Here is a 72,089-nt window from a genome sequence, read left to right as displayed (position 1 = left end):
CACCCACTTCCTTTCAATGTTTTACTAAAACTGCTCAATTGTAAACTTCCTGAGGACAGTGGCCATGTCCTCACTCTTTCGAATCCTACACAGCACTCACCACACGCATTATACATATTAAGTACTTAGTTATTATTTATTATTGAGGGAAAATTTTACTGGCCAGTAAAAGAGCAATATGGGGATTTTTTTTTTTAAAGCTCTAGTCATGTTTACATCCTGATTTCAGTGTTTAACAACTGTGTCTTGAGTGAGTCACTGCATTCTCTGAGCCCTTGTGTGTGAAATGGTGCTATGGTCAGAGATAATCTGGAGGTGACTATATACTCTTTGACTAAGGTACTCCAGTTCTCAGAATTTATTGTACGGATAAACTTGCATTCTTCAGAAATAATGTCTTTATAGGTTGCTTCATTGTAGCCTTGTTTGTAACCACAGAAGTTCTTAAATAATGTAAATGTCCATCAATAAGGAACTGATAGGATAAATTATGGTACATGTGTACGATGACATCATGAAAGGGACTGGAGAAGATCTCTTTGTATCGATAGGGGAAAATCTCTACGATATATTGTAAGTGCAGAACTGTGTGTATAGTATACTTGCATTTATCTTTAAAAGAGTAGGAAAGAGGGGCACCTGGATGTCTCGGTTAGTTAGGCATCGAACTCTTGATTTCAGCTCAGGTCACGATCTTGGGGTCATGAGATGGATCCCTGCATCAGGTTTTGTACCAGGTGTCGAGCCTGCTTGAGATGCTCTCTCTGCCCCTCCCTCCGCTCCACCCTCCCTCTCACTCTCTAAAATAAATGAAATAAACAAATAAATGAATAAGTAAAATTTAAAAAATAAAAGGGCAGGAAATAATATATTCATTTACATTCATATGCATAAATTAGCTCTAAAGAAACTGATAACATTAAGTACCTGTGAAATGTCACAAACAGCTGGTAACATTAGTTGCATGTGGGAGGGTAGCTGAGAGGCTGGGGGACAAATGTGGCTGGGAGAGATTTTTCACTCTATACTCTTGTACTTTAAAATTTTTGAAAATAAAGACTGCGATTTAAACTGAAGGGATTAAAAATAATGAATCACTGTTATAAAATACTTAGCATGTGGTTGGCACTTAGATACCAGCGTCCAACAGATAAGCTACCTACCTACCATCTCTGTGAGTAGTAGAGATGTAAGCCTACTTGCTTTTTTTCTCCCAACATTAACGTTGCTCCCTCTGGTGGGGATACCAGGAATTGCAGAATAAAAATTGAAACCTCGAACTCATGATTAAAGAAATGGATTGTATACCTACATTCGTCTCCCTGAACCACTCCAGTCCGTGACTTTCCAAGGTAGCTCTTAACCTGGGTAGTCTGGCGCCTGAATGCTTCCCATGGCACACAAAGAATGAATAATATAGGCGGTCACAGTGGCCCACGGTGCAGCTCAGTTTACACAGATCTGTGAGTGTATATTATAAAACTTCCACATGATATATTTTTAAATAGATAACCTAGAAATAAATGTCCAAATACTGTCCAATGATCGAGGCAACTCAACTGCTGCTATACAGCCACAAGCGTGATTTGTAATGAAGATGACTAATTCTAACAGTTTCCACCATGTAAGATGTCAAAGGCAGTCAGTTGTACTATTCTCTGTGAGTTGATGTTTGTGTTGCTGAAGGAGTGATATTCATCTACGTCAGAATTTTTCCTAATGTGGACCCTGGTGAAGCCTCAGGAATTTTTAAATCCCATTAGCACTATCCCCACTGGAGGGGGAGCTGACTTAATTGGGAATCAACACACATTTTACACCTCTTTGGGAGGAAAAAAAAACTCAGGACTTGGGTATGATTAAGAGAAAACACTCTGTATGGCACCATGAGGAATAATTAAGCTATAAATTTCATCTGTTTGCCAAATGAGAAACGCCTTTTCTTTAAAAAAAAAAAAAGAAAAGAAAAGAAAAAGAAAGAAAAAGATCCACACTTTTCCCCCTAACTTTATCTGTCTAGGTAAATATAATTAGGTAATGGATGATGATTTGTTAGCATTTTATTTCCTGTGTTTGCAAGGGCATTAACAGTGATCAGAAAGCGCACAACAAATATGGTCAGTTTCTGATTTTCAGAGGCAAGAACGTGACTTTTGAGAATCAGATGGGCGAGAAGCAGGCATTCTTGCAAATTAACTCCTCCTGTATTCTGAACAGGATCAGAGAGACTTTTGTCTTAGCTGATTTGCATGCACTAATTGCTAGTGCTGAGTAAATGTGGAGTGATCACCTACACAATTACATTCATAAATTAATATTTTTACTTTGCAGTTATTTACACACAGGAAGAAACAGTACAAATAATTTTAAGGCTGTGTCTACACTTACATAATGAAGTGGTTAATTAAAGTAATGAGCTAGTTAATGACAGGCCTAGAAATTTTTCATGAAATATCCATATAAGGGAGGAAGAAATGTCTTTGCCTGAATAATTCTCCTAATTGCCTCAACATTTGATTTCACTTTCTATGCACAGAGACAAGCCCTAAATGACACTTTGATTATGAATCTGAATTATCCTTTGATTTCTTGTGGGCGGTGTAGATGCCAAGGCCACCTGCCAAGGTAATGGGACTAAACCAGAGGTGTCCAACAGAAAAGGGCCCCACCCCGGAAGCTTCGGACCCAGGCTGATGCAGGCGAGCACATGGTGTCCTGAATGTTCAGAAACGGAAGTGTAGGCTGGGTCTAGAGGAAATCAGTCCTCAACTGTCAATACCAAGGGATCACTTTATCACTCCCAACCCGGTGTGATCCACTCCAATGTTAGAGGGACCCATCCTTACTTGGGAGCTCTGATCCTTTGGTCCAGCAGACCTCTAACCTCAGGACTTGGATATGATTAACAGAAAATACTCTGTATGGCACCACGAGGAATAACTAAGCTAAAAATTTCATCTCTGTTTGCCAAATGAGAAACATCTTTTCTTAAAAAAAAAAGAAAGGAAGAAAAAAGAAACCTAACCTCATTACTGGAGGCCAAATTACCACTGAATGCTTGCTTCACATCTGCACTTCGGTGCCTGCAACAAACCCTAGTAACCTGGGTTTGGACAAGTGCCTCACTCCCTGGGAAAAAGAGGTAGCTTTTCTCCACTTGAGTAAACAGCACCCCATCCACCCTGCTCATAGCAGAATGCTAGCAGTCATCCTTGATTCTCTGCTTCTCCTCCTGCTGATCTAAGCCACCATCATCTCTGACTTGGGTCAGTACAGCAGCCTCCTCACTGATCTCCTTGCCTCCCTCCGCTTCCCCCGGCTGCACCATGATCACCAAAGCCTATTCTCAAGGCAGCAGTGAGAACGGTTCTCTAGAATGTACATTGAATCTTGTCAGTCCTCTGTTCAAAACCTTGCAATGACGAGAGCTTATACTACGGAGTGCACTCCGGGTCCGGAAGCATAGAGAAGAGCTCAGTAGTTCGGCTTCTATGGAATACCAAAGAGTAAAGTACCCAAGAAGAAGTGGGGGACTAGAGCTCTTCTCACTGTGTGAAGCCAAGACTGGGGTACATCTCCTCCCCACTCCTCAAGCTCAAGAATGCGTTGGTCCAGGGATATAATTTAGAGGAAAATGAGACTCTAGGGAGGAGAAAGGACACAGACAAAATTTCTCGATCTAAACCTAATCCAATATTGTACTTTGTTAGTATTCCCCTTCCCTGGTGTACACACCTTGTCTAATAATTCCTACACTTGAGTGTTGATGGGATATCACAATCATAATTAGGTTATGTTTTATGGAAGAGTTTCCTCTAAGAAAAGTAGATTATTTTGGGTGGACATGACCTAATCTCATAAACCCTTAAATGGGATTGGGCTCTGTTTAGAAAGAAAGATTTGAGACAATGAGAAGGATTTGATGACAGGGAGACTTTCCATTGTTGCATTTGAAGATAAAAAGGCCACCTGTAGAGGAATGAGAGTGGCCCTGAGAAACGGAGAACATCTCCCAGTTGACAGCCAGTAAGAAATGGGAACCTGAGTCCTACAGCCACAAGGAAATGAACGGTGCCACATAAGCTCAGAAGAGGGCCCCAGATGGGAAAGCAGCTCAACCAAAACCTGGATTCCCACTTTGTGAGACCCTAAGCAGAGAACCCAATCATACTGTGTCTAGACTCCTGACCTACAGAACTGTGGCCTAATAAGGGAGTATTGTTTTAAGCCACTAAATTTGTGGTAATTTGTTATGTTAACAACAGAATACTGTTTCATGTAGTATAGTTTAATGGCCATAAGTAGGTCTGATCGTAGTAGAAAGAATCCAGAAGACACCACACCAGTTAGAAATTGCTACAATAGGGCGCCTGGGTGGCTCAGTGGGTTAAGCCGCTGCCTTCGGCTCAGGTCATGATCTCAGGGTCCTGGGATCGAGTCCCGCATCAGGCTCTCTGCTCAGCAGGGAGCCTGCTTCCTCCTCTCTCTCTCTGCCTGCCTCTCTGCCTACTTGTGATCTCTCTCTGTCAAATAAATAAATAAAATCTTAAAAAAAAAAAAAAAAAGAAATTGCTACAATAATCTAGGATGAGATGATAAGGCCTGGACTGAAGTGTTCACAGTCAAATGAGGAAGAAGAAACTAGTAACAGATTGTGAAGGAAGAATCCAGTAGACCTGGTATCCACAGAAAAACATCCAGGAATGGTAAACTGCTATCGCAATGATTAACTGAATAATTCATTGGAAATCAATCATGAACCTCCTTCTGATATCTTTCTTGTGACTCTGTTGGATTACTATTGAAGTATTCCATTTGATTTTTGTGTGTATTTGTATTAGGTTTTCAACTAGGAGACAAGATCCTTGTGGACAGAATCATTTGAACTTCACTGAACTGATCCATGGGATCCAATGTTAAAAATATGAAAAGATTTCATTAAATTGTAAGGCACTTCACAGCATACCTGTCAGATTGGCTAAAATCAGAGCAGACTGACAATACCAAGAAGGGTGCAGAGCAACTGTAACTGGCATGCATCGCAGGAGGAATGAAAGGTGGTGTAGCTACTTTGGAAAACAGCTTGGCAGTTTCTCATAAAGTTAAAAATAGACTTACCATACAACCCAGAAACCATTCTTGGGTATTTAACTCCTCCAAAATAAAGACATATATACACACAAAGCCCTGTACTTAAATGTTAGTAGCAGCTTTATTCAAAATCACCAAAAAATGGAAACAACTCAAGTACCCATCAATTAATGGATAAATTATTGTATAGCCATACAATGGAATACTACTCAGCAATAAAATAGAACCAACTACTGATACATACAACAACATAGGTAAATCTCAAAAAGCATTGTGCTAGAAGAAAGAAGCCGTACGAAAGACAACATGCTGTCTGCTACCGTTTATATGACATTCTCAAATGGCAAAACTATTGGGACAAGATGTAGGAGGTCAATGATTTCCAGGTGGCAGGGTAAGGTCAGGGAAAAGGGAACTTCTCAGGATAATATAAATATTCTATGTCTTGTTTGTGGTGGTATTTTCTCTTTCTTTCTTTCTTTGTTTTTAAGATGTATGTATTTATTTTAGGGGCAGGGGGTAGAGAGAGAGGGAGACAGAACCCCAAGCAGACTTCCCAGAGTGCAGAGTCCAATGTGGGGCTCAATCTCATGACCCTGAGATCATGACCAGAAACCAAGAGTCAGAAACTCAACTAACTATACCACCCAGGTGCCCCTGTGGTGGTATTTTCAAGTCTATATACCTTTTTTGAAATGTATGGATCTATACATCTAAATGGGGTAAATTCTAATATGTGTAAATTATACCTTGATAAGTCTGACTTAAGGAAAAAAAGCAAGTGGAAATTACAATACACCAACAAGCACTCTATAATAGCTTTATTATCTGTCTCCTGAAATAGGACCAGAGCTTTAGAGCTTTTTAAAGTCAGAGGCAAGGCACAGTATGTAATATCCTTTCTCTGAACTCTTACCCCAAATTCAGCAAGAAATACATATCTATTAAATTAAGAAAAATAAGTGACTTGTACACAAAAATCTGACCAAAACAGCAACAATGGTGGTACTACTGAGGAAAATAAGAGAAGAAAATACTTCAACAGTCCATGTTCTATAAGGGCCTACTTAGCCAGAGCGATTTCATCTCAGTTAAACAGTGATTTTGTTGTTTATGCAGTAAAACTTAAACTGACCCTGCCCCCCACAGAGGAACTTATTTAAAAGCAAGTCTGGGAAACCAGTAAAATATGGTCAACCAGTCCCTGATAACAGAGCCCAGAATACAAGGACGAGTCAGGCCAGGTGGAGACATCCAATCAGTAAAGCACACATACTATCTCCCTAGCTACAAAGAATGTGGGCCCCGCCTTTAGGACACCTTTTGGGCGCCAATTCTGACCAAGGTGATAGGCTAGTTCAAATAGCTACTATGGGGTGAATTGTAATTCAGGTGGCCACCCGTGTGTAACCTAGCATGACTATGCAACTTTCTCTGTGTGTTACAATCTCATTGGCTGCCTGTGTGTGGCCAAGCTCAACCACATGGCCTTTGCTCTATAAAAGTTAGTCTGTGAGGCTGGGAGGGGTCGCTCTCTCCATAAGGGACGGCCACCGTCTGGTCGGTTTGATTCTCGGTGCTGGCGTGAAATAAAGCTTTGCTTGACCTTCGCTTTGTATCAGTCTCACTCCTTTGATCACGGATCCTAAAAGCTGAGGATGATAAAGATGTCTAAAAGCAAAGAGGACCTGCCAAACCCAGAGAGCATAGGTATGCAAATGTACACCAGGGCTTCCAATCTGTTTTTAGCACCACGTGGTAGCATTCCTCCCTCCTCTACTCTCCCTGGTACCATGTAACAACAGCTGCTTAAACCCAGAAAGAGTTCAGAACTACTCCAAATACAGGACCCTGAGCGATGTCACCTCTACTTTCCATAACTCAGAGAGGTCTCTTTCTGCCTATAGACATACACCGCTATCTGTGACAGATCAAGTCTTAGGAAGGCCCGTGTAGGTTTCCCATGTTCATACTCCTACTGATGTACATGCAGACATAACTGGTAACTTCCTATCTTATTTGCCCTGACTTGAATGTAATTTCTGTATAAAGAGAGAGAGTGGACTATTCTAAAGTTTGTCTCTAATCTTGGGGAAAAAGAGGACTATTTACCTTGTTCTCTTCTTAACATTTCACACTCAAGCACACAGAACTTCTCCAGGTACCCAAGTGACACAGTGGAGGAAAGCATGTCAAATGAGATTGGTGTCAGGTTGGAGCAGAAAGGAACAATAGTACTAGTCTTAGCAAAAATGTCAAAGCCAACAGGTTATTAGAAATGAAAGCAGGGGAGCCTGGCTGTTTCTCGATAGAACATGTGACCCTTGATCTTGGGGTTGTAAGTTTGAGCCCCTACGCTGGGTGTAGAGACTACTTTAAAAAAAATCTATTTTTTAAGAAAATAAAAGCACGGAGCACCTGGGTGGCTCAGTGGGTTAAAGCCGCTGCCTTCGGTGCAGGTCATGATCCCAGGGTCCTGGGATTGAGCCCCGCATCAGGCTCCCTGCTCGGCAGGGAGCCTGCTTCCCCCACTCCTGCCTCCTTCTCTGCCTAACTGTGATCTCTGTCAAATAAGTAAATAAATAAATAAAATTTTAAAAAAGCAAAAAGAAAGAAAATAAAAGCAAAAGAGTTCTATTTGAACATGTGGCACCTTACATGTTCAGAGAGAGGCAGGCATTTCCCTTCTGCTATGTTGGTTGTCTTGGGTTTCATCTTTAAATTTAAGACAGGGGTATAATTTTTTTAAATGATTATACACTGTTCCCTTTGAGAATAAGAAATTTGAATTTTAAATTAACAATATTTCCAATATGTTAAAAATTAACTACTTCCCATGTTCAATATTTTCTTAAATAACGATTGTATATAACAGGCCATTCTGAAGTGTAATAAATGATGTCTTCTAAATTCTACTAATGGCACACATTACTTATGACCCTTTCTATAGCAATAGCCAATAAAAAAGATCATATTTTCAGTCTATACATATCATTTTGAAGACTCAAACATTCAGAAGTGAGTCAATTTATTTAATTTATGGGAAGATGAAAACCATTCTAGGAATAACATTTTATGAGTCTACTCTCATCAATATCTGATACTTTAAATTTTCTTTTTAAACATCTCCATTTTCCATTGTCATGTTTGAATTACTTTTATTATTGTATTTTACCTATTTCAGTGTCTACTTCTTTTCTTCTATAAATGAATTCACCAGTTGAAATCAAAATGAGCCTAGAAACCCTTGAGATTTAGAATACCCTTGAATTACCATAAATCATGCCATTAAGAAAAATCAGATACTGCTCTCTCTGCTAAGAATTATGGTTACTTTTTTCTTATCATTAGATTTGACTTATTAAAAATAATCCTTTAACAGATAAAAATGGAAGTAACATACTAAAAATGGGCTATTCTTATTTTATCAATTTAAAATTTCTAAACAATTTGAATGCTGGTGCGGCTGTATTTCCATCATTCCCTCTGCTTGTTTTGCTTGAGGAAAAAATATGCCCATTGGAAATATACATGGAACAGAATCTATACATAAATATATATAAAATGAAAATATATACATATATGCATATCAGCAGGCAGAACTGTAAAATGACTCAGTAAGACCTATAGTACTGGAGATGCTTCAAATACCAGTGATTAGAAATTTATCAGAGGTTTTTTTTTAATTTAGAGAACAGCATAATTAATTTCAGTTAAGTTTTTATCTGAAGGCTGGTCAATTAGTCTGGTCAATTAGTCCATGAAAACTTTCTTCTGGTTTTTCATTCATCAGTTATGCTGCCCCATTTGGCATTTTATAACAAATTAGAAGAATAAATCCAATTTGTTATGATCCAAGCATTGTGTTTACAGTGTCTAATTTAAACCCCAGATTGAAAGACCCACACATTTGCCTTCTATTTGAATGGATGTTGAGAAAAAAATGAGAGAGGAAAAAGAAACATGACTTTGTTTCATAAAAACTAAATATCATCTAAAAAGTTAGTTTATTATCTATGGTTAAATATTTGACCCTCATAAAGAAATTGCATGATATGCTTTTGAATCACTTTCTATCATTAATTGCATTAAACCTTCAAGCTTTCACTCTCATAATTCTTTTCAATTCCCACTCATTCCTTCAATGAATTTTTCCCTTTAACTAGTTCAGTTTAATTATCATGTTCACTTTCCCAAACTGAATTGTGTACTCTTCATTATAAATTTTGTATTTCCATAGAATAAATAAAATTATTATTGCCCTGGTAATCTAAATATGTTACAAGAGTAGATATTAAATGTGTTGCAGAATTTTTAGGATTAGACATCAAAGACAGGAATTGACACCAAGTTTTAAGAATTTTATGGTAAAGTTTTGTGATGCTATACTCTGGTCCCAATTCATGGCTGAGAAACTTAGAGCAAAATAACCTGATATACAGATCAACAAATAAGTAACCAAGCCTGACATAAATGCCTTGTTTCTTATGAACATGTCTCACCTCACCTATAAGATGGTCAGCTTTTCTGGGACAGAGCCAAAGTAACTCGCCCCACATCTAGCATATGCCTAGTACATATTAGGGAATAAATGTTTGAGTTGTTTTTTTTAAAACCAATGAATCTTTGCCACATATGTTTATTTAGCCCAGAATGTAGTGTTCTGCCATTAAAGATGTACCCCTACTAAGTTATGTGCACATCTTATGACTTCTACACAAGTCTCACTAATCAACTAACTTCAGGGGGGTGCCTCATTGGCTCAGTTGGTAGGGCATATGACTCTTGATCGTGGGGTCATGGGTTTGAGCCCCATGGTGGGGATAGAGCCTACTTTAAAAAACCAAAAAATAAAATCTTTAAAAACAAACCAATTAATTTCATTTTCTATTAAGTCCCTGACTTTGTTTCTTCAATATACCTATCATGGGGGACTAAGAATGGTTTTGCTGCCCTTTTCTTAGACTCTATGTCACTCTTCACAATACAGTACTAAACAGAACATTTTTTTTTAGAAAGCTTTTATGCCTGACTTACTCTTTTTGCTTTGACATGAAATTTCACGTTTTGTGCTAGTAGAAAGAAATAAAAATTATTTTAAACGTGCGAATGAAAGGAAGACCAACAAAAACTGTTCTCTGCATTGGATAATAGAGTTTTAATGTATTTCTGCTGTCGGTTTGGTGTATTTGTGTGATAATTTTATGTGACAGTGTAATTAAATTGTAAAACAATTCCCATTTCCTATGTATTTTATCTATTTATCATCATTTATTTCTTTACTTTCTTTTTCTGCAATAAATATTATTGTAAGGAGAGTTAAATAAGTTAAACCAATGCAATTACTTTTACAGATTGAAATTAACTTCATATATCAATTTGTACACATTTATACAAAGTACCTACAACTTGCCCGATATAAATAAATGTGTTTATTGCAGTATATTTATGATGTCACTGTGGTTTCCATGTTTGCCTTCCTTTTGAGTGATGATCTATATGTTTAAACTTGACACTTTAACAGTATTTTCAAACAATTTCATTCATTATCAAATAACCATTTATTACACTACGGCAATTTCATACAATTTACTGAACCCTTTAGACACTCCTAAACAATGATTTATCAACCAATATACAGATTCTAATGCTTATCACAGCAAATATAGACAGTAACATTAAGTAGTGACTTGACAAGAGGTAACTAAATTATCTTTTTTAAAAAATCTTGATGAGTCATGTTTAGTAATAGCCTGTATGCTTTTATAGCTATACTAGAAATTAAGAGAATTATATTAGACTATTCTATTCTTCATGCAGTAAGATGGCTAATTATAAAACCTGCATAGATGTCAATCATAAAACCTCATATGTTGATTTTAAAGGCAAGAAAGAAGGAAGGATATTTTAGAAGTTTGGTTGCTGACCTGGTTGGTAGCTTCCTATATCTGGGCTTCCCCATAGATGAGATAACATTGCTGCTCAGAAAAAGCGCCTCTGGGTGACTAATCTGGGATGATCCGGATGGATCTTGTTTCGTGAAACCAGGGGTTACTTAAAATAATCCCATCCGCCTGCTGCACACAAAACATATCCAGATCAGTCTCGTGAGGTCTGACCAGACCATCCTCCCTGGAGCAATCCCACAGAAGTTGTGTTGTAAAATGTATTGAGGGGAAAATTCAATTTCTCCACCCAAAGGAACTAGGTAGGGGGCAGAATGTTATCTTTGTAGGATTGCGTAGTGGATTCAATGAAGGCTACCGTCCTCAAAGAAGCCAAGAGACAGTTTAGGTTTAAAAACAATTAACAAGGACAGAAAGGGAGGAGAGAGAAACAAGACAAGCTTCCTTTCAAGTAGGATCATTTACATGAAACATTAAACCTGATAAAGGTTTCTGACAGTGTGTGGGAGGGTCTGTATTTCTTTAGTTATCCACATCCAGAATGAATTAATTTGACACTAATTGCAGAAGGATTAAATTTATTCAATCTCTATAGACTCCTCCTTGGCTATTAAAATTAAATGAAGATAAAAATGAATTATTCTTTCCTAGATCAAAAATTAAACACCAAATCAATTTACGAGGATGTGGGGGACAATGGGCAGTGAAGACCACAACCTGTGACTTTTTGTTCTGAAATAAATTGAAATGAGAAGATTATTTTTTGATAGATTTATTAATTTAACAAAAAGATCCCTTATTTCCAAGGCCCCTGGGACACTTTTGGAAAACATACTCTAGCTATAAGAACCTAAAAACATATCTGTTTCTACTAATACTTTTAAAAAATATATAACTGTGTCAAGAAATTGGCTTGCTAGAGAAGGTCTTTTTTAATAGTCAAAACCCAAAAAGAATTATTACAATGAAAAAGAGGAACAAGCTTCAAGTTGTCTCCAGACAACTTCAAGACCGCGGATGTCTGTCCCTCCACATCAGGGAAGAACCGAAGCAGAAACTATTAGGAGGAGACAGTCTCATAAACTAAACTGAAGGAACTCCTCATTTTCAGAATGCTCCTTAAACAAAAATGATCACCTCAGGGCAATGCCTGAGATTCCCCGAGACTCATCTCTTTCTTCATCTGCCCTTGTCTCTCCTAGTCTTAGAAAAAACACAGAGCCTACAAGGTGTGGCAGGGAATCCTCAATGGTTGGGTTGGAATTGTAAAGGAAATTTGCTGACTCTGAACTCCCTGAGTTAAGGGTGCTATCTATTGTATTTTGCAAACCTGCAAATTATAAATACCCATTTCCCTGGTAAATATTCCGATTCTTTAAAGTATCTTTCCTATCACCTGGCATGGATTTGATGTATGCATTTGGATTGGAGGGTTTTATGTCATTTTTTTTTAAGGCAAGACAATAATACGAAAGGTGTGTCATTTTCCTGTGTTTGTATTTAAACATCCAGGTGACATTTGAGTGAATTTCTAAAATGTAAGGAGAGGATAAACCCAGCTTTTGGCAAAATGCTCCAACCACGGCCAAATGAGTCTTTGGTGTACCATATGAATTAGTGACAAGGATATTGAAGATCTGAGGAAGATAGGGAACTTGCCCAAGGTCACAGAGACTGTAGCCGGCTGAAGACTAGACTGCCGCTCCTAATCCTAGCCCAGTCCCTGGCCTTCCATTGTAGTGTAAAAGTTTATGTGTTAAACCCTCTCTGAAAAATAATTGCATTAAAAAATAATAATAATAATTGCATTTTAACGTGAATCAGTGTTGTAAGCTAATTAAGGAAAGACTAATAATGTAAAATGACAATTATAATGTAATTTCAGGCATTAGTCATCTTACTAGTTCAGATTCGCCCCATACTCTCTCCTATTCCAAACTACACACAATGCATACCAGATACAAATTTTAAAATAGTGTTTGTCAGATGGAATAGCATCTTACATTTATATATATGGAAAGTCCCTCATATTAATGGGTGAACTGCTGAAGATTAGTACTCCAAAAGCAAAAAAAAAAATCTAGAATTTTAGAGATTAAGGACCTTAAAAAGATGATAATTCATGGCAAACTTCTGTCATTTCATGTCTCCCCATTCCATAAATACCTGAAACTGGAAAGTGTCCTTCTTTTTCTCAGTAACTATAATTTGGTGCTTTAGCAATTATATAGGGGAAAAAAGTGTTTGTCTTTAAGCATCATAAGGGAGCCATGTAAATGAAAAATAATGTTACAGTATTAATATTTTCTCCTCAGTGGTACAGCCATTCATTAAAAAGAATGGGGGGGCACCTGCATGGCTCAGTGGGTTGAGCCTCTGCCTTTAGCTCAGGTCATGATCTCAGGGTCCTGGGATCGAGCCCTGCTTCAGGCTCTCTGCTCAGTGGGGAGTCTGCTTCCCCCTCCCACCCTTTGCCTGCCTCTCTGCCTGCTTGTGATCTCTGTCTGTCAAATAAATAAAATCTTAAAAAAAAAAAAAAAAAGAACCTATATGGGTCTATGTATGGGGTTCTTTCTTCTGTTCCATTGATCTATCTAATATCATCCTGACTTGTATTCTGTAGCTTTACAATAAATCTTGAATTCAGGCAAAAAAAAAAAAAAAAAAGGAAATAATTGGGTTAGTACATTTTACCTGCATTTTTACCTGTGCCACTTTAAAATATCAATAATGATCTAGATTCTCTCACTTGAGGTAGTTACTTTTAGGAAGTAAAATATTTTTGGAAATACATTTGTAGAACATTTAGCCTATTGCCATAGCGAATTAGATGACATCACCTTTTAATTTTTATATTTGTATTAAATTAAAGTGCATACAGAGAGCATTGTTAGCATTTGTTAAATAAAAATGCCTCATACAGAACCATGTTAGCACTTGGCTTTGTTAACTAGAATGCAATTCCCCATGACCCAGCAATTGTTTGTGTATTTTGAAATACACCTGTTTTATTTTGTTTTTGTTTTTGTTTTAAAGATTTTATTTATTTATTTGACAGATAGAGATCACAAGCAGGCAGAGAGGCAGGCAGAGAGAGAGGGGGGGAAGCAGGCTCCCTGCGGAGCAGAGGGACCCAGGACCCTGAGATCATGACCTGAGCCGAAGGCAGAGGCTTTAACCCACTGAGCCACCCAGACGCCCTGGTTTTTTGTTTTTTGTTTTTTGGGTTTTTTTAAGATCTATTTATTTATTTGTCAGAGAGAGAGAGAGGGAGGGAGAGCATGAACAGGAGGAGCAGCAGACCGAGGGAGAAGCAGGTTCCCCACTGAGCAGGGAGCTTGAGGTGGGACTCAATCCCCGGACCCTGGGATCGTGACCTGAGCTGAAGGCAGATACTTAACCAACTGAGCCTCCCAGTGTCCCTGAAATACACCTGTTTCCTTGAAACAAAAGATTGTATTTTGACTCCAAAAATGCAGAAGAAATGGTAACTGCTTTGGTGAATGACAGTATTATTATCTAATTTTGTATTAATCTGGTTGCAGGTGTTATAACTGACTACAGAATAGTTCACCTTGGTTAGTAAATTCTCACTTTTATTTACCCAGCTCAGGAAGAATTTCAGAAGCATTATCTCTGGTAAAAATCATCATCATCATCATCATCATCATCATCAGTAGTCAATCAAACTGTTTTTTTTCTAACTGGAGGCTATCACTTATTTGTATGTTTCTAAATATAGATGTCATACTGAGAGAAAGAAGAGTGAAATCTACTTCCCCCTTCAAAATTATCTCTATTTTAGTAATAAACCAAGAATGAGATACTATGTCTCAAATACTTTTGCAAGAGCATTAATTAAGAAGGGGAGCGGTTTTGTTTTTTGTTTTTTGTGTTTTTTTGTAATGACCCCTATTCAGTGTAGATGGGTCTCCGCAATCTTCTTTTGAAATGTCAGCCATGATCTCCAATTTATTGTTGCTATGATATGGCCAAATTTTGACTTTTTATATGACAAAGTATACAGATACCTTTAAACTCATATTTGTTATTCCTTTTACAACATTGCAGAAACAGCTTCACAGAAGACTTGAATATGGACTTTAAGATTTGTGAATCTTTTTTTTTAAGATTTTTATCTATTTATTTGATAGACAGAGAGAGATCATAAGTAGGAAGAAGGCAGGCAGAGAGAGAGGGGGAAGCAGGCTCCCCGCTGAGCAGAGAGCCTGATGTGGGGCTCGATCCCGGGACCCTGAGATCATGACCCGAGTCGAAGGCAGAGGCTTAAACCACTGAAGGCGCCCCTAAGATTTGTTCACATTATTAGTTTTAATGAGTAATCTAAGATAGGTCTAGACTCTTCTAACTTATGTTGAATAAAATGCACATCCTCTCTTATCTTCAACAAACATGGCTCACTCCAGATCTGAGCTCTTGCTCTCACATGACTTCTACCCATAACCTATTTCTCCGAATGAGGCGAATACTTAAAGTCCCATGGACAAAAATTCTCTGGCAAATTAGCCTAGTTTTCCTCTTGAATGGCCATAATCTAATTCTGCATGTGGAAATATTTCTTAAAAATGTGTGCTGCTGTTTCCCTCTATGTGCTCTGTGAAATGTGGAAGCATCTTGCAACAGTGATGTGTAATATATGTGTGCAATCCAATTTGATTTTCTGAAATGAAGCACAAATTCTCTCTGGAATAATTTCTTTTACTGTTTCATTGTCGAAAAGAAACTTGTCACCAAGCCAAAGATAAAACTGCTGCTGGGTTTAGTTTCAAATTTTATAAAGTGAATAAGTGAAAAATATATATACATGCATTTCAGACTCGACTTATGAATAATTAAATGAATATATAATTGTATCCAGTTTTACCCTCAAGCTCAACCAGCAAAGACATCTTCAGTCCATGTAAAAAGGATACTTCACATTTTTTTCAAAAATTATGAGCAAGCTGCCAAACAACACTGAATTTATATGCTCATAAGCAAGAATAACAATCTGTCTATAAAATTATACAGTGGGGAGTGCAGCATTATTCAAAAGTTTTGTTTAATGTACATTCTGCCTTCTAAAATTTGAATTTACACAAGCATTTTCTTAGTGTTGTCTGAAATGTCTTCTTCATCATCCCTCACCCTACCTCTCTGATCCAACGTTATAGGGGGGGGTGAGAAGCAGATAGACTCAGCACTCTCTAAGTCTGTTTTGGCTGAGTGCTTTTGTTTTGATGTATGAAGTATGGCAAAGTAACGTGAATGATTTTAACACACATACCAAAGTATATATTCAAATGAGTGTTGCCTCCTTCAAAGTGGTTCTCTCAGAACTTGTCCTAATAATGCCATTATTATGAGGGACATCTTTCATTCTCTTCTTTTGAAGCAGTTATAAACAAATAATTGATTGCTTTCCCATGTTGTTCATTATATTGGATCTGAATAAATTCTTTTTTTTTTTTAAAGATTTTATTTATTTATTTGACAGAGAGAAATCACAAGTAGATGGAGAGGCAGGCAGAGAGAGAGAGAGGGAAGCAGGCTCCCTGCTGAGCAGAGAGCCCGATGCGGGACTCGATCCCAGGACCCTGAGATCATGACCTGAGCCGAAGGCAGCAGCCCAACCCACTGAGCCACCCAGGTGCCCCCTGAATAAATTCTTAGTGCTAAAAAAATACGTCCCTCTTTAGTGTGGTCAGCTTATTTTTGATACTGGCCATTCACACCCATTTATCCTCCCACTGCTGGGGCTCCAGTCATTGGAGAAGAAGGGGCTGTTCCTAGAAGCCTCTGTGTATTTGCATATGCCATTCCCTCTGGCTGGAAGATCTTCCTTGTATTACTAAGCCAGAGATAACCTTCAGAAAGTCTTCCTTGACAGGCCCCACTTCCCCCTGCTCCCCTGACTGCTGTTTAGCTCCCTTCCATTTAGCTGAACTTTGGAAATTCAAATGTCGCCTCAGTCCACAAAAGGGTTTTGCCATGTTTCTTTGTCCTTCTCCTGACCTAGTCCGAGAGTCCCTTGCAAACAGACACTCTGTCTTTATTATCTGTACCCTTGGGGCCCAATAATGGGACTCATAATATGTTCACTGCAAGTTTGTTCACTGATGGTTTGTGAAGGAATACAAATGTTTGTCAAAATGTTTGTGAATGGATACTTGAATAACATCGGCCACCTGAGATGACCTCTTTGAAAGTAAACTTTCATTTGATTGAGTCCTCGTCAAGTTTAGGAATTACTGGATTATTCCGTGAATGATGTTTGGCAAAATCAGATTCCCTACCTCATATCATAAGCAGATAGACAAAATTCCGATTGAATTTAATGTTACTGGTTTTTGAAAAAATGAAACTATAGGGGCACCTGGGTGGCTCGGTCTTTAAGCATCTGCCTTTGGCTCAAGTCATGATCCCCGGGGTCCTGGGCTCCCTGTTCAGCGGGAGGCCTGCTTCTGCCTCTCCCTCCCTCTCCTGCTTGTGTTCCCTCTCTCACAATGTCTCTCTCTACCAAATAAATAAATAAAATCTTAAATTAAAAAAAATCTTAAAATCTAAGCAACTATAACTACTTGTCTAATTTTAGGGTGAGGAGGGACTATTTAAACATAACACTAAAGCCCAAAACCACAAGGAAGAGGTTGATGGTGGTTCTGAGCAAATGTATCACTTTATAGACGGTATGTTCTAAAGGCACATTTTTTCTTAATTCTTTTCCAACTTTTAAGATTCTGAATGTATGCCTATTCAAGGAGTCACACAGAAGAAAACAAGTGATTGTAAAAATATACTGAAGATTGTCCAAAAAATCTGTAAACACAGGGAAAACTTTTTTTATTATCTTTTTAAAAAAAATTTTTTTAAAGATTTTATTAATTTATTAATTTATTTGAGAGAGACCATGAAAGGGCAGAGGCCAGAGGGAGAAGCAGACTCCCCACCGAGCAGGGAGCCTGATGTGGGACTTGATCCTGGGACTCCAGGATCATGACCTGAGCTGAAGGCAGTTGCTTAACCAACTGAGCCCCCCAGGTGCCCCTTAAAAAAATTTTTTTAAAGATTTTATTTATTTATATGAGAGCAAGACAGTGAAAGAGAGCATGAGGGGGAGAAGATCAGAGGGAGAAGCCGACTCCCTGTGGAGCTGAGAGTCCGAAGTGGGACTCAGTCCCGAAACTCTGAAATCATGACCCAAGCCAAAGGCAGTTGCCTAAACAACTGAGTCACCCAGGCGCCCTAATTTTTTTTATTTTACTTTTTTCAGGCTAACAAATGCATCCATTGCTTACAGGTATTTCACCTAAAAGCTGAAAGAAAATATATGGAGCATCTTATTTGAAAATAGAACTACTCTCAAACTGTTGTTTGAAAAATCAGTCTTAGGTTTCTGACTTTTTGGTTTGTAAGTATGGTTTTTAACTATTAAAAAATGGAGCAACCTAAATGTTCAATAAGGAATTGTTAATACATAAATTATCCATAATAAAAATGATGGTGTTGAGGAGTTCAGGATATATTTTTATTTTTTTATTTTTTATTTTATTATATTTTAAGTAGGCTCCACACACAGCATGGAGTCAAGGTAGTACTTGAATTCATGACCCTGAGATTAAACCCAGGCACCCCGACAATATATTTTTAAATGAAAAAAAAAGAAAAAGATTATAAACTTTTAGGTACATTATTTTCATTTTTATAAAAACATATACGTTATTTATATTGTTACATGTATACAAAAATCTGAAAGGATATACATAAACGTATTAGTAGTTACTATCTTTTTTGTGTCATCTATAGTTTCAAATGTTTCAACAATAAATATGCGTAATTCATGAGATGGGGATAAAAAGACAAATCTAGAATGGATTATTCATAACCAAAGCAAACACTGACCAAACTTACTAAACAATAAAATTTCTGAGATGAAAAAGAAACTAAAGATGGCAAGAAGACAAAAACAAAAACAAAACAAAAACAACTATGTATGATTTCAAATGATTTGCTGCCACCTTGTGAGGGATGCTCCTCATTGCAGGACAGAAACAAGCAAAATATGGAACTATGAAAATTCTGTAAGTGAAGATGAAATCGCTTACATATGCATGATCCAAGAAGTTGCTTAGCTAAAGCTCTGTTTATCAGTTTTGTTTTCTCTGCCAGCTATTTAACAAAACTGCTAGAACAGGTGGAAAATAATATCAAACATACATGATTACAATGTGTCAAGCACAGTTCTAGTAGATAGCGCTTTATCTCACAAAAATCCTAGGAAATAGATATCATCTTTACCTGTTTTTAGAGAGGAGACAGAGAGTTTAGCCCCCTGCTAGCTTTAGTCAATGTTGCCAAACGGTGTAAACCCGGGAGCTGCGTTTCCGGTCAATGATTTAAATTTTTGAGCTTTCAGTTCCCCCTCAAGCACCCCCCACCCCCATTCTCAAATGCATTGCGCAGAGTTGACTGCTGCCTTTGTCGGTATTAGTGGATAAGAATTCCTAAGAATTCCGAGGGATTATTATGTTCTCCAAACTAATCTTAGTTCCTTAAAGCTGGGGAGCAGCATTGTTACTCCAAGTACGATGCACAGAGCTGGGTCCTTCAGTTACCAGTCCACGGCCAGGCAGGAACAGAAGTTGAGAGTAAGCATTTGGAAAACTTTTTGGTAACTTTACAGGTAATATATAGCTGTTGACTCTAATGATAAAATGTTTCTAACATTTTTATCTTATCTTACCAGAGCATGGACCACAACTAACTGGTAATTCAAAAAATTAATCTGATCGGCTCCCTACATATAGTCTGGGCAGCACTGTTGTATTCACCCTCGAGAATTTTACAAAATTCTAAGGATTCTTCTGAGGTTTAGTTTCCCCAAATGAGGCTTCGGATATTTTCCCCTCCCGTATGTTCACCCATTTTATCCTATAAAATTGTTTAATGATCACTAAAGCCAACATTAATAATGTAAAAATATCTCTGAGTCTCACGGGCCGAGAACCGAAGTAGAGAGATACCCAGGTACCAAGGTACACAGGTGGGATGCGGGCTTGCCTCCAGGCGCGTGCGCGGACGCGAGTCCGCGACGGTCAAGGGGGCGGGGCAGAGGCTAGGCGGCTCGGAGAAGCCACGCCTCCATCTCCGCGGGCCGCCGCGCCTGAAGAAGGCCGGGATACAGTCACTTCCGTCGGGGCCGCACTCTGCATCCGGGTCAGCTGCTGCCGCAGCAGCTGTAGACTGGGGACTGGGCCCGGGTCTCCGCTGCTGTCCGAGGGGAGCGGGCTCCTCTCGACGCTATCTCCTACGCCCTGGCCGTCAGTCCCACGTCGCCGGCCTGGAGGGGCGAAGAAGACGAGGGAGCCAAGGCTTCCTGCGGGGTGAGTGCGGCCGGGGAAGGCTGGGCACGGCGGTTCTGGGCTGAGAGCAGGCCTGGGGTGGACGTCGGAGGGGTGAGTGCCCCTCGGACAGCCTGAGAGAGGACGCTCAGAGGGTTATCCGACGTAGGGGGCGCCCGGGAACCTGCTCGCGAGGCGCTTCCCGGATCCCCGCCCAGTTTAGGCCCCCGCCCTTGGCTCGGCTCCTGTTTGCCTTTGCTATCCTTGTCCGCCCGCCGGTCACCCCTTTTCCGTTTGTGCTGTTGTGCTCGGGATGGAACTTGCCCCCCCTCTCGGCCCCGCTGCACACACCCTGGTCTGGGTGCGGTGACCGGCCACTTTGGTCGCGAACGTAAAACCAGCGTCAGTTCTGGTACAGAACAAAGAAACTCGGACATCTGATGTGCCCTGTACCCTCGGGGAATAGACACGGAAGCGACATTTGTAATGAAGGCTTTAGTAGACTTTTCCTTCGTATAAAAGCCGAGTTCCCGCGTGGATTCAGACATAACTTTTTACTTAATGGTTTGGGGTGTTTTGGGTGTATCTGATGCAGATGGAGATGTACTAGATCAGCTCCTGTTAACTTTATTCGCGTCTACAACGTTGCTTTGAAACTTCCCTTGTCTGCCTGTTGCGGGAGCCCTTTGAGAGCACGGCTTTTGCCGTGTTCATCCTGGTAGTCATAGTGCCTTCCTTAAAGTTAATTGAATGAAGTGTGTGATTGCGTTTTAGAGTTGCTTTTTTTCCAACCTCACCTTTTGATTAGATTTCTATTTCTCTTCATGCCTAGTTTCTTAACTTTTTCAATGAAACATAATCTTTTTGTAAAATTTTGTAAGAATTTCTGCAACTTGTAAATAACGTTGATAACTGAAATTACCCTAATTTAGTTACCTCCTATACTATCTTCTTGATGAACTCTCACATCTTTTGCTTAGTTCTTGTCATTTTACATTTCTTCTAAACTATTCTCGTTCTTCATAATCTCTTCTATTGCAGCCTAACATTGTTGGGCTTATACAGGAAGTATGACCGGTCCACTTCTGCAAACACGAATCTTGAACTAGATCATAAGTCAGTGCCTTTGTGGTCTTTAAGTGTTAGAGGACCTTTGAAGTTAAAGGTAACCAAATCTGGCATTACAGGCTTACTCTGTATAAAGTTCCCAGTGAACTGGAAACAGTGTGCTATATTAGAAACAGTCTACATTTAATCTGGGAACCAAGGAGTAATGTCATTTGCCTCATATGTAAAACCGGGATAATAACGCCAGTGGTTTTTTTTTTTTGAAAAACATTGTTTTTGATGTTTTGTTGATTAGAACATATAGGGATAATGAATGTGCAAGTGGTTAGTAAATGTGAAAAGGAAAGTGATTCCCTTCATGGCCCCGGCAGCAAAGCCTGTAGGAGCAGCTATGGAGGAGGGCATCTAAAAAAGGAAGTATATATAGCCAGTACTGAAATATTAACCGTGGCTGACAGTGGATTGAAAATTATCTTAAGCTTATATTGTATAAAGCAGAATACTAGTACAGTATGATGATAGTAGTATTCCACAATTACAATTTTATACAACAAATAATGTATAACTACAATAAAGTGTCAGAGACCAATATTAGACTTTAATCTTCTCAAAGGTCTTAGAGCTTCTTCAGTATGTTCTGCATACTGATCATAAAAGTACTGTTTGTAGGTGGCATAATTATCCTTTGCTTTATTTTCACAATTTTGAGAAAAGCCAGCAGCATTGTAATTTTTCTCGAATTTTTTGTGTTAACGTTTCAGGTAGATTATCTCATTTTCTCTTTTTTTAAATTGAGGTACAACTGGCATATAGCATTATGTTGGTTTCAGGTGTACATACAAACAAGGATTCGATATTTTTATATATTGGGAAATGATCACCACAGTGAATGTATTTAACATTCATTGGCACACATTAAAATTTTTTTGTGATGAAAACTTTTAAGAATTATTTTCTTAGCACCTTTCAGATATGTAACACAGTATTAGCTATAATCACCATGCTGTACATTACATCCTTAGAATTTACATTATAGCTGGTAGTTTGTCCCTTTTGACCCCCTTCACCCATTCGTCCAACCCCATCCCCTCTGGCAATCACCAGTCTGTTTTCTGCATCTTTGAACTTGGTGTGTGCATGTGTCTGTGTTTTAAGATTCCACATATAAGTGAGACCATATAATATTTGTCTTTCTCTGTCTGACTTAAGATCTGTCTGCCCTCAAGATCTATATCCATGTTGTCCCATCTGGCAAGATTTCATTCTTTTTATGGCTGAACAATATTCCGTTGTGTGTATATACCACGATTTTTTTTATCCATTCGTTTATCAATAGAAACAGGTTGCCTTCATATCTTGGCTATTGTAAATAATGCTGCAGTGAATATGGGGCTGCATATATCTTTTTGAGATAGTAATTTCTTTTCCTTTAGATAAATACCCAGAAGTGGAATTGCTGGATCATATGGTATTTCTATTTTTTTTTTAATATTTTATTTATTTATTTGACAGAGAGAAATCACAAGTAGACAGAGAGGCAGGCAGAGAGAGAGGGAGAGGGAAGCAGGCTCCCTGCCGAGCAGAGAGCTCGATGTGGGACTCGATCCCAGGACCCTGAGATCATGACCTGAGCCGAAGGCAGCGGCTTAACCCACTGAGCCACCCAGGCGTCCCTGGTATTTCTATTTTTAACTTTTTGAGGAACCTCCATACTGTTTTCTGTAGTGGCTTTACCAATTTACATTCTTTTTTTTTTTTTTTTAAGATTTTATTTATTTATTTGACAGAGAGAGATCACAAGTAGACAGAGAGGCAGGCAGAGAGAGAGAGGGAAGCAGGCTCCCTGCTGAGCAGAGAGCCCGATGCGGGACTCGATCCCAGGACTCTGAGATCATGACCCAAGCCGGAGGCAGTGACTTAACCCACTGAGCCACCCAGGCGCCCACCAATTTACATTCTTGTCAGCAGTTCACAGGGGCTCCTTTTTCCTCTATCATTTGCTCTTCCTTGTCTATTCAAGCCTGGGTGGCTCAGTTGGTTGGACGACTGCCTCCGGCTCAGGTCATGATCCTGGAGTCCTGGGATCGAGTCCCACATCAGGCTCCCAGCTCCATGGGGAGTCTGCTTTGCTCTCTGACCTTCTCCTCCCTCATGCTCTCTCTCACTGTCTCTCTCTCTCAAATAAATAAAATCTTTAAAAAAAAAAAAAAAAGAATGGTCATTCTAACAGACGTAAGGTGACATCACATTGTGTCATTTCATTCTTTTTTTTAAAGATTTTTATTTATTTGTTTGACAGGCAGAGATCACAAGCAGGCAGAGAGGCAGGCAGAGAGAGAGAGAGGAGGAAGCAGGCTCCCTGTTGGCAGAGAGCCCGATGCGGGGCTCGATCCCAGGACCCTGAGATCATGACCTGAGCCGAAGGCAGAAGCTTTAACCCACTGAGCCACCCAGGCGCCCCGTGTCATTTCATTCTTAAAAACCTACATGACCCTGCTCTCAAGGAAGCAGTGACAAGTGTATAAGATTTTTCTGGACGTGTTTTGGTGATCTTTGTAAACATATAGACTGGCCTAAAGTATTTTCCTACAGCACTACCAGTGTTGCCAGCCTCATAGAGAGAGAAAAGAGAACATAAATATTTACAATGAAGCCCTTTTGTTTAAATGGAGAAGTGAAAGACTTGCCTGGGCATTTCCTTCTGCCAGTAGTAAGTGATTTCAGCATAGATGGTGGTTATCAGCATCTATTCCAGCAGCACTATTAAACTACATAATAGTAAAGTTGCATGTAAGATTACAATTTATAATTTAGACAGTTGTAAATATGATTTTAATATTTAATTTTTGCTTATATTGCTGAGTTGCATAGGGAAATCCTCTTCTTCGTCTTGGTTGAATATACCACCACATCTCCCTACTGACACAAGTTGTGTCAGTAGGTACTCCATTTTTCTTGATTATTAACCTCACTGAGGGATCAGCAAATGTTCTGAATTCATCTGAATTGGTGTAAATAATCATGTGGTCTCAGAACCACAAGTATGTTGAGAAATCAAGTAATTCCTGTTGCATTAGGTTATTTTAACAAATGGCATCTTAAAATGTTATTTCCCCATTCTAATTGACCAAATTTATGAACAAAAAATGGGAAACAGCCACAGTTAATTGTGAGTCAGCATTGTCCTGATTTCCTTCTCAGTGGTTGTGCTTATATTGCTCCTTTCTTGTTTGTTTCCTGTTCTTACAGCTGCTGATGATTAAACCCTTCCAAGAACAATACTCTCTAAATTGTTTGAACTTTTTGTCTACCTAGTGTATTTTTCGCCCTGCAGTCTGTGCTGAGATGGTCAAGAGTGAATCTATCTGTATCTCTCCTAGGTTCTGTTTAACTAGCTTAAATAATTATCCCTGAACTAAATAACCATGTCCATGTGCTTTGTGTATTGAAATCACATGCTTCAATACGATTTTGAAGTAAAAGTTTAATAATAATCAGCTGAGAGACCTGAAGGACTCAGGCTATGTTTAGAGGAGGTTTTTTTTTTTCTTTTTAAAGATTTTATTTATTTGACAGAGAGAAATCACAAGTAGGCAGAGAGGCAGGCAGAGAGAGAGAGGGGAGAAAGCAGGTTCCCCGCGGAGCAGAGAGCCCGACTCTCGGGGCTCCATCCCAAGAACCCTGGGATCATGACCTGAGCGGAAGGCAGAGGCTTTAACCCACTGATCCACCCCCCAGGCACCTGGGGTATTTTATTTTTTTTTAATGATTTTATTTATTTATTTAACAGAGATCACAAGTACATAGAGAGGCAGGTGGGGGTGGGGAGCAGGCTCCCCGCTGAGCAGAGAGCCTGACGCAGGGCTCAATCCCAGGACCCCAGAGATCCTGACTTGAGCTGAAGGCAGAGGCTTAACCCACTGAGCCACCCGGGTGCCCCCACCTGGGGTATTTTAAACAGAAAGCAAGAACATCCGAAATTTTTCCAACACCTGCAAAAAGGTGAGACAAAATAACATCAACTTTTTCTGATTATTGAATTTAGGAAGTATATTAGTTTACTTTAGAGTGATTATAAAAGACTTAAGAAAAAATTGAAAAGTACTGTGAATTAAAAATTTGGAAGAGACAGTTTGGTTTTTTTTTTAAAGATTTTATTTATTTATTTGACAGACAGAGATCACAAGTAGGCAGAGAGGCAGGCAGAGAGAGAGGAGGAAGCAGGCTCCCTGCTGAGCAGAGAGCCCGAATGCAGGGCTCAATCCCAGGACCCTGGGATCATGACCTGAGCCGAAGGCAGAGGCTTTAACCCACTGAGCCATCCAGGCGCCCTGGAAGAGACAGTTTTAAACCTTTAGTAATAGAGTGTTTCAGTCTCACATGAGCATTAATTTCTAAGGGAATAAGCATTAAGTATTTGGTTTGTTGGCCACAATTTGGTGGTCTTTATACTAGTTCTGTGTCCAGAATATAAGAGATTGGTAGGATAGGTATCTCTTTTTTGTTTATTTTCTTCTCTACAGAAGTTGCCATCAGAGAACAATCAATGAAGACTGTGTTGAGGTGTAGACAGTGTATTAGAAACAGAGAATGTGGTAAATTAAGTTAAGATCACTGTAATTTAGGTGTGTTTTCCAGTAATTTCTCAACATTGCCTGGCTCAGTGTTTTCCCAGAGAATTAAAAAAGTGACTTACTCACATATATAAATACTGAGTTTTCCAAGCAAATATATTGGTGAGGAATAGAGCATTGGCCATTTTTTCTGTCCTTTAAAGTGGGTCCTCGAAAATTTAAACCTTTTGAGAATGTGTGAAACCGTTCCTTGAGTATAAGTAAGAATTCAAACTGAGAAGAGAGCCTCCCAGTCTTGGCAGAGATATAAATTTAGTTTACCATGTAAAAATGTAACACTTTAGAAAATTATCAGTGTAATTTTGTTGTTGTTCCAAGCATAATGCTTTTTGTGTATAGCTTTGTATATCTTTTGAGCATTGTAATGGCAGCAGATAAAGCGATTGTAAATCATGACCACATCTTTGTTTTATTTTTTAATTTTTTTATTCCAGTATAATTAACAGTGTTGTATTAGTTTCAGGTGTACCGTGTAATGATTCAGCAATTTTGTGTGTTACTCGGTGCTCATGATGAGACGTGTACTCTTAACCTTCCTTCACTCTTCCATTCATTTCCTACCCACCTCCCCACCAGTTTGTTCTATGTATTTAAGTCTGTTTTTTATCTATTTTGTTCATGTTTTGTTTCTTAAATTCCACATATGTGTGAAATCATATGGTATTTGTCATTCTCTGATTTTTTTCACTTAGCATTATAGCCTCGAGATCAATCCATGTTGTTGCAAATGGCAAGATTTCATTCTTTTTTGTGGCTGAGTAATACTCCAGTGTGTGGAGGCATCATGTCTTTGTTTTACAAAACTAATTGAAGTGAATGGCTGGCACCATTTGTTTTATTTGAAAAGTATTTTTAAAATTATATATACATGGTTTTAAAAGTCAGATAGGTTAGGATTTACTATGAAAAGTATCAGTCATTCTCCCCATCTCACTTTCTTTCTTCTTCCACTGGGACCAATCCCTTCTTGCTTTGTTTTTAATACTTGTAGTGTTACTTTTTATCTCTTAAGAAATGCATGTTCTACTGCTTTAAAAAAAAAAAAAAAAAAACTTCAGTCATCTATTGACTTGCTCTAATGCAGCTGAACTAAATATTAGCTCATTTGTACCTCTTGTGCCCCTAAAGTTGTCACAGTTTTTGTGACATTAACCCGCTGATCTTTATGACTTCTTAAATGATATACTTAAACTTCCAGGTCTTATTCCATCAACCAAACCAATCTCTGCATTCTTCACTTTGTCAAGTGAGAATGTCGGGACCAACACCCCTCCTTGGACAGACTGAAACTAAAACTGAATGGCCTAGGTGAGCATGTGTAATTGCATGAACAGAAATAGTCACTAAGTCCAGTGTCTGAAAACTTATGCTGAACTACATGGGAAAAGTTTAGTGTAGATACAAAGCAAATCAAAATGTAGCATTCATTTACTGGATAGTTACTGAGTAGCCTTTTTTTTTAGTGACTCTGGAATGATGGAATTGAAACTACAGAAATGGAAGTATAAAAAACAGTGCACATATTAATTATGCTTCAGTTTAATAGTGTTAATTATAGGGAGACCTGATGGCTCAGTGGGTTAAGCCTCGTCTTTGGCTCAGGTCATGATCATAGGGTCCTGTGATCAAGCCCCACATCAGGCTCCCTGCTCATCAGGAAGCCTGCTTCTCCCTCTCTCTCTGCCTTTTCCCCTGCTTGTGCTCACTCTCTCTCTGTGTCAAATAAATAAATAATATTTTTTAAAATGTTAATCATAGGGCACCTGGGTGGCTCAGTTGTTTAAGCAACTGTCTTCAACTCAGGTCATGATCCTGGAGTCCCAGGATCCAGTTCCATCCACATCAGGCTCTCTGCTTCTACCTCTGACTTCTCCCCTCTCATGCTTGCTCTCTCTATCTCAAATAAATAAATAAAATCTTTAAAAATGAATATTAATTATATGTCAGTTTTTAAAAGATGCAGCACACATACCACTTGGCTTTACTGAATCATGAATGTAAATGCAATTTGCTAATGTTCAATTTGTAGGATCAGCTTCTATCCAGAAGACAGAAAATTTAATTATGGGTCCAGAGTAAAGAATGTATTTACTTTTATTCCTTGTGCCTCACCCCCCACACACCTCAGATTCTTTCTACATTCTTTCTACATTAGTAAAATTTAAATCACAACCTGGGACACACATGCATATATATAACCGAAAGCAAATATTTTCACTACGCAATACCCTTACTACAAATGGTACTTATTTTACTAGAATATATATACCCTGATTTTCATTCTAATTTTTTTTTTTTAATGGTAGTTGCAACCCAATAAATTGATTCCATAACCAGGGTGGAAATGTGAATGAACTAAGGTATAAGATTATTACATCTTTTTAGCAGATAAAAAGGAACATGGAAAATATGTTGTCACAAATTTTCCTCTTTTCTCAGGGCATTGGCTCTCCGGATTATCAGGAGTTTGTAGTTGATATTGAATCTAAGCTGAGGATGGAAGGTGTGGAACTTAAAGAAGAATGGCAAGATGAAGATTTTCCAATGTGAGCAATGCTTTCAAATAAAAACAGATTTAAAACAAAACTTCAAAATGTCTTTACTAAGATGTCACTTATTAAGTGACTGTTGAGCTTCTTACAGAAACCCAGTGTCAAAAGGTGTTCATTTGATACTAGAAAATGGAAGTTCCTTTCCAGCAGTTAGATGAATTTTCCAATATCTTATTTTCCACCAAATATATATGTGATCTTCCCATAATCGTTATTTTTGTTTTCAGCATTTAAATGTAAAATGTTTGCTGTTATAAAGAATGCTTAAATGTGGTATTTCTAAATGAGTCTAAGGGATTCCTGGGAGAAGGGATTCTTTAGATGTCTGTAAGAATTGTTAAATTTTATGCTTCTATTTTAAAAGAAAGCTTACTAAATAAGGGTTTTTTATATTATCTGGCCAGCTACTTGGACACGTTTGCATTTGTAGTTGTATTTGTATGGGTACCCCACTAGGTTAAGAGAAAAAGGGCAAAGGCAGACCATTGTGCTTTCATACCATCTTGGTCAGAAGACCATCTCAGGGCACAGGAAGGTCCCTTAACAGTGGGAATATGGACAGCTGGTGGAAGTACCAAGTCACTACATAGCACATGGTGATAATAGGAATAATATAAAAATGCTGAGCTCCAAAGAATTGTAGCCATCGTTGCCATCCTCTCACGTGAGGGACCATTTACCTTCACCACACATTGTATTTATTGTATTTCACATTAAGCTCATGCATTTGAGTTATATTTTTTTTAGGTTGTTTGTAATTTTTAGGTTTGTTTTGTAGTTATATTTAAGAGCAGTTACATAAGGAAGTTATATCTACTTTTATGTACTTACATAAATACGTAAATCATCTGACAGTCTGAAAATTTTGCCTTTAAAAGCCGTTTGTAAATTACTGAAGCTTAAGAAACCACTTTATTCAGTTTTCCACATAATTGGTTCTATGAGATATTTTTTTTTTATTTCTTTTTTAAAAAATATTTTATTTATTTATTTGAGAGAGAGAGAGATCACAAGTTGGCAGAGAGGCAGGCGGGGTGGGGGGAAGCAGGCTCCCCGCTGAGCAGAGAGTCCCATGCGGGGCTCGATCCCAGGACCCTGAGACCATGACCTGAGCCGAAGGCAGAGGCTTAACCCACTGAGCCACCCAGGCGACCCTATGAGATATTTTTAATAGCTCTTTGAACTACAAAAAAGTTCTTTTAATTTGTGAATTAAAAATTTTGTCTGTATTTTCTAGACCTTTACCAGAGGATGATAGTATGGAAGCAGATGTATTAGCTGTAAGTGGACCAGAGAACCAGCCTGGTAAGAACTTGGCACTTGAGTTTCAATGAAATGGTGGACTTTGTGCTATTTTTTTTTTAACACATTCTTTGTCAAGGAAAAAAAGTATACTCACTTTTTATTTTATTATACAGAGCCAAAGAGTAAGTGAATGTTTAAGAAAGCATGTTTTGAATGCTTTGGAAATTTAACACTGCAAAAACATACCCTTGGGCTTGGGAAATTTCTATAGTAAAAAGTTGAGAGGAGATCATTTTTAGTGGTAAGCTGACTGTAATGTTTGCCTCTATTACTTAAAAAGATATATCCTTGCTGGAATGTGTCGTCTTTCTATGGTGTAGAAGCAATAACGATCAAAATCCAAGGTTTGTAAATTAATGCTTTGGGATTATGTTTGATTCATATTATTTTTCTCAAGAATGAAGTGATTAGAATTTTTCTCTAAATCGGGGCACCTGGGTGGCTCAGTCAGTTAAGCATCCTACTCTTGATTTTCGCCCAGGTCATGATTTCAAGGTCATGAGATCAAACCATGGGTTGAGCTTTGTACAGGGTGTGGGGGGGGTACTGCCTAAGATTCTCCCTTTCTCTCTGCCCCTCCCCCTGCTCACATGCTCACACTCTCACTCTCAAAAAAATAAATATATTTTTAAGATTTTTATTTATTTACTTGAGAGAGAGGCAGAGAGTGTGAAAAGAGAGAGAGAGGGAGAGAGAGCGCATGAGCAGGGAGAGGGACAGAGAATGGGGGAGAAGCAGACTCCTCACTGGGCAGGGAGCCTGATTCACGACTGGATCCCAGGACCCACCCTGAGATCATGACCTGAGCCAAAGGCAACTGCTTAACCGACTGAGCCACCCAGATGCCCTAAAAAAATAAATATTTTTAAAATTTTTTTCTCCTATTCAACTTGAGCAAGTAAACATTTCCTTCTAATCTGTTTTTCACTTTTTTTTTTAACCCCTTCTGTGCTCGCTAGAAGTTAATGGAAATAAAGTAAGAAAGAAACTCATGGCTCCAGATATTAGCCTGACCCTGGATCCTAGCGATGGCTCTGTGCTGTCAGATGATTTGGATGAAAGTGGGGAGATTGACTTAGATGGCTTAGACACGCCATCAGAAAACAGTAATGAATTTGAGTGGGAAGGTAAATGTTTCAGTGTTTTATCTGATCTTTATTAATGAATGTTTGTCTTTCTATACATATGTTTTTTGAATAGTAGTCTCATATTAGGATAATTGAAAACTTAAAACTTGATCTTGAACCTAAAATCAATGATTAAGGAATTTTGTTGACATATGAAGTTACTCTATTTTTTAAAGTTCCTGTTATATTTTGTTACTAAGATGGGAAATTCTGCTGGCACTGAATATTCTCATGGCTTTCAAAACTGTTTTTAATAGATTACATGGGTGGCTTTATTTTCTATCTTAATTGCCCAGTATTGTGAAGTTACGTTTTTTCATGCTGCTCCCAAAATACTGCTTGATCATTATGGCATGTTCTTTTATTTAGTCAATCAGCTAAGAAAAAAGCTTTGAAGAGACATGTAACATAGGGAATATGCTAAAAGTAGTTAGGGGTTTGCAGAGAGGGAGCTTTGAAGGGAGTTTTTTTAGGGTGATTTTTTAATTAGGTTTGCCTGATAGTACTGCACTATGTAAACAACCATCTTGAATTAATGTATACTCTTAGTCCCCAAACTTTATATTCCTTATTATTAGTTATTTAGAATTCAAAGGAATTGGCATCTGTTTTGCTTTGCATGCTTTCTTTAATTAGATAATTTCTATGTATAGTATCTTTATATAGTTGTTTGTATATTCCATCTTTAGAATGATTTTTACTTGAAAGCAGTGTTTTAGCCCTATGTGTCTTATCTGCAGTAAAGAGTAAGATCCTTGATATACTGTATCTTTGTTCCTTTTCTCTTCCCTATTTTACTGGTTCAATAAGCAGTCCAGTAATAAGCAATATTTTAAAAAGATACTGAAATAGTTTTCTGCCTATGTGTTTTGTCTCTTCTTTCTTTAATGCTGCTGTAGTCATTTCCTGGAAGGATATTTTCCGTTAACAGCTTTATCTTGGAAACAAACAACTAACATGCCGTAGGTTCCCCTCCCCCCATCTTTTGGTAAGGACTATGATACTAAAATTTTGAAAATCATTACTTCATTTAAAATCCGCTAAAGTGCAATCTTGAACTATAAATTACACCTAATCATTGGTGCTTCTGCTTTGGCTAATGTCAATTTAAAATAGATGTTTGCATGTACACATCAGAATATTATCAGTAAATTTCTGCTCAATAAACCTGATCAAATGAGAAATAATCATTGACTGGTTAACCACTTTCTATCTGGTATTACAGTGTTTGGGGAATAATTTATGTGCTCAAGAACAAAAAACGAATTTGCTCTCAGTTACTTTAAATAACCCATAGTGGTAACTCCCAAGAATAGTGTTGTAAATAGAATCTGAACAGCATTGTAAGGCCAATGTACTAAGATTCTGATGGCTGTATGAATTATCTTTTTTGAACTTATGCACATACATTGCACTGTGAATTGCTTTCTGAATTAGCCAATACAAAAAAAGTTAACCATAATTTCCAAAAACATAAAATGGCTTCATTATCAATAACAAGCCTTTTCCTCTGTTACAGAAGTAGTACTTAAAATTCCATGGAAGGTATAATGAAATATTCTCTGAACAATCTAATTAGATAGTAAAGTGGTTAACATGTAATTTGATTTTTACTGTACAAATAACAATTTGTGATTCAAAAACCTTTTATTTTGACAGATGATCTTCCAAAACCCAAAACTACTGAAGTTATTAGGAAAGGCTCGATTACTGAGTACACAACAGCAGAGGAAAAAGAAGATGGACGACGCTGGCGTATGTTCCGAATTGGAGAACAGGACCACAGGGTTGATATGAAGGCAATTGAACCCTATAAGAAGGTTATCAGCCATGGAGGTAAGAGCTATCAAAGAGCATATTTTTTAGTGCAATATCAGAAATGTAAATTCCTAAAGAAACTCTATCTTGAGTAAAAAATGTATATATAGTGAACATTTATCATGTCATTTTAGAAACAACAGGTTTGAAGTAAAAGGATAAAACTAAATTTAAAAATCATTAGTACATGCACACAGTATATTCAAAAGGTATAAGAATATACAGTGAAAACTGTTTTCTACCTGACCTCTAGACAACCCCCAAACTGGGACTTTCTCTCCTTTTTTATGCATTTATAATTTATATATAGTGAAATGGTATAATCCTTTTTTGTAGCATTTGCAGTTTTTCCCCAGCTTCACGAGATATAATTGACATATTGTTAAGTTTAAGGTTAAAATGTGTTGATCTGATACAATACATATTGCATAATAATTAGCCTTTCTTTTTTGTGGTGAGAACATTTAGGATCTATTCTCTTAGCAACTTTACATAATACAGTATTACTGTGTATAGTCGTTACGCTGTGCATTAGATCCCTACAACTTACTCATCATGTAACTGTAAGTTTGTACCCTTTGACCAACATATCTGCTTTCCCCTTAGACCCTGGTAAACACCGTTTTAGTCTCTGTTTCTAAGTTTGGTGTTTTTAGATTCTGCGTATAAGTGATACCATACAGTGTTTGTTTTTCTTCTTTCTGACTTTTTCACTTCGAATCTGAAAGGTAGGATTCAGTGAGTTTTGACAGATGCCCATATAACCATATCACCTACAGCTAGACATGTAAAACATTTTCATTGCCCCCCAAAATTCTCTCAGACTCCTTCCCAATGGATACCCCCCTCCAGTAACCACTGTTCTAATGTCCGCCCCCATGATTACTTTTGCCTGTTCTAGAATTTCGTTTAACTGGAATCATATAGTATACCCTCTATTTTGTTGACTTTTTTTTGCTCAGCATGTTTTTGACATTTATCCATGTTGTTGCTTGTGTCTGTTGTTCATTCCTTTTCATTACTAAGTAGTATTTCATTGTATGGATAAACCACAGTTGGCTTATTCATTTTTCTTTTGATGGATTTATGAGTTGTTTCCTATTTGGGCCGTTATGATTAAAACTGCTTTGAACATTCTTGTACTTGTCTTTTTGTGTATATAAGTAAAACCTGGCATTTTAAACTATGACTCTTATTTTACATTAAAACCCTGAATAGGTATGCCTGGGTGATTCAGTTGGTTAAGTGTCAGCCTTCTGCCTTTGGATCCAGTTGTCCCGGGATCTTGCCCCACATTGGGCTCCCTGCTCAGCGGGGAGCCTGCTGCTCCCTCTGCTTGTGCTCTCTTTCTCTCTCTGGCAAATAAATAAATAAAATCTTCAAAAAAAAAAAAAATCAAACAATAAAACCCTGAATAAATCATTTAGTTTTACCATAAAGTATAGAACTAGTCCATTCCACATTTTTATGGAGCACCAGCTTTGCATATTTGTAGGATATCCAAAAATACAAGGCTTCATTTCTTAAATCACAAGTCATATAGGAAAAGCTATGGGAGTATGATTATAACTTCTAACCATCCTGACCGTGCCACGTATAGAAGTTTGCCTAGACACTGTAAATAGCGTCAGAACGTTAATGGTAGTTAAAATGCAAGTCACTCTGTAGAACATTTCTTTCTTTCTTTTTTTTTTGTTTTTGTTTTAAAGATTTTATTTATTTATTTGACAGACAGAGATCACAAGTAGACAGAGAGGCAGGCAGGGAGAGAGGAGGAAGCAGGCTCCTTGCTGAGCAGAGAGCCCAATGCAGGGCTTGATCCCAGGACCCTGGATCATGACCTGAGCAGAAGGCAGAGGCTTTAACCCACTGAGCCACCCTGGTGCTCCTCTAGAACATTTCTTATTACGTGGAATCCTAATTCAAGAAAGGGGACCACATAGGTTAAACAAATTGGGTTTGTTTTTTTTGTTTGTTTTTTTTTTTTTTATGTAGAGTCCTTTCTACTTAATTTACTTTCTTCCAAATGCATTCCCCTCTGTATTTCTATAGTCTTCATTCATCTGAAAGCAAATCACTTGAATGTTTGCATTTACATTATTCCGCCTAATTTAATTCTATTCAGATGAAGAAAACAGGATAATCTGGATCAGGAAGTTCACAGTTTTGCATTAATTCAGCCAGTTCAAGGAAACAAGTTGTGAGACCTGCCTCATGGTTTAAACCTAGTATCTTTCAAAAAGAGCGCTTTATTTATATTAGGGGGAAATAATTAGGACCATTTTATGCTATTGAATTATAGCAATGTGTTTTGTGACTAAGAGATTGAGATAGATGCTAATGTACTTGAAGTGTTTAAACCTTTTCAGTGCATGTTTGTAAACAATGGAAATGAGAGTTAAAACAATGTTACTAGATACGAGAGATTATAATAAACATATACATTTTAACACTTTTTCTTCAGTTAAAATTGTCAGAGATGTTATTGTAGTTTTCATTATTCTAGAATCTCCAAAGTGCTAGACATTGTTAAGTGTAAAAGTATTTTTTCAGAAGCATACACTTTAACATAAATTGCATAAGAGTGTTGCAGATGTTTTCATATTATGCCTGCTTGGATTATATCACTTCTTTTGTCTATGTAGTAATAGATTACTAAAATAATACTGGCTTTCTGATTATGCTACTTTAAATGGGTTTCTGATTTTTATGCCCACTATTTCCTCTTCAGATTTTATTCTCATTTTGAGAAGAGGGGATTTAAAGATCTATAAGGCTCTATAAGGTTAATAACGAAACCATGTTTTTTGATTAAAAAAAATTTGTGGAACATGAACCACTATAATCTGTCAGCTGTACAGATTTCCTCTGGAAAAGTAAAATCATGCCGGTGTTTTTATCTTTGACTTAATTTTCAGGATATTACGGGGATGGATTAAATGCCATTGTTGTGTTTGCTGTCTGTTTTATGCCCGAAAGTGGTCAGCCTAACTATAGATATCTGATGGACAATCTCTTTAAGTAAGTATAGCTTCACAGAAAAATGTGGACAGAATTCTCGGTTAATTAGATCTCCAGTTTAAGGAAGTGAACTTTGCCTGGGAGAAGATTATAATTATCCCCATTCCAGTTAAGTCCTTATTCTTTGGCATTATAAAAGTATGCATTTTCCAACTTAACAGGAAAATTGTCAGTTTAAAACTGGAATGGATATTTCAGATTATCTGTTCTAACTTCTTTATTTTACGTTAAATGTAAAGAAATTATTTTTATCTCAAAATCATATGGCTAAATGCATTTACTCCCAAAAAGCCAAATGTAACTGAACTGACTCAATTCTATTTCCACAGAGTCATTCTATTTCTTAAGTTAGTGGTATTTAAAAAAAAAACTTACTAGGAACATTTCAGACTTATATGAAGGTAAAAGAAGTGTATTGAATATTTGTGTATGAATCAAACGCTTCCACAGTTAATAGGTTTATACTTCATTCCCAAAATGTATACTCTTCCATTGTATAACTTTGAAGCAAGTCCCAGAAATCATGTCAGTTCATCCATAGACTTTTAAACGTGTATTTCTAGAAGGTAACTCTTTTAGAGTTACATATTCATAATACCAACTAATACAGTTCTGAAATTTTAATTGGTTTTGCTGTCATTGAAAATTTAAATGGTTTTGCCATTTAATTGGTTTTGCTGTCATTGAAGGGAAGGAAGAGCATTATATAATTTGGATAATTTTCTTGGTTCTGCAAAGCAGTATTTAAGGCTTAAACTTAATTTGTCTTTATAGGTATGTTATTGGCACTTTGGAGCTATTAGTAGCAGAAAACTACATGATAGTTTATTTAAATGGTGCTACAACTCGAAGGAAAATGCCCAGTCTGGGATGGCTCAGGAAATGCTATCAGCAAATTGATAGAAGGTACTGTAAAAACACATTGAAAGCTAGTCTGAATAATTTTTTTTTTTTTTTAGAAGCATTTCCTTTTTTTTTAAAGACCTTATTTATTTATTTATTTGACAGGCAGAGATCACAAGTAGGCAGAGAAGCAGGCAGAGAGAGGAGGAAGCAGGCTCCCTGCTAAGCAGAGAACCCCATGTGGGGCTCGATCCCAGGACCCCGGGATCATGACCTGAGCCGAAGGCAGAGGCTTTAACCTACTGAGCCACCCAGGCACCCCAGTCTGAATAATTTTTATAATAGCTTTATTTAATTTTATTTCCTGTCGTCACTTAAGGGCACTATAAATTATACTTGTAAATTTTATAACACGTTTCTGTTTTCTCAGTTCGGTATTTTAGAATATCATGAAAAATTAGTTTTGATCTGTTTAATAAAGAATAATCCCTTAAAACAAAACTATAAAATAGTCCCTTTGTTCTCCTTATTTGTACCACATTGAACATTTCCCTATAACTTGTATTTTAGGAAAGAATGGAGAACTTAATACATTTCCTATTTTAGTACATTCTGAATTTTGCCTAACTCATAGTGCTTAGCATATTTTATGGTTTTTAAGATGTTTAGCCATAATCTTACTTTGGAATGAGCTCTAGGGAGTGTATTCTCCTCAGAGTTAGTCATCAATGCTAATGGAAGGAACTTCGAATCTCCAGTTGGTTTGATTAAAGCTATAGCTAACTTGAACTAGTTTAATGAACTCAGATTCATTAATAGATTTCTCTAAATACCTAAACATGGCATGGGCTAGTTCTTACGAACTTCGAATCTCCAGTTGGTTTGATTTAAGCTATAGCTAACTTGAACTAGTTTAATGAACTCAGATTCATTAATAGGTTTCTCTAAATACCTAAACATGGCATGGGCTAGTTCTTAGGATTTTAAAAAAAAAAATCCTTAATGGTCACTTTACTTAAGTGTGGAATATGCATAATAAAACAGCAGGGGTTTTTTGGTCATTTTAAGTCATTCAGGGTAATGCCGGTAATTTTTATTCAGAATTTTAGACTCTGATTTACATTTCCTGTTCTTGTGGCATAATGCCTTTCATGGTGTTGAAGAAATGAGTACCAGTTCCCCTCTCATCCTGAAAAATGAAATTTCGTATTCGGTATTGTCCTCTACCCCTGGTTGACAGAATTCTAAAGACAAGTGAATATATCTAGGAGACATTTAACGACAGGCTATACTGTGGACAGAAATTTAGCCAAATGCAGTAAAGCTCATCTCGTAGCAGTAGAAAAGACCATCAGAATTCAAGAGTGTATTTCCTTGTCTTTAGGAATATCATATCTAAATGAACTTCTGGATGAGGAGTGTGTGTGTGTGTGTGTGTGTGTGTATGTGTGTGTGTGTAAAGTTGCATATACTTAATGATGCCTTACCTTTTTTCCTAGTATTAGAATTTATAGAGCTTTAAAATTTTTGTTTCCTTTCCTTTTCTTTTTTTTTTTTTTTAACTCCAGGTTACGGAAAAACCTAAAATCACTAATCATTGTACATCCCTCATGGTTTATCAGAACACTTCTAGCTGTCACAAGACCCTTTATTAGGTAATTTTCTGAGAGTCATTGACTTAAAAAAAAAAAAAGAAACAAAACACCAGCTCCTTATGTGAATTTCTTGTCAGTTCTGTTGGTCAGAATATTGAGGTAATTATCTTTATTTTCTTCCATAGCTCAAAATTCAGCCAAAAAATTAGATACGTCTTTAATTTGGCAGAACTAGCGGAACTTGTCCCCATGGAATATGTTGGCATACCAGAATGCATAAAACAGTATGTTTTGTTTTATTTCTTTAATTGTATTGGATCTTTATATATTGATGTGTAAGAGGTAAATATTTTTCAATACTCATCCTTTTCACTTCCTGTATGATAAATATTTTGTAACTACTCTTGTTTTTGTAGCTAAGGAAAAGGGAAAGAAGCCATTTTCCAGCACCTTCCCCATACTGTTTTCTTCAGGCCATCACCTGAGGAAGCAGGAAGGATTATTTCTGGTTGTAGTTAATTTTTATTTTTAAAGACTATTTCTTTTTAAAGACTATTTACAATCTTAAGAGGTGATTTCCTGATCAGTCAGTACTAAAGAACATTCTCCATACTTGAACATGCTGTTCTCCAAATTTGAGTAAATTCATCCATGCGCTGAATAATCCTATTACTGGCGAAATATATTATTTATATCAGCCTAACCTTGGTTCATTCCAGTGGCTGGAATATGTTCTGTTTACTGAATTCACCTCCCATCTAATTTTTTAAAAGGATTTGGTAGAGGCTGTTAACATAAATCCTTGAATATCGTTCTGCTGTAATGTCGAAAAAGTTTTTTGGTCTACTGATTTGAGGTTTAGTCTGTTGAATGTGTAAAGCGAGATTTCTCAGATCAGTTTTGACTTTCTACATAGTGTGTTAAATAATTTTGGTTTTGCCTGCAGACTTATATGAGTTTATTGTCAGTGCCTTTTTTTCAAGTTTTGTTTATCTTCATAACATGTATATTTACTGAAATAACTCTTCCCTACCAAGGTATGAAGAAGAAAAGTTTAAAAAGAAACAAAAAAGGTATATGCACACCTTGACTGGGTTGCATCTAGACTAGTCCATTTGCATTGCACAGACTAACTCTTCCTTATTGGTTGGTTAGCTTGTAGACAAAGATAACAGCATTTGTAAATATAAACATACCCCAGAATTCAAATATAGAGTGAATCTGAAGTTCCTGATGCTCAATATGGCTTGGATTCACCCTGTTCTAACATCATGTATTAATGCCCATTAGGAATTAAAGGTCATAGCCCCTCCTTACTCCTTCATGTTACATGTACTGATTGCAAAACCAAAGAAACTGCTAAGAAAACTATTTGAAAAACCAATTACCTCTAAGACTTTTTTATTTGTTTCACCATATTACTTAAATGTCTAACTAGTGCTTTTGATAAATATATATGTACTCTTCTAAAGAAACAGTTTATTTCCCTGGGGTTTATGAATATATTTGCAATGCACATATTCTTTGGCTAACCAACATTGATTTCCCTATACGCTTAAACGGCCTGCTAACCAGTCAAATTCTACATATGATAAAATACCTAAAATTCAGTAATATACTGTTAAATAGTTAAACACTCTGCTTTCCATCTTTAATTTTGAATACTTCTGCTTTGAGCATAACAAACTATTAGCTATTAATATCTCGGCATAGAAGATGAAAGGCAAGGTATAAAAGTTACCATTTTAAATAGCAGTTTAGAACAGTGTAGGATTTGGAGCTGACTTGTTAATGGATTTTTTTTTTTTTTAATAATGACAAATTAGCAAAACAGCTTTAGTATAGTCTTTCTTAAGGTGAGAGATTTGTATGTAGTTATTACCATTTTGACCATTCTAAGGAAACAATTATAAGGAACTAATTCTTTGAACACATTTTGATTGTGTTGATGAGCAAGAATTCTGTTGACCATGTGATGGAACCATAGCTCTACATTTTTATAGGACACTTAACAGTTTAATGAACATTTTTACATAGAGATGTGGATGGTAATTTTAGATATTGCTGATTTTTTTTTCCCTTTCTAGGCACTGGTGTACACTTGCCAGACAGATAACTGAAATTAAAAATACAATCTGTAACTGTATAATGAAGCCAACTGCTTCATGGATATCAAAATGAATTGCCTTTGTTGATAAAATCCACTGTATTGTGCCTTTTTGCAAAGTTCTTAGTATTTAGTTACCTGGAATTTAGGCATCAGAAAAATAGTGGAACTATACTTTTTATTTTCTTCTTTTTTTTTTTTTTTTTTAAAGATTTTATTTATTTATTTGACAGATAGAGACCACAGGGAGGCAGGGCAGCAGGCAGAGAGAGAGAGGGAAGCGGGCTCCCCACTGAGCAGAGAGCCCGATGCGGGGCTCGATCCCAGGACCCTGGGATCATGACCTGAGCCGAAGGCAGAGGCTTTAACCCACTGAGTCACCCAGGCGCCCCTATACTTTTTATTTAATATATTGTTTGATACCTACCAATACTATTTTATCTTGAGTTTTTCTTTTTTTTTTTAATTTTTGTCTTATTTAACTGTAATAGAATCACTACGTATATCTTTCAGACACTTGTTAGTTTTGGCATGGTTTGTTAGTCTTAAAAAAAATAATAAATCCTTGTCAGCTTGAAGATGGTAACATTCAAGTTTTAAAAAATAAAGGAGCATTTTTTTTTTTAAAGGAGCATATTTTAAAAAATGTAACAGAGGCTGTGTGTGGAGGAGCTTACTTAAGGTGACATCTCTATGATGAGTACCGGGCATAAGGAGGATTCAAAACTCCGTGTGCACACACGGTAGTGTCAAATGTTGTAACTGTTTCTTTCAAACGACTCAGTGCAAGTGTGGCCGGAGAGAGCGCAGCTGTTAAAGTGTTTGAATGTAGTTGAAAAATCAAGTAATTGTGAAAATAGTTCATAAGAACTAATTTAACAGATTTCAGATGTTGAAAAGACTGGATGTATATTGCATGCCTTATCAAGACTATATACCTCTTATATTTTTGTTACCAGCATAAAAAATGTTTTTAAATGTTATTAATTTGACTTTACACAGACCAAGACTTTTAGGTTTCATTCACTAATGTTCAGGTGCTCCTAGTAATGGGTGGTGATGATCAAAAATTGGAAACAAGTGTGAAGAGTATCTTCGTATATTGTACCAAGTTTTAAACTCCCCTCCATCAGTAATTCAGACGAGTACAAAGAGTAATAGACTTCTGGAGAGTGATACCCTGGACACACAAGCTTATTTCACATTAGTGAACAGACCTAAAATTTTTATAAAGTTCTGACTTTTGGCCAGAAGATAAAATATCCCATATATACATATATACAAACCCCACTTCTTAGCCTCTTAAATTGTGTAGTTCTAAAAATGGCTGAATTATCTTTAAAGTGTTGTTTATAGTTGTGTTGTAATTACATAATTCTTCTAATCCCCACTTGCCTAAATTTTGATAGGTCTCTATGCAACCCACTCTAATTCAGTTCGATTTTTAACCACATCTAGATATTTCCAATTATTTGATGGCTTCTTACTATCAAAATAAGTGAAAAGCATTTATATTCTATGTATACTAATAAAAAATTTTGGAGAATCATTTCTGTAAATATGCATTTTTATCACTGAATTTAAAAACATGGATCATTTGTTGGCATTAGTGGCATTTTAGTATGTCAGTTAACAAAATCATTTTTGAGGGAGTTGTTTTTCCTGCCACTCTCTAATCAGTTAGATCCCAGCCATGCTACAGTTTAAGATTTTAATATACCTGTTGCAATTTAACTTTTAATAAAACTCTGAGCTTTTGTATGTACAGTATTCAGTAATCTTCAAAGAAACAAGAAGCACATTTCTTGTCAGTGTCCTCTTGTCTTTAAAAATTATCTTTCCTGGTTGGGTAAATGTTTGGTAACCTTTTTACTATGTCTGCTTCTTTGCAAAGCTTTGTTTTTTAACAGAATAATATTCTATTCTAAAAGTAGTCACAATTTTTAGAAAGAAAATTGTTTAGTTGCTAGTGTCTTATTATCTCTATTGTTTTTCATTAAACAGAGTTGATCAAGAACTTAATGGAAAACAAGATGAACCGAAAAGTGAACAGTAAGTTTGGTGTCTAGTCCAAACAAGACTGAAGAATGTGCTGATGAAGCAGTGCTCTTTTTTGCATTTATAATGCATTTATTGGCCCTGATTTTTATGTAACCTGTTACAAAATTGACTCTTCCTTACTGGACTTTTGTATAAGGGACTGTTCACTGCTGTATTGGTTTGCAAATCTCTTGAATTTAGCTCCTTATTAGCTAATTATATTGTAATCATTTTGTATTTTATATTGCTAAATAGCAGAGAACCACACTTTATATAAAGCAGTTTTTGCATTTGTTTGTTGAATGATGCATCATCTTCAGTAAACTATTTATATGCCTAAATGGTAAAGGAAAGAGATAATATATATTTTTGTTTCTGAGCAATATTTTTTAATGTATACCTGTCTTGTGGAAGAATATGCAGGTAAATAAGACCATGATTTGTAAAGTGCATGTTTGAATTTTTGTTTTTGTAAATGGTTAGATACATTTCCTGGGTAACTTAAAAAACAGAGTTGCTCATAAGGTGAGGGACAGTTAAACTGGTTCTCATGAATACCCAAAGGTCATGTACATAATCTAAGTAGATTAAGATTAATACTATCCTAAGCTTTTTTTCCCCTCATTTATTACTGTTTCTTAATTCAGAAGCACAGATACAAATGTATTGCACACATTTTCCTTTTTAAACTTTAAAGACAAGTCAAAAAGCCATTTTTAGAACTACACAATTTAAGAGGCTAAGAAGTGGGGTTTGTATATATGTATATATGGGATGTTTTATCTTCTGGCCAAAAGTCAGAACTTTATAAAAATTTTAGGTCTGTTCACTAATGTGAAATAAGCTTGTGTGTCCAGGGTATCACTCTCCAGAACATGTGAGTGCAGTGTAGTGTTCAGAGAATGTCATGAGTTACTGACTGTCACTATTTTTCTGTAGAAAATAGGGGCTGCTTTTTAACTGCTCTCAGTGTGGGCACTTTACCAAAATACTTCTGTATCGGTTACTGAAACTTGATAGCAGAGGTTCAGGTGTTTGACCTTGTGGAATCATGTTGACAGTACTGTAAATTTAAGTTATTTTGTAAGTCTTAGAGCATCATTACATTATGCTGTTTTGGACAATATGGGATATAAGCATATAAACTTTTCATTTAATTTGTTAAGTACCTTGACTCTACATTGAAATACATTGTACTGAGGTGCCCAAACAGAACGTAATAACCCACAAAATCATCCTAAAACAACAGATTGATCTGATAGTATCATCTGCTTTTGTGACTCATACACATGTGGAAAAATTTTAAATTTATCCTCCAAATTTAAGGGTACTACCACACCCCAGCCCTTCCTGTAAGGTAATTTATAAAAGAATGTGCTAGAATAGCAAAATGAAGCAGATGAGAGCTAAGCTTTTAGGATTTATTCTGCCCCAGACTGAACACACATGTGGCTTTTACCATTGCCATTTTTCATACAAAGTTTCTACTAAAAAAGAGCATTTTCCTTTACTTTTTGTCCTCTTTGGTTATAGACTTGGCATGCTAAACTAAGTCCAGTTATGGGAGATGCTGGAGGATTCCCAGGATGAGGTGTTCCTCAGCAGTCTTCTGACTTAACTTGAATCAGCAGCCACAGGCAGATCCTAAACTGATGTTATTATATCAAATAAAGCCAAAACCATTATTGCTTGCTCAAACCTTAGGGAAAGTTTGTGTTGAAAAAGCAAACTAACGGTAACAACTTAGGCATTCCTTCTGAATTTACCATGCGAGAATTATGAATAAAGGATCAATGAATTTAATTGTGATTAGAGTCTATATTCATAGAGCTCTTTAAGCAGTCTTTTCTCTATACATATTTATCCTGTTCAAAATTTGCTGAACTTCTTACATAGGTGGTTTTCCTCCACATAAAGTACACAGTTCTTCAGGGTCAACAGTTTATTGCATTTATTCACTTTTGCTTTTGCAAGCATTGTCCCTAACTATAGATACAACTTGTTGCAAAAGTGGTGCATGTTCCTAAATATTTTTTTAAAGTACAAATAATCTTTAATCTGTTAGACATGAAAATTCAGAGGGAACAGTGGTAACACTTGGGATATAATGAAAGGCATGTGTTGTAAATCAGTGGTTTAAAAGACACCTGCTCTACCCGACACCTTAATGGAATCTGGTATAGGGACATGCCCCCTAATAAATGTTTCATAACTGTAAGGTTTAAGATCATAACTAATAGGTTAGAGGAAAAGCATTTAGGAAGTTTGTTATTTGTAATTTATCACTATGTGACATTCCTCCCATAGCATTCAATTTTAATTTTCCTTTGCTGATTGAAATGAAAGTACATAAAATTGTATTATTTTATCTGTCTCCTGGGGTCATGGATCTAACTTAACTGGTTTAATTTTATTTTTGCCACTATATTTTGTTATACTTGGGCTCGAGTGTCTCTTTTTAATCCAAAGTTTCTCATACATATAATTTACCTTTGTTCTGCTTGGTTATATTCCTAGTAGCACCAAGAAAAATGCTACATTGGCCTCCTACTTGAAGCTTAATATAATAGCCTTTAACTCAGTTGATGGCATGGAGAGGGATAGGATCCTAAGGAGGGCCTAGTGGGGTAGTTTGAAAGGAAGATAACAAGGAAGTAAGAGAAAGAACTTTAGAGTTTAGAGTGGCTGTTATCTCAGGTGGCACTGAATGTGTCCCTGTTAAGGGAAATACCGTGTATGGCAGCTCTTTGCCCCATCTAACAGGCTTTCTTGCGTCCAACAGGAAAACCTGCAGTCTTCACATAGAATATGTGAAATAAGACTGGAGTGAAGAGTGCAAAGGCTGACAATACCTCTAAAGAGAATTTATGTTTTCTCTGCTTTTTCTCTTCACACAGAAGCAAATTTGAACAGAGAGGGTCAACAATTACAGTGCTCAGATTAAAGTTTAGGGCTAGATTATTTTTCATATTTTATGAAACATAAACATTAACGTAGTCTTCCAAAATGAATAGCACTACTTGGTAACTGCACTGAATACTGAAATTTTCTGATTGTATATCAGTAGCTAGAATTTCTTCAACTACAACTTCAGAATTTAAAAAAGTCAAGGATCTGCTTTTTGATAGAAACTTCTTGTAGATGATTATAGTGTTACTATTTGGCTGTTTTTATGGGAGTGCTCAGGGAATTTGGAAGTGTTTGATTTAGTGCAGAAGTGGCTTTTTTAGATTTCTTCAGTTGAGAGGTAAATTAGCATTAGGGTGTTATTGGTTAGAACAGGCCAGTTTCTTGTTGAGATCAGTAAAGGTGTGTATATAAGGTGACAGTAGCTTCATTCTTTCCCTGTGTTATATGTGGAAATGGCTAACATTGCTCAGTCAGAAGGGAGAAGACAGGCTGAAAATAGAAATTTGCTAATCCATTCCATCATGTTTTCTTTCTTATTTTTTTTTCAAATATTTAGATATTTAAGAAATGGATCACAAACCTCAAAAGGAAGGAATAGAGGAGAGTTAATTTGCTTATTAGTTAGACCAACTATTCTGTTAGAGTTTATCCTTGTCACAGGGAACAGGAATTGTGTGATTGGAGTCACTGGGAGAAAGCCTGAAGAGTTTGGACTCGCCCAAGAAAGTCAGCTAGTAAGGGAAGTGGGAGATTTTCTACTCAGTGTTCTAATAGTACAGAAGAATTACCTGGGGTCCTTTCACTCACCTCTACCATTCAGAATCTTTCACTCACCTCTACCGTTCAGAATCGCAAGATTCTGAATGAATAAGAATCAGATCAGTTTCTTTTGAAGTTCTAAATGGTACTTGAAAATAAGTATTGTGTTGAACATGAGGAGTGACACTAAAATTTGAACATAGCTGTTATGTTGTTGCAACTGTATATGATAGATCTATTTAATTTTTTATGTTTTGAGAATTACTTTTAAGAATGCTATGAAAAGTTTGCATAAAGCAACTTAAAAACCTGATGAAAATCAAGGGTTTAATTAAGGTTTCAGATCGATAAAGAATAATGTTGAGCTGTTTGCTTCATATAGCTGTCTGATTCTATCTTGTAAGACCTTCTACAGGAGATTAAAACATTTACATTTTGGAATCTTTGTGCTTTCACAATCAGTGTGGCTAAGGAGGAACTTGGAAAATAATACCAATTAGCTATTCCACTGCACTTTTTATATACGAGCTTTCTAAAGTTATGTCCCATAAACCATTTATTTACATAAACCTAGCTAGCAAATGTTGGAGGTGTGTTCAGGGCCACTGACTTGCACAGTCCATAGGACACTATTCACATAGAACACAATTCAGAGTGAGTTGGACACCTACACACTTGGATACAGATTTCAAAAATTCAAGTATCTTTTTTAATATAAGTTCACATGCTGCCATTAAGACAGAGTGTGCTGTGATCATTTCACTGCTATTCAGTTGATGTTGCCTGGCCTGGTGCTGTCATTTTACAGTGTGAGAAATTCAGTTCTGATGATTGTGCAAGATGTTGATGTGATCCCTGTAAGAAATAATAGGGTTGGTCGTGATTTACTAAGGAGATGTAATATTTTATTTTCCTTTGACTTGTTAGGAATATGGTAACTTTGTGTCCTGATTTGTTGCACATCATATTTTTGCAACATTAATGAATTTAAATAAATTAATTGGAAAGTTTGTTTTTGACTCATTTTTATCACTTTTTTTTTTTTTGTCTTCTCTTAGGCTTCTAAATGTTTACACTGAGTTATCTCATAAGCCTTTCAAATAGTTCAAGACTTTTTGTTTCTCTTTCTATAGTCTGGGTGCTACTTCCTATTCTTCAAGGGCATGAAGTATTCATCCTGTTTTAATTTTAAACGTTACCTTAATTATCACACTTTGTATTTTATAATTTAGAATCATTTTAGTAGTGGGTTATCCAGCAATAAAAGTTCAATAAGTGGCTGAAAACATGCCATAAATGAGACTGTTCTGCTTATAGGCCTGCTCAGAGAGTGAGTCTACTTGGTAACACTTACGTATTTACTCCTTAATCACTGTTCAGCTACTTAATGGCAAACAGCTGTACACATATTGCTGCCTTTAATCCACATTTAGGATACCATTTGGATTTTCATAAACCCATATATATTGAAATGTTTGTCTTCCATTAGGTACAAATTTTAAGTACAAATTCTCCCACATTAAAATTCTTCAGGAATCACAAGCGCTTGCCGGGCTAAGTGAATTGCAGCCCTGTTTTGAATGGTAAGTCCTGCTCTAATCTTCACAATTTGTCTTCAATTTAGTATTGCAGCGTCTTCAACAGTATTACCTAGAACATACTTAAGGCATAAAGTGTGACAGCCCCTAACATTGCTAATTGTGTATCTAACAGTGGATAAGATTAATCTCTCAAAGTTAGAATTCCCTTGTGCATGATTTGGCAAACCTGGTGAATTACTCGGAAAGGAAGCAAGTTCACCTGTCTGGGGCTTGAAAGCCGCAGGCCCCACGCCCCTCCTCCCTCCCCACCCCGCCCTCCCCAGGCCAGTCTGGAACGGCGCGTCGGAGCGGGGCTGGGCGGGGCCTCCCGGCCCACTCGCATGCTGTCACTTCCAGGTTCGGCGAGCACTTCCGGGTCGTCGGCACTGCTCTGCGGCTCCTGCGGCGGCCGAAGAGGTGGTCGGGAAGTGGGTGCTTCCTGCTGGACTGCTGGCTGCTCCGCTTCAGTCCGCTCCGCGGCGGGAAGCGCCTTCCCCACAGGTACTTGGTGAGCCGGGCCCACGCTCCCTGCGGTCCCGAGAGGTGGGGCTGCGGTTGGTTGGGTCTCGGAGGGCTGCGCGGAGGGCAGGGGCCCAAGGTGGGCCCGTTACCGAGTTCGCTGCCGGGAGGCCCCCGCGGCCGGTACCCGCGAATGAAAAGTGCGGGAGGCGGTGGCGTCCTCTGCCGGGAGGTTTGTGGTCGTCCGGGCGCCAGCCGAGCGGTCCTGGGGAAGGTCCTCAACCCAAAGCGGGATTTTTAGCCAGGTGAATGTCTTTACGCATCTAGAGTTGTGTTGTGCTGTTTTTGTCAAGTATCAGGAGCGCGCATTCTGTTAGTGTCTCATTCCTATGCTGCTGCGCTTATTTGAAGTCTGCCTTGAACTTCCAGCCAGCTCCCTCAGGGTAATGAATTTAAACAGGACCAGGACTACAGAGTTAATTCCGAACGTGGAGCCCTTGTAATTTTCTCAACTGCAGAATGAAGGAGCACGAAATTGATGTGGCGATACCAGATCTAACAGATTTGAATACTGCATAAGAAATTTTTAAGAATCTAAGATCATTAAAGCAAGGAACTTTAACAAATGTATAAATAACTTAGAGCTCCTTTTTAAATTAGTATTTATTGAGGTGTAATTGACACATTAGTTTCAGGTTCGTGTTTTCCTTTTCGTCAAATAAATAGGAGAAGCGGAATTGCTGGATCATTTGGTAGTTCTATTTTTAATTTTTGAGGAACCTCCATACTGTTTTCCACAGTGTTTGCAAGCAGTTTGCATTCCCGCCAACAGTGCACAGGGGTCTCGTTTTCTCTACCTTCTCGCCAGCATTTATTTCCTGTCTTGTTAATAATAGCCATTTTAACAGGTGTGAGGTGATATCTCATTGTGGTTTTAATTTGCATTTTCCTGAGCATTCGTGGTCTTAAACATCTTTTCATATGTTTGTTGTTGACCTGTATGTGTTCTTTGGGAAAATGTCTGGATCTTTTCTGCCCGTTTTTTAATCGGCGAGTTTGATGTTGAGTTGTATGAATTCTTTATATATTTTGGATATTAGCTTCTTATTACATGATTTGCAGATAGTTTCTCCCATTCCAGTATGTTGCCTTTGTTTTTTTTTTAATGTACAATTATGTTTATTTAGTATTACTTTGAACCTCTTTGTTTGGCTGTATGCCTTGTGTTCATAATTCCAGTTTCACTTGTCCTCTCTCTTTAATATTTAACTCTTATATTGTGTATGTAGCATATATATGAAAGTCAGTATTTTGAATGATTCAAACCTTCTATGTCTGTTTTACATGGGCTCCCTCTACTATATTGTGTCCCCAGCCTTACAACTACAAATCTGTTCTCTGAATCTACATGCTTTTTTTTTTTTTCCCTTTCTGGTTTTCGATTCCACATGTATCCAGTATCATACGTATTTGCCTTTCTCTTTCTCACTTAACTTCATTTAATGATAATGCCCATTATATCGATTCCTGCTATAAATGGCAAGATTTCATTCTTTTTATGGTGGAATAATATTCCATTGTGATATATTCCCCACAGTTTCTTTACCCATTGATGGACATTTAGGTTGCTCCTATAGCTTGGCTATTATAATGTTGCCGTGAACATATATATTTCTTTTCAAGTTAGTGTTTTCATTTTGGGGGGCTAAATACTCAGTAGCGGAATTGCTGTATCATATGGTGGTCATGTTTTTAATTTTCTGAAGAACATCCACACTGTTTTCCATAGTGGCTTTACCAATTTAAATTCCCACCAGTAGTGCACAGGGGTTCCCTTTTCCCCATATCCTCACCAACGCTTGTTATTTCTTGTCTTTTTGATAATAGTCATTCTGACAGATGTGAGGTCATACCTCATTATGGTTTTGATTTGCATTTCCCTGATGATTAGTGATGTGGAGCATCTTTTCATGTGTCTGTTGGCCATCTGTATGTCTTCTTTGGAAAAATGTCTATTCATATCTTCTGCCAATTTTTAAATTGAGTTACTTGTTCTTTTGCTCTTGAGTTGTATAAATTATATATTTGGGATATTAATTTCTTACATGATTTGCAAATTTTTTTTCATTCAGTAGGCTGCCTTTTTGTTTTGTTGGTTTCCTTTGAGAAGCTTTTTAGTATGAGGTAGTCCTACATTTGTTATTTTTGCTTTTTTAAATTTTGCTTCTGGTGTCAAATTAAAAAATTATAGCACCAGTGTCGGGGAGCTACTGTAACTGTGTTTTCTCCTAGGAGTTTTATAGTTTCAGGTTTTACATTCAAGTCTTTAATCCGTTTCGAGTTGATTATTGTGTATAGTGTGGTAAGTTAGTGGTCCGGTTTCATTCTTCTGCATGTGTTTGTGTAGTTATCTCAAGACCATTTATTGAAGATACTGTCCTTTCACCCAATAGATGGTCTTGACTTCATTCATTGAGCATCTATGCATGGGTTCTTTATGGGCTATTAGATTCTGTTGATGTGTGTGTCTGTTTTGTGCAAGTACTATACTGTTTTGATTATCATAGCTTTCTGATATTGTGGGATCAGGGAGAATGATTCCTCCAGCTTTGTTCTTTCTCAAGATTGCTTTGGCTATTAAGGGTTTGGTGGTTCCATACAAATTTTAGGATTGTTCTGTCTCTTTGAAAAATACCGTTAGGATTTTGATAGGGATTGCATTGAATTGTAAATTGCTTTGGGTAATAAGAATATATTATTAATATTAATTCTTCTAACCCATGAGCATGGAATGTCTTTCCATTTATTTTGTCATCTTCAGTTTCTCTTATTAATGTTTTGTAGTTTTCAACATACAGATATTTTCTCTCCTGGTTAGATTTATTTCTAGGTATTTTGTTCCTTTTGATGCAGTTGCAAATGTGATTGTTTTATTTCTCTGGTAGTTTTGTTATTTTATCTTTTCCTTTCCAGTTTGGCTGGCTTTTATTCCTATTTCTTGCCTAATTGCTCTGGAAGGACTTCTAGTACTTTGTCAAATACAATAATTGGACTGGAATCTTGTCTTGTGATCTCAGAGGCAAGGCTTTTAGCTTATAGCTATTGACTGTGATGTTAGCTATGGGCTTGTCCTATGTGGCCTTTATTATGTTGAGGTATGTTCCCTCTAAATCTACTGCATTGAGAGTTACCATAAATGGATGTAGAATTTTGTCAGATGCTTTTTCTGCATGTATCGAGATGGTCATAGGATTTTTATCCTTTATTTTGTTAATATGGTTTATCACATTGGCAGATTTGATGCCATTGAACCATTTCTCTACCCTCAAATAAATCCCCCTTGATCATGGTGTATGATCCTTTTAATGTATTGTTGAATTCAGTTTGCTAATATTGAGGATTTTTGCATGTATATTCATCAAGGATATTGGCCTGCAATTTTTTTTTCTTGTGGCTTCCTTGTCTGGTTTTGGTTTCAGGGTAATACTGCACTCTTCAAATGCGTTTGGAAGAGTTTTCCTTTTCTATTCTTTTTTAATGATTTATGTATTTATTTGAGAGAGGGAGAGAGCACGTGACTAAGCGCCCAAGTTGGGGGAGGTGCAAAGGGAAAGAATCTTCACTCAGTCACCACGATAAGTGTAGTCACTGTCACCATACTGATGTTATTACAGTATTGTTGACTATATTCTCTATGCTGTACTTTTCATCTCTGACTTATTTTATAACTGGGAGTATACCATTTACTCCCCTTTATCTATTTTGCCCATTCTTGCCACTGGCCTCCCTCTGGCAACCACTAGTTCTCTGTATTAGAGTCTGTTTTGTTTTGTTGGTTTTTTTTTTTAGAGTCCTCCTGTAGGTGAAATCATACAGTATTTGTCTTTCTCTGTCTGATTTATTTCACTTCCCATAATACCCTCTGGATTCATCAGTGTTGTCTCAAATGACAACATATTCTTTTTTATGGCCGAGTAATATTTGTTTATACCACAGTTCTGTAGGGAGTTTTGAGTATGATTGACACACACAATGTTACATTAGTTTCAGGTGTACAGCTAGTGATTAGGCAAGTTGATACACCTTATGTTCACAAGGGTAGCTACCATCTATCCTGTTACATTGCTTTTCAATATCATTGACTGTATTCCTTATGCTGTACCTTTTATTCTCATGACTTACTCATTCCATAACTAGAAGCCTGTCTCTCCCTCTCCCCTTCACCCATTTTATCCAACTCCTCGCCCCTCTTCTCTCTGCCAACCATCAGTCTCTGCTTAGTTTGCTTTTTGTTTATCCATTTGTTAGGTTGTGTGTGTGTGGGTTTTTTAAAAATCTTTTGTTTCCACTTGTGAGTAGAATCATAAGGTATTTATCTTTTTCAGTCTGACTTATTTCTCTTATTATAAGACACTCTACCTCCATCCATGTTGTCTTAAATGGCATGATGCCATCCTTTTCTATGGCTGAGTACTAGTCCATTGTGTGTATATATACCACATTTTCCTTACCTGTTTTTCTCCAGATGGACACCTGGGTTCCATATCTTGGCTATTGTAAATAATGCAGCAACAAACATAGGGGTGCATATATTTTTTCAAATCAGTGTTTTCAATTTTGGGGGTTAATACCTACTACTGAAATTAATGGATTATATGGTATTTCTTTTTTTTTTTTTTTTTGAGATCCCCCCCCCCATATTGTTTTCCACAGTGGCTGCCCCAGTTTACATTCCTGCCAACGGTACAAGAGCATTCATTCCCTTTTCTCCACATCCTCTCCAACATTTGACATTTCTTGTGTTTTTGATACTAGCCATTCTCATAGAATGAGTGAAATGAGATTTCATGGTTTTGATTTGCCTTTCCCTGACGATTAGTGATGTTGAGTATCTTTTCATGTGTCTATTGGCCACTTACTTGTATGTCTTCTTTGGAAAGAGGTCTATTCAGGTCTGCCTAATTTTTAACCAGATTACTTGATGATTTGGTGTTGAGTTATAGTTGTTCTTCATATATTTTGGATATTAACCCCTTATCAGATATATCCTTTGCAGAAATCCTCTCCCCCTCACAAGGTTGCCTTTGGTTTTATTGATGGTTTCCTCTGTTGTGTAAAAGCTCTTTATTTTGGTGTAGTCCAGTAGTTTAGTTTTTGCTTTTGTTCCCTATGCCTGAGGAGACCTATGCATAAATAAGCTGGTAAGGGTAATGTCCAAGAGATTACTGCCTATGTTTTTCTTCCAGGAGTTTTATGATTTCAGGCCTCCCATTTAGGTCTTTAATCCATTTTCTGTTTATTTTGTGTATGGTGTAAGAAAATGATCCAGCACCATTTATTGAAGATTTACTCTTTTGCCTGTTGTATATTCTTGCCTCTTTTGTGATAAGTTAATGGACTGTAAAAATATGGGTTTATTTCTGGGCTCTGTATTCTGTTCCATTCACATGTCTGTTTTTATGCCAATACCATAATGTTTTAATTACTTTAACTTTGTAGTGTAGACTGAAATCAGGAAGCATATTGCCTCCAGCTTTGTTCTTTGTCGGGATTGCTTTAGCTATGTGGGTTTGTGTTCCATATAAATTTTAGGATTGTTTGTTGTAGTTCTGTGGAAAATGAGAGTGGAATTTTGATATGGATTGCATTGAACATGTAGATTGCTTTGGGTAATATGGGCATTTTAACAGCATTCTTCCAACTCATGAGCAAGGAATACCTTTCCATTTATTTTTGTTGTCTTCAATTTCTTTCTTCAGTATTTTATAGTTTTTGGTGTACAGGGCTTTCACCTTGCTTAAATTTATTTTTAGGTATTTCATTCATTTTGATGCAATTGTAAATGGGATTGTTTTAATTTCTGTTAGTTCATTGCTGACTTAGAGCTATTATCTAAATAACTCTTAGACTGTTGCCAAAAGAGTATGACACAGGATTTGGTACTCCTACTTTGTCAGGTGTATATCTCCATTGTGACCTCTCCTTGTGCTTTTTAACTCTCACCCACCCACCCACCACGCACATACTCGGTTTCTTGCCCTCATTAATTTACCAAACAGATATTTATTTGGCTTCCGTTATGAGTCAGTTACAGGTACTTGCTTTACTTAAGTGTACAAAACAGACAAAAGTCCCTGTTGAAGGATGTAGAAAGTAATTACATAATGTGTTAGGTGATGGTGCCATCAAAAAAGGAAAAGGGGGTTTGGGAAGTTCCAGAGTGGAGGTGGAAGTTGGTATTTTAAGTACGGCCATCAGTATAAGCCTCATTAAGTATATATTATACTTGAAGGAATTACAAGAACCAAGTGGATGCCCGGAAGAAGAGTATCCAGGTGGAAAGAGCCGCCTTTGCAAAGGCTTACATAGGGAGGTACATGTCTGTCATGTTCTAAGAATAACATGGAAGACCATGTGTCTGTAGAAGGGTGAGAGCAAGGGAGAGATCCTAGGTAGCCACATTTTTGTAAGGATTGAGTAAAATGGAAGCCATGGGAGTTTTGGAGCTGAAAAGAGATATGGGCTGCTAGATTGGGATTAAAGTGTAGGGACAGCGGGGAAGCAGGGCAGCCTAGTAGGAAGCTGTTTCAGTAATCCAGTTGCAGATGACCATAGCACAGACCAGGGTGATAACAATGGAAATGGTGAGAAATGGATGGATTTTGAATGCATTTTGAAGATAGTTTACAGGATTTTCTAGGGATTGGATGTAAAGGTGAGATGAGGGGAGTAGGGGAGAATTTCAAAGGTTTTTGCATAAGCCCATAGAAGTATGGAGTTACCTCACCTAAAATAGGAAAGACAAAAAGTAAAGATGTTGAGTAGGCAGTTGGAACCAGGAGTTCAAGGGCAAGGTATAGGAAAAGGATGAATCTGTGAGCTTAAGAGAACAACCCAGAAAGCGTAATGCCCCAGAAGCTTAGCCAAGATCCTTTATCAAAGAGGAAGGAGTAATTAGCTGTGTCAAATGATTAAGTCTGGAGAGGAGTAAGAATTTTGTGTTAGCTTTACTAGTGCCATTGGTGACCTTCACCATCTGTTTATTTTGAATGTTGGAGGCAAAAGCCTATAAGGAGTGAGTCTGTGATGAGTGAGTAGAAGAGAAAATGCGAGAAAAGGAATGAGAAGGCACTGCGTACAGACAACTCTTAGGAGCATTGCCGCACAGAGAAATGTAGTGCAGCTAGTGAGGAAAGGGAGTCGCGACTTTATTTATTTATTTAGGAAGATGGGAGAAGTAGCCACCTGTTTGCTGATGGCAATAATCCATAAAGATGGGAAATTTGACGGTAAGGGAGAGGAGGACTAATTATATTGTTGGAACAATATTCTTGAGTGTACTAGAGAGAATAGCTTGATGCAGAGATAGAAAGATTGTATTTGCATAGCAGCATGGATAGTTTGGCTATAGTGACTGGCAGGCAGGCAGGCAGAGTATGTGGTTACAGATACTGGTAGATGGTTTGATGCCATTTTGAGAGACTGGAAGTTTTCATTGCTTCATTTTCTTCAGTAAAGTAGAAAACTTTGTATTATACTTGGACAAATTTATAATATTTGATAATAGTGTTTAGGCATATCACCAGTGACTTACTAACAAATACTTACTGAATACATTCTCTCTACTAGGCATTGTTCTAGATGGTAAATATATAACTGAACAAAGTCCCCATCCTTATGGAACATCTCTTTTAGTGAATGGAAACAATAAGCGTATATATGTCAGCTTCAGTGAATGGTATGAATGAAAATAAAGTAGTATAAGGAGTAAGAGAGGTAGTTCCTTTTTATAGGTTGGCCACAGAAGTTTTTTCTGATGAAGTGACATTTGAGCAGAGGTCTGAATAAATCAGGGAGTGAACCATGAAGGGATCTGGTAAGAACATTTGAACCAAAAAGGACAGACAGTGCAAAGATCCTAGTGCAAGACTATCTTGCCATACTGAAAACCAGCAAGGGACCACCAGTATGATTGCAGCAGAGGGAATGAAGGAATAAGTGGCAGAAGGCTAGTTCATTGAGGTAATGGAGGACCACAATCGTGTTTTTTACTCTGAAACAGGGTGCTGCTATTGGAGGTTTTGAATAAAGGGGGATTGGGGTAATTTGTTTTGATTTATGTTTGAAAAGGCTCAGTGTGGCAGCTGTAGGGGCAGGGGTTTTACTGGCCATGGTAGAAACCCAGAGACCTCTTATGGGGCTATCATAGCAATCTTGCTGGTAGATGATGAGGACTTGATGGTGTAGTACTGGAGATGATAAAGGTTGTCAGCTTCTGGCTATACTTAGAAGAGCTGAAAAGATTGACAGATTAGATGGAGAGTGAGAGGGAAGCTAATGTCGAGTGAGAGAGAAGCTAATGTCGAATGTAAAACTGCGGGTGGGGGGACTAGATTTACTGTTTACTAAGGTGAGTGAGGTGAGGGTAGAAAGGGTTTGGAGGGACAGTACCAGGAATTCAGTTTTTGATACATTTCATTTGAGCTTCCTAATTGATATTTCCATTCATTGGCAAGGAGGCAGCTTTATATAGGGCAACAAGGGGAGAAGGACTGGAGATAGACATTCGGGCGTCATCAGCAGATAGCCTAATACTAAGGGAGTTAAAGCATCTAGAGAAGACCTAAGAAGCCTTAGGGCATTCAAGTAGAAGTCAGGTACCTGCAGAGGGATGGGCCAAAGAAAACAAAAACAGTAGTATCCAGTGAGTTAGGAGGAGAGAATGAAGTGTGGGGCCCCAAAAGCCAAAGAAAAGGTTTCAAGAAAGCAGAAATGATCTCATATCAAGTGTTCACAGGTATATAATGTGAAGACTGATAACCAGTCATTATTTTTGCTGAGTTTTGCCTGATAACTCCCTGTATATGTCTCCTGTCCTTCTCTAAGCTGAAAGTGCCACGAGGTCAGGGATCTTGTGTATGACTTATAGCTCAGTATTTGTTGAATCTCTACTACTGTCCCCCTATTCAAGCCCTCATCTTCCAGTACATTCACCCTGGCATCCCTCCCGTTGGAACAAATACATTCATGCCATCTTCTTCATACTTAGACCTTAGTACTGTGGGACAACTTACAGTTCTCTCTACAAACTGTACCATTTTCATACCTTTCAGCCTACGATGATCTGCTTTTGCTTGGCTAAAGTCTAGCTTAAAGAATCAGGAAGCTTTTGTTAACAAGTTCACTCAGTCCACATACACTGTGTACATCTATCATGGTGCTTATTCTCTACTGAGTTAATTGCTGTTTTGTATATCTGTTACCCTCTGTAGAGTATAAGGTTTTTAGAGTCCAGGAGCATATTCTATCCATCTTCCTCCTGCCTAGCACAGTGCTGTCTTCTTGGTAGGCATTCTATAAATACCAAATGTTAATTAAAATAAAGAAAATGAAGTGCAGGGCATTCACATGTTGAGCCAAACATTGTCTGGATCACTGAGTGATGGTAAGGAGAAAGGAATAGTAGAACGTACACAATAAATTGATTCTAGATTAGGTCAAAAGGCAGACTTTTAAAAGAAATGGTAAAGATGTACCTTTTAATAAATATATCTATGCTTTGTATAAAGGAGTATAAATGCCCATGTCAAAGTAACAAAAAGAAAGAAAAATAATTTTTAATCTTCTTTGTGTTAATTATATAACAGTTTGCAATTATTATAAGTTATAATAGCATATATTAGGATGTATGAAGTAGACTATTCATGGTTTATAATGTTTAATATTTTCATATTAAATCTTTAGGACATCAATGCAAGCCTGAATAAGAAAAACCAACTTCTTCCTCCTAAGCCATGGCATATCAATTATACAGAAATACAACTTTGGGAAACAGTCTCCAGGAGAGCCTTGATGAGCTCATACAGGTGGGAGACTAAAAACCAACTTTTACTTAGATGAGTCTATAATAAGTTTTGTTAGAGCCCTTCTTGCAGGCAAAGTAATGAGGTTAAGTACCTTAGAATCTTTGACCCAGCAAGTCAGTATTTATCCCATCCTGACTACAGGGCATAAAATATAATGAAGATCAAATGACATAGTTTAACATGCCCAAATTTTTAAGGATTTTTGTTAAACATAAAAATTGAGATTATTGGTTTTCTCTTACTCATAAAGCATAGTCTCTGTAGATTTAAGATAATTTTGGACTATTTGATAGTCTTTGAGATTTAAATTTGAATTTATATTTCAGTTTTAGGAGAAGTAACCTTTTAAAATAAACTCCTCTAAGAACATAATAAGTATTTCCATTTGTTTTCATAGATTTTATGAGCTTTGATGAGATTGGGTTTTTAAAAAAATAGATGACTGGGCCTGCTTTTTTTTTTTTTTTTTTAAAGAAACTGCATTCCTTCAGTCAATCAAATGCCTCTTTCCAGACACTGTAAAAGAGTAATAGAGTCTTGTCCTGGGAGTGCAACATCACTGCATGTTTTCTTCTCCAAATTATGTTTGGTTAAGATAGTGCAAGAAAATTTCGTCAGGCTTTTACTCCTTAATTGTCAGTATGTTAAAGAATAAGGGAGTCTAGTTTAAGAGGCTCTGGTTAACCTCAGTTAAATTTTAGATGATAATTCATACATATTTTGTCTTTAATGTCCTTCCCTCAAAGGATTTATGACCTTCACTTTTTCTCAGTCTCAACAGATCACCCCCCAACTTGCCCTTCAAGTTCTACTTCAGTTTGATAAAGCTATAAATTCAGCATTGGCGCAGAGGGTCAGGAACAGAGTCAATTTCAGGGTAAGGATATTTTATTAAATCTAAAAGCTTGCACTGGTGGTTGTTAACAACAGTGCTTTTAAGGACCCCTTCATATTTAGGAATCATAAAAGGAAGCAACGGTTTAATTATACTTTACTTTTAAATGACCTCCATACTAAGTTTATCCACTTAATGTGAGACAGTTGTTTTTAGATTTTTATTCCATTGTTTCACAAATAAGCTTATGTATGTTTGGCTGCCTTCCCTGAAGAGTTACTGAGATTTCAAGAGCCTGAACCATTACCTGCAGGATTGAAGGTAAGTGACAAAGTACTCCCTAAAGCTCTTTTCTGTTTTTCAAACTCTGATCTTCACCCATTCCATGGAAGTGCGTTCATGTTGCCTCCCACCGACTCTTATGAAGACCTAAACTGGTAGTAGATCATGGTCTCTTCTGATAGCTTGATCTCATTTGAACAGTAATCCCAAACTGAACAAAATTGTCTTTCTCAACTTGATGGTAAAGTCAAACTAAAAGCCCACTGAAAGTATCATGGTGAAAGAAGTAATTTTACCACATTGATACGGATATTGGTGGAGTCAGATATATATCAGTGTACAATGATATTTAGTTCTATGTAATATTTATGCTTATGATGTTTTAAGGGATACCATACAGTAGAGATTAAAAGGTTACACTATATGAAAAGAACATAGAGGTTAATTTGCTTTTAAGAGAACCAGAGCGTTTGGGGGTTTTCTTAAAGTTTTGAGCTAAAAACTTATTCAGCAAACACTTCAGTGCCTGTTACATACTAGGCATTGTTGTGGATATTGGGTTGGCAGAGAACAAATTTAGTGAAGGGATAAAGCATGCATGTTATAGAATGTTTCGAATGCTTAAAAGCTATCTGGAGTAAAATATATCTTTATAAAATTTTATAAATATGTTCTTCAATTTTTAACAGTAATGATTTTGGCAAAAGTAGGTTGCTGTTTTATACAACTATGTGTACAAATCTGCCAAGATGCTTTAATTTGAAATCAGTCCATGTTGATACCTGATAGTTTTCTAGTTGTATTATTGTCACTCTCCAGTTCCTTTTAGCTAAATTTCTGTTGCATAATGTTTGGTAAGTTTGTGTATTTTTAAAAAATTAGCTTTGAGATCTGACTTTACCATTCTTGTTTTTTCTTTTCCTACTGTTCTAAGCTCAGGCTTTCATTACCTACCTCTCCCATTATGGCAGACTTGATCAATTTTATGTCCACAAAGTTTGCAAATAACGTGTTGTGTTTGGTGGGACATATGACAAAGGCAGAAGAGATCACACATTGGTCATTTCTAATTTTCAAAGGCATTTGGCTAGATCACATTGAAATCCATATTGTTGTAGTGAATTTTACTGACCCCGAGGGCTCATTGAAACAATACTCTTAGATAACGTGGTAAATTTTTTGTTTGTTTGTTTTAAATCCTCAAAAGAATTTCATATAACTGAGATCATTTAGTAGAATGTTACAGGGGGGAAAATCTCCTTGAGTATGAGAATTAAGATTTAATAATTTCTAATTTTTAGGGAGAACATTTCTTTTAAAGAGTCAACGTATGCTTTTGATAGAATGTATGCTGGCAGGTGAGAGTTGTAATTAATGTTAAAATACTAAACTTCTGATAGTAAACATTAAAAGATTTAATGGTCAAGAAAAATCACCCTCTAAATTCCCTGTCTGTTCCATTTTCTACAATAAACAAGATATCTTAAGAATGTTGCCCAATTTTAGATTAATGTTTAAAAAAGAAACCTGTATTTATTAAAGGTGCATTCAAGATACTGTTTGCCAGATCAGTTACTGTGGAAATCAGTTACTTGACCAAAGCCCAATATCAGAATTATTTTTTAATATTTAAAAAGTTCCTTCCACAACATTATTTATTTTAAAGTGTTGATTCTTGAGTTCCTATACTTGATTATGACTTTCTCATAAAGACAGTGAATAAGACATTTAAATAACTAAACATATTGTAATAAAGATTTTATATTTATTAGGGATTCTAGCTCACTAAACAATTCTAAAGAGAAGTGTGACTCGTCAGTTAATTGTCTGTGTTCAGCTCTGGTCATGATCCCAGTGTCCTGGGATTGAGCCCTACCTGGGGCTTCCTGCTCAGCGGGGAGCCTGCTTGTCCCTCTTTCTCTGCCTCAACCCTCACTTGTTCTAGTGCATTCACTCTCACAAAAAAAAAAAAAAATCCACACAACTTAAAATATATCATCTTATGTTCACATTTTATTAAGCTTTTGTTGGCTCAAAAGCATTTAATATAGCAATAAAATAAGTGAAACATTTATATAACAATTCCAATATATATTTGAAAGTGAATGGTCACACACTAGGCTTAAGGCCCAATGACATGGCCTTGTTCAGATAATTGGCATAGCTGTCCCTAATTAGGTATGACAGTAACATTACACACAAGTTCGGGGAGGCTAGAAATGAACATTAAAATTGGCATTTGGCTGTGTAGTCTTCCAAAGACTCAGACTATAGCTAAGGAGATCTACTTTTTTTTATAATTCTTTGTTAACCTAATAAGACATAATAGTATGTCTTACGTGGTTTTCCATGCATTAATCTTACCACTCCACTGAAACTCTTCTGGCCGTGCCATTGCTAAACCTCATGCATAATTTGTGATATTATTGATTAGTTCTGGCTTCCATTCTATGACTCCTCTTTTTCTCAGACCCTTTGTAGTTTAATTATTGGTATTCCTTACATTTAGCTGGGGCTCCACATAGTCTCTGAATGAATGCTTCCAACCCTGTGGCTCTCAAGTCAACGGGCTTATGCGCCCAGGCTTTCTTCTACACACCAGCTGCTTATTGCACATGGTGATTCAGAGTGCACTGTTAATGGAGCCAGAATCTTGAGGGGTAACAAATTTTGTCTCCCCACCATAGCCAATTGGTTGAGGAATTTTTTTTTTCTTTTTAAGATTTTACTTATTTAGAGAGCGTGGGAGAGGAGCAGAGGGACAGGGATAAGCAGACTCTGTGCTGAACGCAGAGCCCAACAAGGGACTCAGTTTCATGACCCTGAGATCATAACCTGAGCAGAAATCAAGAGTCAGATGCTCAACCAGCTGGGCCACCCATGCCCCGCTCTCTCCACTTCTGTTGACCTCTTTGCTGCTGTAATAAAGCCACTCACCCCTCTCTCATTCAGGTATCTGCTGCCTCAGCCTCCAGTCCACTCTGCCTCCAATCAGCTCTTCCTGTTATCAGGAGAAATGCAAATCTGATGATACTGCTTTGTTCAAAATCTTCATTGACCTAAGACCTTTTGGATAGAGCAAAAGCTTTCCAAGGTTCTCTAGGATCTTCTTCCCCTTGGGACTTCCTGACACATTTAGTTTTCTGGAACTTACTGTTCCCTTTATATATGTGTTTTCCTTTCCATTGTCCCACCTCTCCCTTGACTTTTACTCATTTTTCAAAACTTAAACTTCTATTTACGGGAGAAGCCTTCTGTGCCCCATGTGTTCCATAACCTTGGGTGCCCCTAGCTTATTACTCTTTCATGATACTGCTATACTATATATTTTCTTACTTTAATACGCTACCCGAAGCTTGTTGATGACAGGAATCATATTTGTATGCTCAGGGCCTAGCATAGTCCAACAAATAGTACTTACTCATGTTTTTAAAATTTCATTAAGTCATGCATAGCCATTATAGTTTCCCTGATCCTTCTCACTTGATAGAACACAAGATACACTGTAGTTTTTACTATTATGGGTACCACTGCAGAGAATGTTTTTCTGAATTGAAGGTTTGGGGCATATAAATCTCTTACCAATACTACATTTCCTTGTGAAGATTCCATGTGTAGGTATGTCTCAAGTTTTGATTATATGCAGTTGGTGTCTGTCCGTGCACTTGCACCCCATTCTTCAAAAATTTCCTTTTAATGTTTAAGCACATATTCCTGCTCTTTAAAAAAAAAAAAAATCATTTGCACAGGATAGTAATATTGTCATTTCTGGGGCTAATAAAGTAATTCATCTAGGTGAAGCACAGGTTGAAAATTGAATGTTTCTGGATAGTCCCTGCTTCTGCACAAGTTTGGGGTTAACATACAATAAAATGCAGTAGACCCTTGAACAACATGGGTTTGAACTGCATGGATCCACTTAGATACAGATTTTCTCAATAAATACAGTACTGTAAAGGTATTTTCTTAACTTTCTTTTCTGTAGCTTTACTGTAAAAATACAGGATATAATGCACGGAATGTTACAAAATGCTTTAATTGAGTATGTTATTGGTAAGGCTTCTGGTCAACAGTCATTAAATTTGGGTGGAATCTCAAGTGGTGTGTGAATTTTCTACTGCGAGAGCGGTGAACTTTTGTCATGTTGCCACAAGAGGGCAGTAGAATTACAAATTTAAATTTCCTTTCAACTTTTCCCTGTTTCAGCTAAGTTGCAGACTCTTAACAGTGCTTAAAATAGTCTGCTAACTACAGTATATAACTCTTAGTAAAGTTACATAGGGTGGTTTTTTTTAAATGATGGGGTGAAGATCTTAAGGTAAACATTAAATTGCCCTGCTCTTTTAAGAATTAGGCACTTGGTAGCTGAGTTCTCAAATTGCTTTGGGGGGAAAAAATGACTTCATGGTATGTCTAAATGTTTTGTTTTAAAGGGCTCTCTAAATACATACAGATTCTGCGATAACGTGTGGACTTTTGTATTGAATGATGTTGAATTCAGAGAGGTGACAGAACTTATTAAAGTGGATAAAGTGAAAATTGTAGCCTGTGATGGTAAAAGTAAGTGTTTACCTAATTACTGTGAAAGCAAAGCTGCTTGAAACCTTGTTCTTGTGAGTCTTTAGAAAATCTTTGCCTGAAATTATGGGGGGAAATGGCTTCCATCCCAGCTAGATTCTGAATTCCTGATCTCAATTCTCAAACAGTCCTCTCAATGACTTTAGGTGTGAACATTTCATAGGACATGTAGACTGCCTCCACACGTTAAATTTCTGTGAGTTAAAAGTTAAGGGATTTTTTTTCTCCCCATGTTAGTTGCAAATTTGAAGTGTTTAATTTTTGAAATTTATCCTAGTTTCTGTGTTGCTGGATGCCTATACATGTTATTTTTTTTTCATGTTATATTTTTAAAGTAATGATTTAAAGATTTTAAAATAACTGTTAGAACCTTATCAGGTATAATTGTAAATAACCATTCCTGATCTATCTGTGCAGATATATTTTCTGTGGCAGATCCAGGACCTTGTTTAAGTCAAATGTTTCAAAACCTATACATCTTTCTCTTCCATGATTAGCTATTTCCTTTTTGCTAATTATATTTTAAATATATTTTTACTTTATGATCAGAACCATTTGTGTCTAAACAGCTGTTCTGAAATACAGAAGACTATAACTCTAAGAAGGGGAGTTTTGAAAAGCAAAACAAACTGTAGAAATACCTTAAATTTCTCAGGTTTTATGTATTTTGGGTTTCAAAAGAAATAAGCTAACCAGTGAAAAACTGTAAAGAAGATAAAAAAGCATAATTTGCAACACCATCTGTAGATAACATCACTTAATACTTAACTTTCTAGTCTTATGTATCTGTTTTTACAGTAATATACATCCACATATATACATATTTGCCAATACATCATTTTTCAGGGCTGCATAAAATTATACTTTAGCCCCCCCCCACTTTTTCCCCAAAGAAATAAGTCTCTTTTGGGTATCAGAAAGTGTCTAGAACTTAGCAACATTTCAATGACTTGCACTTTTCAGGTTAGCTAGGAGTAATCATTCTTCAACTTTAAGCAAAGATGACTTTTTAATATAGTTATCAAATACTTTGCTATAATGACAGAAAATATGTAACTTTATAGTTTTGGATTACAAGATGTTAACATTTCTACATGTCAAACAATGTATACTTGTTTTGTATTAAGTTTTTACCAGACTCTGGAATTTGGGCATTAATTTATAACTTCTGTATCTCTGTCAAAAGACCAGCAGTAGTCAGTAAAACTTGTACCTACAGAAATTGTTCTGTCTGTACTTCCCAGTAGCCACATATGGCTCTTAAGCATTTGAAAATGTGCTAGGGCAACTAAGAAATTTTAATGTTTTATTTTTTATTTAATTTTATCAGTTAACTAATAGCCACACATAGCTAGGCAGTGGCTACCATGTTGGACATTACAGATACTCTTGCCTACAGATGCAAGATGAGCTGTTTTTTCAAAATTCAGTAGATGAAAAGTAGCAAATCAGCTTTACCTATTGCCATAGCTTCTGAGAAGTTTGCCCCACTTCCAGCACATGGTATTAACTGATCTCTGTTGAGTGTTCAGGAAGAGCTTCAGTTGTGTTCCACGTATGCTGTCAGCAGAAAAAAAAATACAATCTTAGAATGTTTTCTTTCCAAAAGTAAAATATAAAAAGTTTGGCATTTAAAAGTAGAAGTTCAAGTAACAGAGAAACTACCATTCCTTAGTGACCAGATAAATGAGTGTTACTATGAAGTAAGCCCATTTTTTCTAAAAGTCAATTTTCTGACATAGGAAGAGTGATAGTGGCTGGAATTTTGGTATGTGCCTCACCAGGAATTAAAATACAATTTTCTTCTGAAAATTGGTTTAAATTTTGGTTTAAAATTTGAGGACAGTAGAGGACCTGATAGGAAGAAATGGTCATGTAATAGCCCTAGGAACCAAACCAGTATAACTTATATAATGAACCAAGTAATACAATTTGGTTTTTCAGTAACATAACTGGAGAATTAAGAATTATCCTCTTACCTGTGCCTTAAATAACTTTCAAGTTCTCAGAGCAGTTCTTTGATCAGCTTCCCTCAGGTTTACCTTCTCTACTTCCCCAGCCCTCACACCACCATTAGTTCTTTTGTTTTTTTTTTTTTAAAGAGATTATCAAAGTATTTACATTTTAAATTGCTCCTTGAATTTACTCTTTCTCTCCTGTTTCCTAGATACTGGCTCCAATACTACAGAATGAATAGAAAAAAATGGCTTTTTTATGCCATCTTCTGTTGTTATTCATCACTTTTTGAAGAGAAGCATAGAAGAGACTTTTTTTATTTATTCTAGCATCGCGGAAATGACTACACTGTGCTATATATACTACCAGAATTCCAATAGGAAGAAGCTTATAACTATAGCCTCTTACATTACTTTTTCAGCATGAAGAAACAGAAGTTTTTTTTAACAACAAACATTGTTGCCTTCCTAAGAACATTCTTGAATAAACTCATTTTAAAACTCACTGTGAGTAATAAGTGGTACAGCTATTAAGCTAGCAATATGAGGATATTAGATAAGCATTTGCACATCTGGCTTACAAAGGAAATTAGGAAATGCATTCTCTTCACTGAAGGGAAGTGAGTTTCATCAGTAGGGCAAAACCAAATTCTGAATTGGGATAGGTCTTTTTTAAAAATATAAAACCGAAGTACAATTCAATTAGGAAAAGTTAGACAATCTTTACACAGCTTCCAAAACAAAACTTTCATTGTATATAACTTTTATAACCAAAAGTTTTAAATTTGCTATAAAATAACTTTTGTTTATAACCAAAACAAAACTAAAAAAACCTAGCAACATGAAATAGTCTCTACATGACATGTAAATAATTTGTTAAGCTGGCCATATTGGTCATATTTCATACACTTTAAAATTATCTACATCTTAACAGTTACTACAGTTACTAGACTTCCAATAAAAAGTCCTACCAAATATATGCCATATCTTTGTGTACTCAGAAGAAGTTTCTTTGTTTGTCAGTCCAAGTATATATAATGAAGAATGTGGGTTTTCTAAAGTATCAGAGGAAGAATATTGGGCACCGGGTAGGTTAAGTAACTGAAATTTAGCAGCTGATGATAGATGAGTCAAGACCAACTACTTTTAATAAGGATCTGACACTGTTTATTGTTTAGTGAGGGTAGGCTCTCGAGGGTCCCATCCTGTGGTCACCTGCAATTAGTGTGCCAAAGCCACACTGGGATGAAAAATCACCTTTATCTCTCTCTCTGAAAGTTAATGCTGCCGAGAGATAATAGAGTTGGTGGTGATCTTCAGGAAAATAGCTTTTTACAAACCTATTAAAATGTTAAATAGCTTTTTGTATTACACATAGTCCCCCTTTTTTCATTTGTAGAAGCACATTGTGTAACAAGTGTCATTTTTTAAGCAAACACTACTCAAGTGGGATCATTTTTCGCTTTAGCACCACAGACTTTGTAAGATAATAGCAAGCATAACTGACTATTACAAGTGAAACTAAGTGCTATATGTGTGACCTAGCTTTTCCTGGATGAGTGTCACAACAACCCAGAAGAACTTTGTTCCCTTTTTACAAATTAAGAAACCAACTCAACCTCTCTGTACCACCAAAGGGTACATAATTAGGACTTTCCTCAATTGCAACTAATCACAACCAAAGCTTTTTTACTTTGGAGGTTCAACATAATGCTTAAGGGATAGGTGTGTTGATAATAAACAGTAGTGGTAGAAATTTCTGGTTCTTAAAGAGTAAGTCATGATTTAAACTTTTTTTTTTTTCCTAGTAATAGTCACTTATGTCTTACAGAAGGAAGAACAGGGCTGGAGTTGTACACTTGTTTGGGAATTTAAAATACTGTAAATTGTATTGGTAAATTGTGTTTCTGAGAAATGGAGAAGCATTTCTCCTCCCCGGGTGAGGACTTTGGTGTAAGATGTGGCTGACTGACCTGACCTACTAACTGTAATGATAATGACATAGGCCATGCTCTAGGTGCTTCTGTAGTATTTCCTCAGCATGTTAGTGTAATCCTTGACTCCCACATGACCATTTAACGGTTATCTTTGCAGCCCATTCTCGTCATCAGTTCCAGGGTTCTCTTCCTCGCGTTCCCTACCACCCAGCTATCATCTGCTCCAGCCAAGTTTGGTTATATTGGTTATGTCCATTTCTTGCGGCTTTCCTTCTACAAATCCGTATCCTACCAAGCCTTCAAAACTTACAAATACTGATCTCCTCTTAAAAAGGAGTCCTTTAAATACTTGAAAAGACACCACAAGCAACTGGAAGAACGTGGTCTGTTTCACTGCTCACTCAGGTGCTCAATCCAGGTAACGTCATTGGAAATTCATTCCATCAACTGAAGGCTGTTCTTGTGCTTAGGTTAGTCACCATAACCTTTTGCCTAGGCAGGGCTGCAGTAACGCTAGCTCACGTTTCCTCCTGTCCGTTCTCATTACTTGCATACACCTCACACAGCTGACATTTTTATTGTGGTAGGTGTTCTGATGGTCCCACACTTTACTGGAATTGCAAAAGGATCACAGCAAGAGCTCACTCCACTTTGTGCTTTCCCAGCTGGCCACAGGCTCCAATGATAGTAAGTTTACTTGCCTATTAATAGGCAAGGAAGAAAAGGAAGAATAGGAAGAAGAAAAAATCCATTAGTTTTTCTACTGTTAGGACTAAGAGTAAAAGCTGGGCTTTTGTGGTAATGTAGAATCAGTCCACTATAGATCCATTACTAATTCTACTTTTTAACACCCGAATAGTGGGCAGAGAGAATCCTCTTTGACTTTAGTGGGTTGGTTATTGTTTGACTTGTTTATTTTGATCTATCTTCAACTAATTTTGAAAAAGACAGATTTCTTGGTAGACGTCAATTACAATGTGAAGGTAGGTTGCCTTCAGTCTTAATTAGTCAAATTATTTTCAATTAGTAGGAATTAGATTCCTACTAATAGTAAAATTTTGAAAATTTACATGTGTCATGAATATATATATTTTCAACTGGAGAGGTCATTATTTGTAGCCTAGTTATGAAATTTGGACTCAATAAAAGAGCACAGGGTAGGGAAAAGTAGAAGACAGAGTTGACACGAGAATGAGAACACAATACCAGAGGTCGTTAAAGCTGGACAGGGAAATTCTTAGACAGCCTTGAATGGTCTTTGGGGAGGGGAGACACATGAAGCAAAGCTGAAATAATGCAGGAAGATAGGAGCATCCACTCAAGAGTTAAAATTTGGCCTAGAGAAATACTTTTGGGAATGCAAGACCTCCAGATCAGGGAAATTTCACCCAAAAAAGTCAACAGAGCTGAGAGTTCGGGGTATTAATTGTATGGGCATCCGTCCAGACCTGCTGGCCACGACATGATGAGGTTCACAGATCAGAGACTTCAAAGCTGATGGAAGCTCAAAGATCAACCAGTGAATCCCACCTCATTCAGCGCATTATGAAGTTAAGATCAAGAGGGTTCTGCTTCTCCAAGCCCAAAAAGCCAGTCAGGAGAGCCAACTAGAAAACCCCAAAAGCTGTAAAACTAGGTTACATGAAAATACTAGGTGTCCTTTACAGCATCTCTTATTTAAACTTTAAGTCCTTGCTGATGGATAAGTAAGATGTGTGTATTTCTACAATGGAATATTACACAGCCATCAAAAACCCCAAAGTCCTGCCATTTGTATTGATTTGATTGGAACTAGAGGGTATTATGCTAAACAAAATAGGACCATTATCAGGATCTCACTCGTGGAATTTAAGAAACGAAAGAAGATCATAGAGGAAGGGAAGGAAAAATACGATGAAATCAGGGCACATAGATGGCTCAGTCATTTCAGCATCTGCCTTCAGCTCAGGTCATGATCCTGGAGTTCTGGAATTGAGCCTCACATTGGGCTCCCTGCTCAGCAGGGAATCAGCTTCTTCCTCTGACCTTGCCCCCTCTCATCCTCTCTAAAATACATTTAAAAAAATAAAATCCTTAAAAAAAAAAAAAAAGAACGAAAGAAATCAGAGGGAGATAAGCCATAAGAGACTCTTAGTCATAGGAAACAAACAGGATTGCTGGAGGGGTTTAGGGGGAGGGGGATGACATAACTGGGTGATGGACATTAAAGAGTGCATGGGATATAATGAGCACTGGGTGTTATAGAAGACTGATGAGTCGGGGCGCCTGGGTGGCTCAGTCATTAAGCGTCTGCCTTCAGCTCAGGTCATGATCCCAGGATTCTGGGATTGAGCCCCGCATCGGGCTCCCTGCTCAGCAGGAAGCTTGCTTCTCCCTTTCCCACTCCCTCTGCTTGTGATCCCTCTCTCGCTGTGCCTCTTTCTATCCTCTAAATAAAAAGAATAGGTAGAGTTTTTAAAAAAAAAAAAGAAGAAGAAGAAGACTGATGAGTCACTGAACTCTGTCTCCGAAACTAATAATATACTATATGTTAATTAGTTGAATTTAAATTTTAAAAATATATTTTTTAAAAGTCCCTGCTGCTATTCATGTAGGAGCATATTACATGGAGTTGTCCAAGTGAGAATCTAGTTGATCAAAATCCATGCTTGCTACTAAATATTTTTGAAATTATATGATACCTGGCATGTCAAAAACAAATGAGGGAAGTGATGGGTGTGAGGGGGATATTAATAAAGTTAACCATGCGGGGCACCTGGGTGGCTCAGTGGGTTAAAGCCTCTGCCTTCAGCTCAGGTCATGATCCCAGGATCCTGGGATCAAGTCCCACATCAGGTTCTCTGTTGAGCAGGAAGCCTGCTGCTTCCTCCTCTCTCTCTCTCTCTCTGCCTGCCTCTCTGCCTACTTGTGATCTCTGTCAAATAAATAAATAAAATATTTTAAAAAAAATTAACCATGCACTGATAGTTGTTAAAATTCAGTAATGGGTAAATGGGATTCATTGTACTCACCTATTTGAATATATGTTAGAAAATTACTCCCCCCCCCCGCCCCAAAGACAATGCTTGTACTGTGTAGCATTGGGCCTAAAATATTATATTTAGGGCTTGTTTTTTAACCCTTGTTTGCTGTGTCCACATCTTGCCATCATGGCATTTGGAACCCACATAGCAATCTCATAACTCACTTTCAGCTTCTCTAGACAATAATTGCCATCTGCCTTCCAGGACCCTCCAATAGATTTTAGAGCCTTTGTCAAACCACTCTAAAAACACCCTCTAATTTGGTGAAAATTCACCCAGCTATTTTGTTATTTTACATGCTGTGATAGTAAAAGGATCTTAATTTCCTAGTACATAGGTTGATAGGATTTGCATGGGGTTTAGGACAAAGCACTTCACTTTATAATAGGTACAGGAATGTGGCAATGTGCAGAAAAGAATTCATTCAGTTAGTTCAATAGCACTGTGCAAGAAGACTCAATAATATTCTGTCTTGAATGTCCCAATTCTTACTTTCTGATTCTGTGAGCCTCTGAAAGTTCTGTTCCAGACGAAACTGGTTCTTTTGCCACTGGGCAGAGATTGGAGATTGTGCTTTCCACTTCTGGAAATGCATGAGCAAGTAACCAAAACTTTGCCCAAGTTAAGGGGGTGGACACACATGCTCTATGCTTTTTTCCCTGTGACTTTACTCATTCTGTTTTCTAAGATGAAGTACCACAAAACACCCAAATAGCCAAAGCGTTCTTAGGAACAAAGCTAGAGTTTGTTCCCTCATTTCAAACTATATTAGCAAAAATACAGTAGTCAAAATAGTACGGCATGGAAATAAAAATGCACACATGGATCAATAGAGCAGAGAGCCCAAAAATAAACCCATGCAAATACATTTAGTTTATGACCAAAGACCCAAGAATATACGCTTGGAGAAAGGGTAGTGTCTTTAATACATGGTATTGAGGAAACTGAATAGCCACATACGAAAGAATGAAGCTCAACCACACCACTATCTTCTACCATACACAAAAATGAGCTCAGAAGCACCTGGCTGGCTCAGTCAGTAAAGCACGCACCTCTGGATCGCAGGACTGTGAGTTCAAGCCCCACATTGAATGTGGGGAATTACTTAAAATCTTAAAAAACCTCAAAATGAATTAAAGACTCAAATGTGAGACCTGAAACCATGAAACTCATAGAAGAAAACAGGTGGTAAACTCCCTGATATCAATCTTGGCAGTGATTATTTTGGATCTAACTCCAAAAGCAAAGGTAACAGGAACACCTGGGTGACTCAGTTGGTTAAGCATCCATCTCTTGGTTTTGGCTCAGGTTATGATCTCAAGGTCATGAAATCAAGTCCCATCCATGTTGGGCTCTGTGATCAGCATGGAGTCTGCTTAAGATTCTGTCCCTCCCTCTGTTCCTCCTCTGCCCCTTTTCTCTCTCTCTCTAATAGATACATAAATAAAATCTTTTTT

At 37.1% G+C, this 72,089-nt stretch overlaps 2 protein-coding genes across 4 annotated transcripts; both read left to right on the top strand.

Moving 5' to 3' along the window:
• The first annotated feature begins 20,202 nt into the window (after positions 1 to 20,202).
• On the top strand, positions 20,203 to 47,127 carry BNIP2 (BCL2 interacting protein 2). 2 transcript variants are annotated; one of them, XM_044232082.1, is made up of 11 exons: positions 20,203 to 20,380; positions 28,480 to 28,586; positions 29,830 to 29,897; positions 30,857 to 31,024; positions 32,684 to 32,860; positions 35,761 to 35,863; positions 36,638 to 36,769; positions 38,275 to 38,361; positions 38,487 to 38,585; positions 39,339 to 39,374; positions 42,413 to 47,127. In XM_044232082.1, the coding sequence occupies exons 2-11, from the start codon at positions 28,537 to 28,539 to the stop codon at positions 42,462 to 42,464; spliced, it is 972 nt and encodes a 323-aa protein (XP_044088017.1). In that variant the 5' UTR covers positions 20,203 to 20,380; positions 28,480 to 28,536; the 3' UTR covers positions 42,465 to 47,127. The 2 variants fall into 2 exon arrangements, with proteins under 2 accessions (XP_044088017.1, XP_044088019.1); XM_044232084.1 differs by lacking the exon at positions 39,339 to 39,374.
• A 425-nt stretch (positions 47,128 to 47,552) lies between these two features.
• GTF2A2 (general transcription factor IIA subunit 2) lies at positions 47,553 to 66,177 on the top strand. Of its 2 annotated transcripts, XM_044229968.1 has the most exons (6): positions 47,553 to 47,700; positions 48,055 to 48,198; positions 57,901 to 58,022; positions 58,795 to 58,899; positions 63,573 to 63,699; positions 65,885 to 66,177. In XM_044229968.1, exons 3-6 carry the CDS (start codon positions 57,951 to 57,953, stop codon positions 65,908 to 65,910), a joined length of 330 nt encoding a protein of 109 aa, XP_044085903.1. In that variant the 5' UTR covers positions 47,553 to 47,700; positions 48,055 to 48,198; positions 57,901 to 57,950; the 3' UTR covers positions 65,911 to 66,177. The 2 variants fall into 2 exon arrangements, with proteins under 2 accessions (XP_044085903.1, XP_044085904.1); XM_044229969.1 differs by lacking the exons at positions 47,553 to 47,700; positions 48,055 to 48,198 and adding an exon at positions 48,240 to 48,461.
• Positions 66,178 to 72,089: the final 5,912 nt, after the last annotated feature.

The sequence above is a fragment of the Neovison vison genome, chromosome 13 (assembly GCF_020171115.1).
Source record: "Neovison vison isolate M4711 chromosome 13, ASM_NN_V1, whole genome shotgun sequence".
Taxonomy (NCBI): Eukaryota; Metazoa; Chordata; class Mammalia; order Carnivora; family Mustelidae; genus Neogale; species Neogale vison.
Note: the sequence above shows the minus strand (reverse complement) of the source record. Positions and strands in the feature narration are given on the sequence as shown.

Bases quoted from the DNA above. Each gene is read 5' to 3' on its own strand.
- GTF2A2 (XM_044229968.1), top strand. From the start codon at position 57,951: ATGGCATATCAATTATACAGAAATACAACTTTGGGAAACAGTCTCCAG. The intron at 58,023-58,794 runs GTGGGAGACTAA...ACTTTTTCTCAG, and splicing joins GCCTTGATGAGCTCATACAG to TCTCAACAGATCACCCCCCA. The intron at 58,900-63,572 runs GTAAGGATATTT...TTTGTTTTAAAG, and splicing joins GGAACAGAGTCAATTTCAGG to GGCTCTCTAAATACATACAG.
- BNIP2 (XM_044232082.1), top strand. From the start codon at position 28,537: ATGGAAGGTGTGGAACTTAAAGAAGAATGGCAAGATGAAGATTTTCCA. The intron at 38,362-38,486 runs GTAATTTTCTGA...TTTCTTCCATAG, and splicing joins GTCACAAGACCCTTTATTAG to CTCAAAATTCAGCCAAAAAA. The intron at 38,586-39,338 runs GTATGTTTTGTT...TTCCCTACCAAG, and splicing joins ATACCAGAATGCATAAAACA to GTATGAAGAAGAAAAGTTTA.